A 72,089-nucleotide genomic window follows, 5' to 3' on the forward strand; every position below is an offset into this window, starting at 1 on the left:
CACTGGCAGCACTGCTGACGTTTCGGGAGGAACGTCTCCATTTCTCAAAGCTGGGCTGCATAGGGGAATCAGAGGCTCTCCTATGATGTTTGACCCGTATGTCTAATTACTGCTTTCAATCAAACGCATATAGATCCAAATCTTTATTAAGTCCATGTGGTATCATAGAGTTGAGATTGAATATCCACATAGTCTCTCGTCGGGACATTTCTAGTAGGTAGTCCCCACCTCTCCAGGGTCTGCTGACATGCTCTATTCCGCAGTATTTCGTTCCCTTAAAGGAACATCCATGTGCTGTCCTGTAATGTTCTGAAAGGGGATGTTTTTTATTTCCTTTTATAATATTTGTACAGTGCTCACTAAGTCTTTCTTTTAGAGCACGTTTTGTTCTTCCCACATAGTGTTTTTGGCAGGGACATATTAACACATATATAACTCCTTTTGTGTCACAATTAGTGACATCTTTAATCTTAAAGGTTTCCTTATTTATCATTGATGTAACATTATACACCCTTTCCACAGGTGAACTCGACTCCCGACAGGCTCTGCAGAATCCACATTTCTTAAAGTACCCATCTTCCTTCCTAATTTTAGTTGATTTTACAGTGGGCGCTAATATATTGCCCACATTTTTTGTTCTCCTAAAGATCATTCTAGGGTTCTCTGGTATGATCGAAGTAAGTAGAGGATCCTCCCGCAACAGATGCCAATACCTCCCCACTATACTCCTGACTTTTGGAGCCTGTGATGAATATTGCATTATTAAATTGGGTTGTTGACTGATTGAATCAGATCGTTTATCTTTCGCTTGTAGTAACTGCTCCTCTCTGTGTTGATGGCCCTCTCTCTCGCCTCAACAATCAATTCCTCGGGATATCCTTTGGATTCAAATCTTTCTTGTAAAGTCTCTGCTTCCACATGGAAGTCTGATATCTTAGAGCAGTTCCTCCTCAACCTCAAAAATTGGCCACCTGGAATATTCATAAGCCATCTGAGGTGGTGACAGCTATCCACGTTAATAAAGCTGTTGGTGTCCACTGGTTTCAAATAGGTTTTCGTTAGTAATCGCCCTTCTTCCTTATAGATGGTCAGATCTAGGAAATTGATTTGTTGCTGACTATACTCGCTTGTGAATTTCAGATTATAACTATTATCGTTAATCCACCCAATGAACATGTCAAGGCTGGACTTGCTCCCTCGCCATATAAAAAAGGCATCATCTATAAATCTCCTCCAGAGCACCAGGGCGGACCCGGGGCCCTCCGGGCTATTCAGATGAAAATGTTCCCAGTGGGACATATATAGGTTTGCAAATGAAGGTGCAAACCGTGTCCCCATTGCCGTCCCGGTGCTCTGGAGGAAGTACTGGCCCTCGTAGTTAAAATAGTTATGCTGTAAAATGAAGCGTATACTTTCCAGAACATAACTATTTTAAAGTATACGCTTCATTTTACAGCATAACTATTTTAACTACGAGGGCCAGTACTTCCTCCAGAGCACCGGGACGGCAATGGGGACACGGTTTGCACCTTCATTTGCAAACCTATATATGTCCCACTGGGAACATTTTCATCTGAATAGCCCGGAGGGCCCCGGGTCCGCCCTGGTGCTCTGGAGGAGATTTATAGATGATGCCTTTTTTATATGGCGAGGGAGCAAGTCCAGCCTTGACATGTTCATTGGGTGGATTAACGATAATAGTTATAATCTGAAATTCACAAGCGAGTATAGTCAGCAACAAATCAATTTCCTAGATCTGACCATCTATAAGGAAGAAGGGCGATTACTAACGAAAACCTATTTGAAACCAGTGGACACCAACAGCTTTATTAACGTGGATAGCTGTCACCACCTCAGATGGCTTATGAATATTCCAGGTGGCCAATTTTTGAGGTTGAGGAGGAACTGCTCTAAGATATCAGACTTCCATGTGGAAGCAGAGACTTTACAAGAAAGATTTGAATCCAAAGGATATCCCGAGGAATTGATTGTTGAGGCGAGAGAGAGGGCCATCAACACAGAGAGGAGCAGTTACTACAAGCGAAAGATAAACGATCTGATTCAATCAGTCAACAACCCAATTTAATAATGCAATATTCATCACAGGCTCCAAAAGTCAGGAGTATAGTGGGGAGGTATTGGCATCTGTTGCGGGAGGATCCTCTACTTACTTCGATCATACCAGAGAACCCTAGAATGATCTTTAGGAGAACAAAAAATGTGGGCAATATATTAGCGCCCACTGTAAAATCAACTAAAATTAGGAAGGAAGATGGGTACTTTAAGAAATGTGGATTCTGCAGAGCCTGTCGGGAGTCGAGTTCACCTGTGGAAAGGGTGTATAATGTTACATCAATGATAAATAAGGAAACCTTTAAGATTAAAGATGTCACTAATTGTGACACAAAAGGAGTTATATATGTGTTAACATGTCCCTGCCAAAAACACTATGTGGGAAGAACAAAACGTGCTCTAAAAGAAAGACTTAGTGAGCACTGTACAAATATAAAAGGAAATAAAAAACATCCCCTTTCAGAACATTACAGGACAGCACATGGATGTTCCTTTAAGGGAACGAAATACTGCGGAATAGAGCATGTCAGCAGACCCTGGAGAGGTGGGGACTACCTACTAGAAATGTCCCGACGAGAGACTATGTGGATATTCAATCTCAACTCTATGATACCACATGGACTTAATAAAGATTTGGATCTATATGCGTTTGATTGAAAGCAGTAATTAGACATACGGGTCAAACATCATAGGAGAGCCTCTGATTCCCCTATGCAGCCCAGCTTTGAGAAAGGGAGACGTTCCTCCCGAAACGTCAGCAGTGCTGCCAGTGTGACGTCACATACTAGAGGGGAAGGAGGCGTGGCAAAGCTACGCGGCTGCTAGCGCCGCAGAACTCTACGGAATCTCCATCTCCAGCCAAGAGCCTTAATCCACACCACCTTCGCCGGACTGGGAGCCGGGCTAACCGAGCCCGACACAAGCATCTGTCTAGACTCTCTCACTCAGCCGCCGGCCGGGGCTGGTGAGATTGAGCGGCTCCCCGCAACAGCACTCCACTACATTTATACGGATCCGGAAGGGTGAGACGTACAAGCACCGCATATTGTGTTTAACAACTTCTTCGCACATACTGAAAGATCCACACGCATATACCACCAGTGTATCTATTAACAAGCCACACTCCAAACTGGGGTTTTACTTCTCATAATTTACTAGTGCAATACTGAGCATCACTATATGCCTATGTAATCGGAAATCAATTTTTGGAGTCACTAAAAAAAAGTTTCACCATCCAGTGACACCCACTCTGCAAATGTGCACATTATACCCATAACGGGTTTATTTCAATCCATTTTTATTTGTTTTTATGGACATTTATGTTTTGATTCTACTTTTATGTATGCATGCACACAATTTTTGATCAATTGATCTAATTTTTATTAAACTATATGTTTTTAGCGCAGTCTGTCACATAATTAATTGTCTTATCGATATAAAGGAATTAGGGGGCCCTTGCCAGACTAGCAGCTGAGTGACATTGGTGCAACATTATCTGAATTTTATATGGGCCATAGTGTTTTGCATTTTGGCCAAAACGTTCAATTTTGGTCTCATCTGACCAGAGCACCTTCTTCCACATGGTTGCTGTGTCCCCCACATGGCTTGTGGCAAACTGCAAATGGGACTTCTTATGCTTTCTATTAACAATGCCTTTCTTCTTGCCACTCTTCCATAAAGGCCAACTTTGTAGAGTGCATGACTTATAGTTGTCCTATGGACAGAGTCTCCCACCTGAGCTGTAGATCTCTGCAGCTCTTCCAGAGTCACCATGGGCCTTGACTGCATTTCTGATCATCGCTCTCCTTGTTCGGCCTGTGAGTTTAGGTGGATGGCCTTGTCTTGGTAGGTGTACAGTTGTGCCATACTCCTTCCATTTCTGAATGATCGCTTGAACAGTGCTCCGTGGGATGTTCAAGGCTTTGGAAATCTTTTTGTAGCCTAAGCCTGCTTTAAATTTCTCAATAACTTGATCCCTGACCTGTATTGTGTGTTCTTTGGACTTCACGGTGTTGTTGCTCCCAATATTCTCTTAGACAACCTCTGAGGCTGTCACAGAGCAGCTGTATTTGTACTGACATTAGATTACACACAGGTGCACTTTATTTAGTCATTAGCACTCATCAGGCAATGTCTATAGGCAACTGACTGCACTCAGATCAAAAGGGGCCAAATAATTATGATTTTCGATCCACTTCTCACGTGTACACCACTTTGTGTTGGTCTTTCATGTGGAATGCCAATAAAAATTGTGGCAGTAATATGACAAAATGTGGAAAACTTCAAGGGGGCTGAATACTTTTGCAACCCACTGTAGATGGCCCACCATGGTGTCATGCTGGAACTTTGGGGGTCCTGGACTGGTAAGTATGGGGGGGGGGGGGGATATATGCAGTTGCAGTGGGGATCTCATGTAAATTAGTTGGAGGGGGGCTTATAAAAGGGTTTTATGCAGACATGCTTCAACATGTGCTACATCGCGCTTAGGAAAGAGTAACTAAAATGAAACCTTTATTGAAGCAATAAAGGATTTTTTTAATCTCTCTGACTGTTGGGACCTCATTTCTTTTGCACCTTTTTTTCCGTTTTATATCTCTCCCAAACTTAGCATACTGCTGATGAATGCAGACGAGCACAGCGTTTCGTCCTTTAATACTTTGGGGTGATCTGAAGTGTGCTTCGGGTTACTCCCCTGCTGGTAGATCTATGATCTTGGTCAAATACTGACCTTTACGACAACACTGGGTTCAATATTGTTCTAACAAATACCTTGGTAATCTCCTGACTGTAGCATAGACCCTCACTTTCAGTGGCAAGGTTCTGTGCGTGAGGTCATAGTGGACTTGGAAAGAGAATTTACCAAAGCTGCCTCTCACCATAAATAAACTAACTTCTTCCTCACTTGAAGCTGTCCATTTTGATTAAGCAAGTTTAGAATTATTCAGGGAACTCAATAAACGTTCTTGCTACTGCCAGATACCGGCTCAGCAGCTAGTTTGGAAGGCTACAGCTTCAGCATAGTTTGGCACCAAGGCTAGTCCTACATAATTCTATGCTGAGCAGACTTCTCCTGCATAGTTTTGGCAGATCATGGACAGTTTTCTCTTGTTGCTTGGAATAGCTTTTCAAAGTTAATAAATTAAAAGAATATAGAATAAACACAGATAGTACATCATTTCTCAGAGGAAAGTGGCCACAGAAAGACAAGGGATTTAACCACTGAAATGTTCTCACAAGTACGTCATTCTCTTGGGAAGCCTCAAACTGTTTTACCATACAAGACATTTCTCAGATGACAAGAAAGTGTATCCATACAGCTCTTTTCAAACAGATGAATGACACATACATCTGTAAAAATTAAAGGGGAACTTTAACCAAGGATTGAACTTCATCCCAATCAGTAGCCGATACCCCCTTTCCCATGAGAAATCTTTACCTTTTCTCGAATAGATCATCAGGGAGATCTGTATGGCTGACATTGTGGGAATACCCCTCCCACTGTCCCACCCTCTCACTGTGCTGTCATGACATTGGTCCTGGCAGTTTTCTGTCTGTGAACAACGTCTGTTTCCATCTGCTAAGCAAGCCATTAGCCATATCTCCATCTATGCATAGTAAAAAACATTCTGTCCAGATCACCTTGCAGAACTAAAGATGTCACAACCAGTGATAAATTGCAGAAAATAAATTGTGGAGAGGAAAGATTTTACAATGGGCAAACACTGACTAAATAATTTATAAATGGATATTGTAAAACATAAGTCATTTTATTCATCATGTTATTTTCACTACAGTTTGAATACAATCTGGATCATGATTACACATTTCCATGACAACATGACAAGGGAAGAAAGCACAATGCTGTAACAATATACAGTAAGATAAATATGTCTATATGTTTGAGAGTTCAGGGTAAAATAAACACATTGTAGAATGTTACTGACCTTAGATAGAAGCCATCAGATATACGAAAGCATTTCCTTTCTCATCTTATTCTGTCCAGGTCCCTAAGCAGCACAACTGCATCTAAATAATCTCTCAGTCATGCCATTGCATAAACATTTGTGTAGCTCTACTGGAATTCTATGCACAACAACAAGAATATCATACCAACCTCTGAACCCTGCTTCAACCAAAAAAGAAAAAAAAAAAAAAAGAAACTAAGGCCTCGTTCACATCAGGGCCGTTTCTGTGCGCTTTTTAACAGCGCACTGCCCTGTGCGATCAACAAGGTATTGATTTTCTCTGTAACTAAATGTAGCTGGTTCACATCTGTGCGCTGCGCTGAGCAGCGTTACAAAAACGTAGTGTTGCATGCATTTCTGTGCGCTGAGCTGTAAAGCGCACATCAATGCAAGTGAATGGGTGTGCTTTTTTAGCGCACAGAAGCTCGTACAAGCGCGTAGAAGCGCATGTGTTTTTTTTACCCCTAATTAAAGAAAAAAATACATTTACATACAAAAACAAAGTTTTATTGACAACTGCTGCTGCTACAGTAAGCAAACGTGTTTTAAAGAAGCGCAACGCACAGAAACACGCACTAAAGCGCGCACAAGCGCATGCACTTTTTACCACGCGCTTTTACACGTTTTTCAGCGCAGCAGATGTGAACGAGGCCTAAATCATTTCATAGCTAAAGTGGCAGTCATGTGATGGCTCCAGATCATTCCTCCAGGTACTGAGGATTCGTGTATCAGAAGTCCCAATTTACTAAGGTCGGAGAGCCAGTGTGAGCCAGCTAATCTAGGATTGTTGTAAAAACTCTGCTATCAGATGGTTTAAAAGTAACCTAAACTGAGAAGGATATGGATTTTTCCGGTACTTATCCGTTAGCCGGGCGCATCCTCTAGGTGGCGACAAAACTCCACCAGAGTTACATCTTTCCCTACTATCCATGTCGGCCTGGAGGGGGAATAGTAATTAGCGCCACCTGCCGGATGCGCCCGGCTAACGGATAAGTACCATTTTTCCTTTTAAAATACCAGTTGCCTGACTCTCCTGCTCATCCTTTGTCTGTAATACTTAGCAACAACCCCTCAACAAGCATGCAGATCAGGTGCTCTGACTGAAGTCAGACTGGATTAGCTGCATGCTTGTTTCAGGTCTGTGATTCAGCCACTACTGCAGCCAAAGAGATCAGCAGGAATGCCAGGCAATTGGTATTGTTTAAAAGCAAACATCCATATCCCTCTCAGTTAAGGTTTCCTTTAAGCTTAGATGGTTAAACTCCCACCTGTGTCATATCAGACACAGGTGGGTCCTAACAGTCAGCAAAAGAATCATTATATAATTGCAGTAGCATGCAGGCACCTGCAGTGACTTTTTGTAATACGTCTAGGACTAACAATTTTTAGTATAAACATTTCGCAATATAGTGCTGCATATAATTACAACCATGTGGCTGTTATTTCACAGCGTTCATCATGTTTCTATTATATTCTGATGTCGAAATTTTCTACAGCATTATACACAGTATAAACTCATGTCACTATCAACCCTTTAGAGGACCTCACAATCTAATCCCTACCATAAATCTTATGTCCCAGCTACCGATATTTCTACACGCTAGATTAAACTCAGCGGCCGATGAAGACCACTTCGGACAAGAGTCTAATGTGTGTACTGGAAGCATCTGACATTGCCTAAAAATCTGGCACGGCAGATCTTTAGTGATATCCGCCACCAGAGTGCATTAATTGCTCTACAACTCATCCATTTGCTAGAAGCCTCTTGGTCATGCCTTTGTCATATGCTTGCACACCACACCTTTGGACCTCCTTTAAAGTATTAGATGTGTTACTAGCCTGCAGGCTAGCGATACATCTATAAAGTCTCGGTCTCAAACTATCACCCAAGGGATCAAGTCCAGATCCCTACCAGCCAAGTCTTTGTGCATGTGTCTGAGGCTTAAAAATCCAGCCTTAATCATTTCCAATTAACTGCAAAGTTTTAAAAAGTCTCTAGCTAACCAATTCCCATAATTGAAGACAGACATTATTTGAATTACAACTTCATTAAAGAGGAGGTGTGAGGTGTTTATTTTTATTTACAAAAACAGTGTTTTTAACCCTTTCTGGACCAGCACCCTCTGCCCCCTTAAAGAAAACCTGTACTGAAAATAAAAGTCAAAATAAGCATACACAAGTCATACTTACCTTCCACGTAGTCTACTCCTCAGTGTCTTTCTCCTGTCCCGCGTCCTATTTGTTCACTATGATCAAGGGAATTTTCCGTCCTCCATTTTGAAAATAGCCATTACCCATAACAGGTTTCTGGTCAGCACACAGTTAAACTGTAACATCGCCCACTTGAGCCATAGGGAAACATGGACATTACCTGGTACATCCGTTTTCCTCTCAGCTATAACTGACAGCAACTGATATTTTACTGACAGCAACTGATATATTTCAGATCTGACAAAATATTGTCAGAACTGGATGGGATTATTGTCAGAAGAAAATGGTGAGCTTCTGAGAGGAACTGATGGCAAGGTAACTCTGTAATGTTCATTTGAAGTTACCTCATGTGTGTATTTTAAATATTTTTACTCAGTACAGGTTCTCTTTAAGGACCAGAGGGTGCTGGTCCAGCAAACCGCCGCTTCCCGACGAATCGCCGCAAGTTACTGTCGCTCCCCCCGGACACGCCGCTCTGTCCCCGCCGCAGGCTGCTCTCTCTGCGGTCGCTATGACGGCAGAGCGCTGTGCGCCGGTCAGGAGCCGCTTTCATTGGCTCCTGACCCTGTCACTCCATGTAAGCCAATGGGAACGGCTTACATGAATGACAGGGCCAGGAGCCAATGAAAACGGCTCCTGCCCGGCTCACAGTGCTCTGCCGTCATAGAGGTGGCAGGGCATCACATTGCGGCGGGGGCAGAGCGGACCGAGCAATGTGGACGGGCGGGGCGCGCTGTCAATGTGACGTAGAGTTTACGTCCAGTCAGGACCGCAGCACCCCCTGCCCGACGTAGATTCGTACTCGCTCGGTCCGAAAGTAGTTAATGAGAAGAGGAGAATCAAAAAAGAGTGAGAAAAAAAATCCTCTTACCCCATCAGTGTGGTGTAGAAAAAGTGTCTCATGAAGCATGGGAGGTATCATGTTTACCACTGGTGCGCAGAGCTATGGTAGAGGAGCTTATTATTCTCTTAATTGAAGACACTCCCCTTCTTATATGGATACCCAAGTTCATCCAGATCTCTTAGTTTCACACATAAAATCGCTGCAAAATCACCACTATTTTGCCGCAATTCTGTTTGCAACTCTCGATTACGGCGCGACTCCCTTACTCAGTGTAAAAAAAAAAAAAAGTTCCGCTGCCACCAGGCACCTCTGGCCCCGTTGCTCCTACTCCCCGTTGCCCACCACCATCAGCACCTTCACTACCAATGGCTGCCGGAAGCAAACGCCACAACGTGCCAGCTGTCCGGCGCTATAGTATTCAGGGAGTCACCAGCAAAGCATCTGTGAGCCTCCTACCGGGGTTCACCATTGGTTTTGCTTATCAGCCAATGAGAATCTAATTGGTCAGTTCATTGGAGCAATGAAAAATTCTCCCCAGGAACCATTCTCATTGGCTGATAAGATAAACTCTGGATCAACAGGGATATGTGAGGGAGCAGGCTGGTGTTGTACTTTGTTCTCTTGTTGAACTCGATAGCCGTATGTCTTTTTTCAACCAAAATAACTATGTAACCATGTAATCAAGTTTTAAAGCAGAAGTCAGAAGAAAGAAATAATTGACAAATTAAAAAAAAAAAAAAAAAAAAGAAGAAAACAGAGGATTTTTCTTCTTAATAAAGTTTAGATCTACTTTCAACACTAAGCAGGTATAGCGTCAAAAGTGACCCAATATACCTATTTACCTTTAACCTCCCTGGCGGTAAGGTCAATGCTACGTATAGTGCACAGCGGGCGTTTTTACTCACCTCGCGGGTGATCCAGATGTCTGTAGCCTTTTTACTTACTGTCCTCCGAGGCTCTGCATCACTGGGAGACATTTATCAAGAATGTCAGACAAAATATTGGTAGGTTTTTAGAAAATCGGTGCAGAACTTTCTCAGACATCTTAAGAAATCACTAGATAGTGCAGATTCCTTAACCTTTTCCGCACCGCCTGCATTAGATCCTACGCCGCACTTGTTGCTGTTCTAGCCTGTTGCAGTGTAGGATCCTACGCCACCCGCTGTTACCGCTCCCCGACGTGATCGTGCGCACCTGAGAGGGGAGATTAAGCTGTCATATGACAGCTGACATCCCCCCTCAGTGATCAGCAGCCATCGCGTATGGCTGCTGATCACTACAATCGCCGGCGAATCATAGTGATCACCAGTAACAGCTGCAGCGGTAGTGGGAAAGAAGATTCACTCACCTCCCTGCTGTTCCCGTGACGATCGACGCTCCCCACCGCTCTGGTGTCTCTTCTCCCTTATCAACCCGAGACCCGACGCTGACGTCATCAAGCCGCGGCCCAGAACTGAGCGGCAGTAGGAGCAGAGATGCCGGCCGGAGCAGAGGGGTCCACTGCGGCTCATTGCTGGAGCCTGGAAGGTGAGTGAAGGCTGCTGCACACAGGGGGACACCTGGCCACCATGGGGACACACAGCCCAGCACGCAAAACTGGGGATCTGGCTGCCTGACCCCCCCCAAAAACGCGTGCCTCCCCCTCCCATGCAAAAACGCCTGGTCATTAAGGGGGGGTTAGGTGGCCTGTCCCCAAATGGTTAAAGAGAAACTGTGACCAAGAATTGAACTTCGTCCCAAACAGTAGCCGATACCCCCTTTCCCATTAGAAATCTTTTCCTTTTCACAAGCAGATCAGGGGGCTCTGTATGGCTGATATTATTATTATTGATATTGTGGCGAAACCTCTCCCACAGTGTGATGTCAGGACCATGGTCCTGACAGTTTCCTGTCTGTGAACCTCATTGCATTGTGGGAAATAACCGCTGTTTACAGCTGGGTCCAATTGCAAAAAAAGCAAGCAGCATCTCCTTCCACTGACATCACCTGCCAGCAGTAAAAATGTCACCATGTGGTAAATGTCAGAATGTAAATCAGGGAGAGGAAAGATTTTACAATAGGAAAACACTGACTAAATCATTTATACATAATTATCGTAAAAACTAAGCACTTTTTTTATTACATTAATTTCACTGGAGTTTCTCTTTAAACTGTTAGGATTAGGAGGAGTTAGGAAAGTCTCTCAGGCAGTGCAGTGTGTGAGGGAAATAGCTGTTGATGAGGTAACCATTACATCTGCTGTATTGATACCAGCAGGCTCTGAGGAGGAATTCTAAGGGGGGAGGGGGACGGTGCAGGAGAGGAGCACTTTAAAAATCATGTCTAGCTTGCACTATCTGTAGAACCTCTTGATCTGCAACAGTTTAGGGATGGATTTGCACTTTTCTTAACTGTAGTGCAGCTCTAGAAATCCAGGCTAAACTGCCACTATTATCTGGGATTCGAGAAGTTTCTTATCATGCAGTACAGTCCCCCTGCTGGTTTTAACAGTTTAACCTCCCTGGCGGTAAGCCCGAGCTGAGCTCGGGCTATGCCGCCTGGAGGCACCGCTCAGGCCCCGCTGGGCCGATTTGCATAATTTTTTTTTGTTACACGCAGCTAGCCTCCGATCGCCGCCGCTACCCGCCGATCCGCCGCTATACCCGTCGCCGCAGCCGCCCCCCCCGTGCGCTGCCTGGCCAATCAGTGCCAGGCAGCGCTGTGGGGTGGATCATCCCTTTGAACGGGATCTCTTGATCTCCGTTCGCCGAAGGCGATCGGAGGGGCTGGGGGTATGCCGCTCTGAAAAAAAATAAAATAAAAAAAAATGTATTTGCTGCCCCCTGGCGGATTTTAACAAACCGCCAGGGAGGTTAAGAAGAAAAAACTGTCGGTAATGCTTTGATAATTCTGGCCCACTTTGGTGAGATCACAGTCAGTGATCTCAGTACAGAGTTACAGCCCCACCCGGAGGACGGAGGGAAATTGCAGGGCCGGAGCCCAGCGAGGCGAGTGAGTGCTGGGGCTGCTGCAGACATTCTAGCGGCATTATTTTTTCCTGATTTTAGCATCTGAAACGTCCTGAAAAGACCTTAAAATCTCAAAATAATCATACCGCCAGGGAGGTTAAAGGGGATGGATATCAGGGGATACCCTTATTAAAGGGGGCTCCCAGATTTCAACATAAGCCCTCCAGGACCTATCCACCCTCACCTCAGCACCCCTTCAGCCCCAGGCACCCCGGAGCTCCGCTGGGCACAAAACCAAACATACTTAGAAAAACAATTCTTATGATCAAATCCTTTATTACAAAATATTTCTTTGTTAAACAAAGTTTTCTGTGAAGTTGTAAAATATTAGATATCAGTTTTACTAAATTTCAATATAGTTTCCCTTAAATGTAAATTGTTTACAAGTATTAATCAGAGACAAACCAATTCATTACGATACATAAATAAAATGGTAACAAAGACTATAAATCAAAAGCAAAGATTCTCACAAACAGAAAAGACTTTGCACTTTAAAGAGGAACTGTAACGACAAAACGTCCCCTGGGGGGTACTCACCTCGGGTGGGGGAAGCCTCCGGATCCTAATGAGGCTTCCCACGCCGTCCTCCATTCGTCAGGGGTCTCGCTGCAGCCCTCCGTGCAGCGGTGACGTAATATTTACCTTCCTGGCTCCTGCGCAGGCGCTCTGACGGCTGTCGGCTCCGAAGTAGGCGGAAATACCCGATCGCCGTCGGGGCAGCTCTACTGCGCAGGCGCAAGTTTCCGGCGCCTGCGCAGTAGAGCGGACCCGACGGAGATCGGGTATTTCCGTCTATTTCCGTGCCGAAAGCCGCCACAGCGCCCCCACTGGAGCCAGCAAAGGTAAATATTGAAGCTACAGTCGGCTCTGTCGCCGGCTGTTCGGAGGGCTGCAGCGAGACCCCCGTGGGACAGAGGATGGCGTGGGAAGCCTCATTAGGATCCGGAGGCTTCCCCCACCCGAGGTGAGTACCCCCCAGGGGAGGTTTTTGTTGTTACAGAGTCTCTTTAAAAAGGTAGTGTAAATAGGCTGGATAGAAGGAGGTGCAAAAGTGATATCACCCAATCAAGCAGCACCCAAATTAACCCTTTCCATTCTGAAATTCATGTGCACAACCTCTTAAATAGCGCTACTTATGTAGTTTCAAATGAGGTATCTTAATTTACCAAACAACCTCAGTTCTCTGTTTAAGGCAGGCACCACAGCACACCATAGAAAGTACATTAAAGATTTAGAATATGTACTAAGACTGGCAACTAAATTAATTAGAGAGATGGAAGGTCTCACTTACAAAGAAAGGTAAAAAAAAACCTGGGTTTATTTAGTATGGAAAAAAATATGACTGAAAGGTGACCTAATTAATAGTTATAAATACATGTAAGGGTGATATAAATGCTTGGCAGATGAGCTTTTAATCACCCAGTCTGTACAAAGGGCATGATCTGTGTATGGAGGAAAGATGATTTTACCACCTGTATAGAAAGGGGTTCTATACAGTAAGAGTGGTTAAAATGTAGAATATATTATTGCAGGAAGAAGTTATGACAAAATCAATACTTGCATTCAAGGAAGGTACCCTAATCCAATCAGGGAGATGATTTGTGAGGTTGAACTTGATGGACAAAAGTTTATTTTAGGCCTCTTTCACAGTGCACGTTATAAAATACTTTAACGCAGAGTAACACACAGCAATGCAAAGTCTGTGCGACATTCACAGTGCACGCGATGTGCTAGTGTGTAACGTGTAGCGTTATTAAAAAGTGCTGCATGCTGTGCGTTTAGCAATATATCTGCTGCGTTGTGTGTTGCACATGCTCAGTAATGTTTTTTTTTTTTTTTTTTTTTTTTAAATGTGACGCATGCACCGTTTTCGTTCCATCAGTATGCAACGAAAATGGCGCACCAAGAGACACATAACGCAGTGCAAAATAACGTCCAATTTCATAACCTACATGTGCTGCGTCAGGGGCACGTTGTGCAACTTTAACGTCACATCAAACGCAACGTTCCACTGTGAAAGAGGCTTTAACCTAGAAACTATGCAGCATTCAGGCTTTGTCTGCTGACCAGCACCTAAACGAACACTGAACAATGCTTAAAGGGAACCTAAACTGAGAAGGATATGGATTTTTGCTTTTAAAATAATACCAGCTGCCTGAATTGCCTGCTGATCCCGTGACTCGAATACTTTTAGCCACAGCCCCTCAACAAGCATGCAGATCAGGTGCTTTGACTGAAGTCAGGCTGGATTAGCTGCATGCTTGTTTCAGCTGTGTGATTCAGCCACTACTGCATCCAAAGATCAGCAGGGCTGCCAGGCAACTGCTATTGATTAAATGAAACATCCATATCCCTCTCAGTTAAGGTTCCCTTTAACACTGCAAGAAGACGTCTTGTGTACCGTACCATACCATAGCTAGTTTGACACCAATGTGTCATTGTGTGCCATATAAAAACAGGAACATAATGGAAGGGAAAAGTCGCATCAAGTGGTACAAGTGTGATGCAACATATTTAGTACATAAAAAATATGCTTCACTGCAGCTGTAAATACACAATTTATCTGGTACTGCATAGCATGGCTTGTGTGAAAGTAGCCTTTCCTGCATTATGCATAGGGGCCCTTGAAGTAAACTTTCACTTTTGTGATTAAAAAAGAAAATGCTATGACCTTTAACATTTAGGTCGCATTCATGGTGGCACGTTATAAAGTCTTATAACGCAGCTTACCGCACTGCAATGCTAATCCTATCTGCCATTCACAGTGCGTCGTTAAAGTTGCGTTAAAAATGCTAAGTTGTGGTAACTCACGGCTTGCAGTGCGTTACCTCAACGCGGACACGTTGCGGCCTTAACGTTGCATTAAACCGCAACGTCCCACTGTGAATGCGACCTTAGACACAATCTATTTTAGTAATTGTGTTCTAACAATTATTTTTCCATTTCTTCCTGCATGCACAGAAGACTCACATGTGGCTCTGGAGGAATACACCTGTACTAATTAGATAAGTGACCCACCCAAGGCTAAGCGGAGCATGAGACTGTCTCTGCAAACATACACAAACTAAAACATTTGAAAAAAAAAACATTTGAAAAAATCCCTTGTAATGTATAAACCCAAACCTGTAAATGAATAAGCGTCAAGAGCCCTTAATAAATAAGTTGTATGTCAGAGCTGCAAGGATCGACGGGTTTCAGCAGTATTAACTAGCCTATAAATCAGAGATCTAAAAAACCGCCCTCCATTGACAAGACTGCTGCAGCAATTTTTATCTGAAGTGTTCTGAACTTTGGTGCAACCCATACCTGCACTGCTGCGGCCTGTCTCCAGCTCAGCAGCTGCCTATTAGGCCATGGCTGCCAAGCTGGGGGTGGGCTGATGAAAAAAAAAAAAAAGGTTGGGGTGGTCATAGAGTTCAGATCACTTTAGAAAAAAAGCCACAGTGGTTTTGCTATGTAAGGGGCAGAGTATCAGACGTCTAATAAATTACGAGCGAGCTGGTGAGTTATTGCCGCTGACACCTGCAACTCTTTACATTAACGCTTATTAAAATTACAAACTTAGTACTGACATTTTTGCGCAAATAAACTCATACAACACTCAACAACACTTGAAAATTGATCATTCCCAGAAAATGAATGTGTGTTGAGCAAGCTTCCTTTGCAGGAGTTTAAGAGGTTGATGCATTTTTGTTATTATTGAAGGTCTTTATAGCACCATCATTTTTCGTGCATTGTATAGAGTAAAGAAACAAACAATGGTGTACATAAAAATAAAGACATTGGTGCATAATACAGAAGTGGTAGACAATATAATTGCCATAGTGACATAAGTGTCATAGTGACAGATGAATAGTGATTAACAAAACGTACAAGACACAAAAGGGAGAGAGCCCTGCCCATGTGAGCTTACAGTCTAAAGGTGCTCCCAATGACGTGTGTTGCGCAAGGTCTCTGCTTGTAATATTGTGTAAGGGTTGGTCCAGGTACTGGTCTGAAAACTAGCCCTTGAGGAGGATGGGCTTATGCAAAATGCTGCACTTTTTCCTTTAACTTAAATTTCCCATTTTTAACAACAGACGTGTTTTCATTTTGGTATTTTGTGCGTATGAATTTCAGTACAGAATAGGTCTTGCAAATAAAAGCAGTTATTTGGCAAATTTGTGTGAGAGCAGTGCTGTATCTTTAAATGCATAATCAATATGCATATATGTTTTTAATTCACATTAAGTAAAAACAACAACAACAACAACAACAACAAAAATATACAGTCTAACTTTGTGGAGTGTTCCTTCAAGTTTCCAAGTTCCTAAAGTTATTCTAATGAGAGCCATCTTGTGTTCCTCATTATTAGATCGCATTTCATACAATACAATACAATTGTGTAAACCGAGAAATCAGCAGCTCCACCCAGTGGACAGTCTGGAAAATGCTCTTCTCAAGTTTTAGAAAATGCTGTCAGGAGGGAGCCAGATAATACAATGCAAAATGCCAGCACCAGCAGCAGGTAATTTCGATTCCCCTGTGGCAAAACATAAGATAATAAAGTAATCTATGTAATGTACAAGCAAGGTAACTGAAGAGAAAATCAAGTCATTGCTAAAATTAGTTTGTATCACAACTTATAAACATTTTCAGGAAATATGAAAAGTGAAGTATGTGTCAAATGTTTAATATGTCAAACAATTTTAATCACAACTACCCTATCCTCCGATTCAGGCATCTACCCTATCCTCCGATTCAGGCATCTACCCTATCCTCCGATTCAGGCATCTACCCTATCCTCCGATTCAGGCATCTACCCTATCCTCCGATTCAGGCATCTACCCTATCCTCCGTTTCAGGCATCTACCCTATCCTCGTTTCAGGCATCTACCCTATCCTCGTTTCAGGCATCTACCCTATCCTCCGTTTCAGGCATCTACCCTATCCTCCGTTTCAGGCATCTACCCTATCCTCCGTTTCAGGCATCTACCCTATCCTCCGTTTCAGGCATCTACCCTATCCTCCGTTTCAGGCATCTACCCTATCCTCCGTTTCAGGCATCTACCCTATCCTCCGTTTCAGGCATCTACCCTATCCTCCGTTTCAGGCATCTACCCTATCCTCCGTTTCAGGCATCTACCCTATCCTCCGTTTCAGGCATCTACCCTATCCTCCGTTTCAGGCATCTACCCTATCCTCCGTTTCAGGCATCTACACTATCCTCCGTTTCAGGCATCTACCCTATCCTCCGTTTCAGGCATCTACCCTATCCTCCGTTTCAGGCATCTACCCTATCCTCCGTTTCAGGCATCTACCCTATCCTCCGTTTCAGGCATCTACCCTATCCTCCGTTTCAGGCATCTACGCTATCCTCCGATTCAGGCATCTACCCTATCCTCCGTCTCAGGCATCTACCCTATCCTCCGTTTCAGGCATCTACCCTATCCTCCGTTTCAGGCATCTACCCTATCCTCCGTTTCAGGCATCTACCCTATCCTCCGTTTCAGGCATCTACCCTATCCTCCGTTTCAGGCATCTACCCTATCCTCCGTTTCAGGCATCTACCCTATCCTCCGTTTCAGGCATCTACCCTATCCTCCGTTTCAGGCATCTACCCTATCCTCCGTTTCAGGCATCTACCCTATCCTCCGTTTCAGGCATCTACCCTATCCTCCGTTTCAGGCATCTACCCTATCCTCCGTTTCAGGCATCTACCCTATCCTCCGTTTCAGGCATCTACCCTATCCTCCGTTTCAGGCATCTACCCTATCCTCCGTTTCAGGCATCTACCCTATCCTCCGTTTCAGGCATCTACCCTATCCTCCGTTTCAGGCATCTACCCTATCCTCCGTTTCAGGCATCTACCCTATCCTCCGTTTCAGGCATCTACCCTATCCTCCGTTTCAGGCATCTACCCTATCCTCCGTTTCAGGCATCTACCCTATCCTCCGTTTCAGGCATCTACCCTATCCTCCGTTTCAGGCATCTACCCTATCCTCCGTTTCAGGCATCTACCCTATCCTCCGTTTCAGGCATCTACCCTATCCTCCGTTTCAGGCATCTACCCTATCCTCCGTTTCAGGCATCTACCCTATCCTCCGTTTCAGGCATCTACCCTATCCTCCGTTTCAGGCATCTATGCTATCCTCTGATTCAGGCATCTACCCTATGTTTTGATTCAGACATCTACCCTATCCTCTGTTTCAGGCATTTACCCTATTCTCTGATTCAGGCATCTACCCTATTCTCTGATTCAGGCATCTACCCTATTCTCCGATTCAGGCATCTATGCTATCTTCTGATTCAGATAGCACTGGAGAGATTAGCCATGGACCTTGTCTGACTTTTCTGCTAAGCACTCTAGCAAACATGGAGAAATCAGGACACCCTGATTGGCCTGTGCAGGTCAGAGGCATAGTTAGACATCAGTGTGGAGTCTTACAGTAAGAATGTGTTTTTTTTATGTAAATTAAATTATATCTGACCTGAGACAAAGCTACATACATTAATTACAGAGTTTTGCACATGCTGGAGCCACATACCCCTGTTCATAGTACATTCCATTCCTTGTTCCCTCCGGTCCCCGTAAAACACTCCTTTAAAAATGTTTTACTTTTGGCTAAAGTCAAATTTTCAGGCATGAAGAGGCAGGTTTGCTGTATCCTCCTTCCATTCCCTCCTCTTAAGGGGATTGAATGGGGTGGGGACTAGAAGGGAAAGGGAGGGTGACAGGAGGAAACATCGCAGGAAACAATGTGGCTGGATAGTGTACTAGTTAAGGGCTCTGCCTCTGACATAGGAGATCAGGGTTCAAAACTCAGCATCCATTAAGTTAAGAGTCCGTGGGCAAGACTCTATAACACTGCAGGGTAGTCTACGGAGCGCGTCCTTTTTGGCTGCAGCTCTCAAGTGCTTTGAGTTAAACAGGAGAAAAGTGCTATACAAATGTTAGGATTATTATTATTATTATGACTGCCTCTTCCCTGTCTGAAAATTTGACTTTAGTCATAAGTCAAATTTTTCAAAAAGTGACTATGGGGACCAGGGCAAATGAGGTGAGGTATGGACAATTCAAAGTACATACCTCTGTGCTTACCGCAGGTAACTGTGCCTCAGGTCAGGTGTGCTTTAATGTTAGACATGGACTACTCTATCAGTAGTACATTTGATCCACTTTACATGGAATTTACATTGAGCAGAATAGCTTGTGTGGTTTAGGTGTAGCTTAAATACAGTAAAGCCATGTTAAACACAGAAGTATGGCTGTGTGGAAAATAGGTTGCTGTAGATAAAGGCATAGCAATAATAATACAAAGATATACTGATAGCTTTTGATGAATATAATCTACAGATTTCCCCACGTCTCTATAATTCTACGTTGAAGTGAAAATCCTTTGAAAGATGATATCCACAGAGCACTACCAATACTGTAAACAAGTGATGATGTTCTATCACAGTGCTGTCCAACTGGCGATCCACAAGACCTCTTGCTGCAGCCCGTCTGCTGCTAGCTCTGCAATGTGCATTTTCCCTTATGGCCCCAGAATGCAGAGCAGCAGCGGAGTGATCTTAGCCCACGCTGGACCACCTGGGTCAGTGCCTGGATGATGTATAATGATACACACTCCAATCGGATCACCCATAACTACATTCCCAGTCGCCTAGCGTCTACATACTACTACAGCCATGACCACAGATCGGCGCTGGATGAGTCACCTCACAGCTGAGTACATTATTTTTTGTTTCCAACCGACACCAGGGATATTGGGGGCATGAGAATACTTGTTTGATTAAAGGGGAACTCTTGGTGGGGGGGACTTTAATGCTAAGAGATTATGTGCATTTCAAAAATAAAACTGTGCAATATGATAGGTATTTTTGAGGGAAACAGTGCCAGATAGTGTGTGAGTGTGTGTGTGTGTGTGTGTGTGTGTGTGTGTTTTTGTTGGGGGGGGGGGGGGGGCAGATTATGTGTATTTTGGAAATACACTGTGGCAGATTATGCCTATTTCTCTGGAAACACTGGCAGATGTTGATTTTGGGAGGAGTTGCTGCCAGATTGTGAATTTTGGGGGAAAAGTGTGCCAGATTATGTGAACTGTGCCATATTATTTGGATTTTCAGAACACAACACTGCCAGATAATGTGTTTGTTTGTTTGTTTCTTTTTGTTTGTGTTTTTTCAAGGGGGGGGGAGGGGTGATGCGAACCCCTTTGTTTTTTCAGGCCTTGATCTATACATTTTATCTCGCTATTAGTACTGGAAGACCCTATTCATTGTAGCTGGCCCTCCATCATATAGTCTGCAAAAAAAAAAAATGTGGCCCTCCATGCCGATGAAGTTGGACAGCACTGTTCTATCAAGCTCCTTGCATGACTGTATACAGCAAAGTTACCTGGTAAACTTACCCTTATTTCTTTAAATACAAGCACTCCCCACATCGCAGCAACCAATCCAGGACCCTGAGGGCACATTACTATGTCAGTATACACAGACCACTTCATTGCAGATTAATTATATTGTAATAAACATAAAGTCACAAAACCCAAAACAAAGCAGATCCCCAGATCCATAGGATGAAAATAATACTCCACTAGAGTACCTAGTTAGAAAAACCAGGCATACAAGTATCCTGAATAATTTACTACATTCTACTATATGTCATTACAGGTCCTCTTTGTATTTGCTATGATAATAGGTGAAGTTATATCTTTCTTAAGGAAACCGCTGAAAATAGAGATGAGATATAAAAAGTAATAAAACAAATTGTATATTAAAAGGGAGCCCTCCTCCCCCCTCAAATTGATGGCAAAAATGTATAATTTACTACATCTAGACAGTGCATGTAGCATATACAGTTTTATATACACAGTATTTTATGGAGGAATAAAATATTGCTACGACTGCAAAGTTTATGCTTTTATTTGATCAAGAGATTTAGTGTTATTTCATCAAAAAGCTTGTTTAAGTCTATGTTAGCCTTATGCATTTTGTAAAGGTCACTTCATGTTGTGTAATTGGCCGTTTGACATTCTGTATATATACACTTCTCAGCTAGCAACGCAGAAAATCACAGTAAATACTGACCGCAGTAATTATTGGGAAGCTGACCACAGCACTGAGGTAGTTATTAGCAAGGAACCAGCAGCAGTTGGCTATCGCCCAGAGAAATCCAGAAATAAAACCTGTAGGTAACAGGTAAGGTAAACATCGTTACACACAGAACAAGTACGATTTCAGAAATTACATGCCTAGCTTCAGATGTGAGCTTTATGGCTTGTTGGTTAGTTATGGCTCGCTTGTTGTGTATTTTATGATGGCTTCAATCATTAACCACTTAAGGACCACAGGCTTACATCCCCCTAGTGACCAGGCTATTCTTTACAATTTAGCACACTACAGCTTTAACAGTGTGCTGTACGGCCATACAACTTAGCACCCAAATGAATCTGCCCTCCTTTTCTGCCCACCAACAGAGCTTTCTGTTGGTAGGCACTGATCGCTGCTTTTTATATTAATTCAATTGTCTTAATTTTTAAATTAAAAAAATGACTATTTTTTCCCTCTCCCCGAGGTCCAATCAGGGCAATCCTCTCTCACAGGCATCAGCCTATGAGAGGGGATCGCGTGGTGAGCCGCTCCCGGGGACAGCCAAGTGACAGGGCTGTCCCCAGTAAAGCACCGCAATAGATCGCAACACTGTACAATAAAAACAAACTGCAGTTTCCCTGTCTAAATGTCTGCCAGCAACGATCGCCGCTGGCAGAATGTATACGGAGCTCCACTCCATCACTCAAGAAGGGATGCGCACTTCCCGCTAATCTCCTCCCCCAGGACTTGATGCCAATCTGCGTTAGGCAGTCTTGGGGGAGTCACTCTGCGGCCGCCAAATTGGCGTTAGGTGGTCGCAGACAGAGTTCATTTGTTTACTATGCCCTTTTTCAGACTCATATGCACCCTCATACATTTAATTCCATAATATTACAAAGTTTTTACGATTATCTTCCCTATTGGTATGCTGTTGTCCATCTCTTTGACTTCCTAATGCCTAACTAACCTCTCCATCAAATGTAATCCCTTTCCAGATACCAGATCCTTAGTCATAGCACCACACTTCAGCACCATTTCAGTAGTGAACAGGTAGACAGGATCAGAGGGGGGTCATTATTTGCGTTTCACATTGGCTCAGCCTTCCTCATGGTCCAACTCTTACAACCATATATTACTATTGGTAAAAACATGGCTTTGATTAAATTAATTGTTGTTGACAAGGTGACATCTTTGCTTTTTATTACACTGTCCGAGTTAGTCATTGCTTTTCTTCCAAGCAAAGAAAGCAAACTTGTTTTCCATAGCATTTTAGTAAGGGGGCTTTTAGGTCCATTGTAGCCCCTTACACACTCCTAGGAGTTCTGGTTCACCATGAGCTTGCTGGGTACTCTGTACCGCTCAATTTTTTAAGTGGCACATCAAGTTTACTATTAGTTCAATATAAATTAAGCAGTAGAATGTAAATTAAATATTTCTGAGAACAACAATAAAGTCTTGTAAAAATGAATACAGGTCTATCTTTTTTATTCTTGTTACACATTTATTCCATCTTTGTTTCTCTAAATGCGTAAGATGCAAACGTACCGGGCAGTATGGCTTTTGGATAAACCTTAGGACGATTCTTCATCACCATACAGTAGATGAGAAAATAAACAGTGCTAGTAAGAAAAATCCCACTGAAGTGTGCAAACACATAATCTAAATCTGAAAAAGAAATTGTTTTTAGTACGCAGGGAAAGAAGGATTCTTCATTAGACACAGGAAGATGTTGTATCCCACTGACAAAATAATTGCTTTCTATCAGCTGTGGCATTAACGATTGTCACAAGCCAATACATAAATTGCACATGTCACCGTATAATACGGCCAACAGGGAAAAGGTCAAGCAGTATAGGGATTTATTGATCCAGAAGAGGAAAATCAGATTTACGGAAGGACATAAAGAAGTATAGAATTGTGTTTTCCTGTTAAAGTTAGTCATCAGATGCCCATAAATCGTCATTATTAATTGTACCAATAACAAAAAAACTAAAAACTATTTTTTGTAAAATGAAAATGTCAAATACTTGAATGTTAGCTCCATCTAAATACACCATTTCCATCAACTTCCAGTGAGGCCAAGCTGAAAATATCAGTAAAATTTACAGATATTTCACAATCACCACTGCACAATAGCAGAATATAGGAATGGCATGGATTCTGTGTTTCCATGGGAACAAGTAAAAAAAAAAAAAAAAAAGTTTTTGAAAAAATCAATAAAAAAAAAAAATGCAAAGAAAAATTGGCTTTTAAACTTGTGTAAGCAGGTATAGAGGGCAGATGTGGCACTGAGGGGGATACTGGAGGCATAGGGGACACAGCGGAGGTACAGGGGACAGAGATGGCACATTGTTCTAACTTAAGAACAGATTCAGGTTAAGAATGAACTTACAGTCCCTATCTCGTTCGTTAAAAGGGGACTACCTATCCTGGTAATGTTACCAATCCACTACTAGCATAGCAGCTGTTTTCAGGCTCAAATTTCCGAGGCACCCATTTTGCATGTATGCTATTTACAATGTTATTTGCATATTTCACAGGCCACCATCAAAGCTGGCCAGCATAAAAGCTTGAAAACGGAAACAGGGATGGAATCACACTTTAAATTCTATTAGAAAAGACTTATAAAGCATCATACTTGTAATAGGAAACAGCAGAATGATAAAAAAAAAACAAAGAAATGGGAACCTTTTAATTTCCTTACCAAACTGACTTGCTCCCGCATATATACTTTCATTGTTCTTGCTGTGGTCTTTGATGTAAAGGACAGGAATAAAGCATGAACCGTAAAGAACCCCTGCAACAACTGCCATTACAGAACCTCTGTTGAGGAAAAAGATTAAAGAAACAAAAAGTGAAGGCAAAACAGTAAAGATGATCATAAGGTTTAATATTTACTTTTATTTTCTTCTACATGTTTTTTTGTTTTTGTTTTAGATAGCCAACATTTATACATTTCACAATACTGTATTGTTGAAAATAAATGTAGTCCTGATCTTAATATAATCAGCACATTCACTAAATGTTTTTGTTTTCACATTCTGATTTAAAAGAAATATGTCAACAGATCACCCTAAAGAAGTCGATTGCTTAAAGGACACCAGAGGCGAAAAATAAACTAATGAAATGAACAATTGCATCTATCTTCCTTCTCCTAAAAATGACATTTTAAGATATTTCACGGTTTTATTTTATGTTTAATAAATCTACTTTTTAAGTTTCAACTGTTTTATTGTTTTTGCTCAATGATACATTCATTGAAGTGTGCCAGAGCTAAAATCTATGAACTACTGACCCTTTTTATCTCTTATCTCTGTAGTCACTTCCTGTCAGGACTGAGTCAGCCATTTACATACCTGATATTTAACTCTTTCAGGTACAGAAAGAAAAAAAGGAACACAGCATAGTCATTTGTGTACTAGGCACTGTACCTATCCATGTCTATCTCATCATATCACATGTCACCTCGGGTATCCTTTAAGCCTCATATAAAAATTACATAAACATTAATGGAATTGAACGATCTACGAGGACCATCCGGAAAGTAACAGCCATTTCAATAAATCAATTAAGAAAACATTTCGTTTAACTCATTGTAGAACCACAAGACGTTAGACCAAGCACTCCAGTGGAGACAGAGCATGCTATAGCCTATAAATCTCTGTTGCCCTGCAGGGATACCAACCAGCAGCTGCTGAAGGGATATGCAAACAGCGCACTGCTTGTGCGTAGACTGGAACCGACTGACGGCAGTGACGGGACCTGGTTCCCGAAGCTGCATACAGCGGAGGACGGCAGCGTGGGAGCGATCTGAGCGGATAGGGCTGGAGGAAGCCCCAGGTAGGTATAAATGTTTTTTATATTACAGCTCTGAGTCCCTTTAAATCCTCACATGAAACAATGGACCGCCACTCACCTACTATAAATCTCTCTTTATTGTATCAAAGGTTAATAACAGCAAAAACAGACCCTATAAAACATTGTTTCATGTGGCGATTGACTAGGTATTGGTCCTGCCCTCCCTCACATATGTGAGGTTTACTAATGAAGTGATTGATATGTGCAGCGGATTAATATTTATTGTCCCTTTAAATCCTGACAAGTTTTGGCCTTGCGTCGTCATTAGGAGTAATTATGCAAGACCAAAACCGTTCGAGATTGGAGACTGGGCATCAATTCTATTGTGATCTTACATTTGCACTTTATGTACAAACATTGTATATTTTTACAAGGTTTTCAATTCCTTTTGTTGTGAGGGCTTCTAGTCAGTGCTACTGAACAAACAGTTACCAGCAGTTTGCAGTCATATGACAAGCACTGCAGGTAGAGAAGAATTTAACCTGACAGATGCAAGTTAAATTACACATAAATAATACCTTGTGTGGCAGAACGGTTGTTACTTTCTGGATGACCCTCGTACATCTTGACAACAGACATGAAACGATAATGACCAACAGTTCCCGGGCACAACAAACAATTTATCATGACAGATCAGGGTGGGTGATTTTTATTCATGCAAAACAGTGTACACAAAAGTTGTCAGATCACAAATGATCACTGGTCCTTGTACGCGTGCAGTTTCTCCTCCTCAATGTCCGTCCCTAGCCTGCATCTCTACACTTACAACCGGCCACTTGCTTGACTACATGACCTCAGTTTTATTGCATGGTCCATGGTGTCTTGACAGAACTACAAGGAAGAATAGTTAGAGGAAAAATACTCCAACTACTACACATCAATGGTCTAATTAAAGCCAAGTATAAACCCTAGAGAAAAGTAGCTTGATCTACTGAACAGAAGTGAATTCTGGTGCAGACCTATTGGAAAAAAAAATCAATTAAAGAACCTTTCCTTAGTTGCTTTACTGTTAAACTTGCCAGTAAATATTGATGGGTCCTGTACATGATGCACAGTGTATAAGGCTCAGCTCACATTAACCTGAAAAACAAAACAGTTTATTGAATTGAATGCCAACGGATCCAATGTTTACCAATGGATCCGTTCACATTGGTCCATTCAAAGGGATACATTTAGTCTGTTCCACCGCATGGACCACAAGTTTGGGTCTGCAGCGATTTTTACGGCTCAATGGAACAGAGGGCCGCGGATGGAAAACTGTGCCTTTAAAAACTGATCCGTTCCACGGATCAGTTTTTCATCCATGCCAGTGTGAACCGGGCCTCAATCCAGCCACCTAACTGTATACAGGAAAATGCTGGGACTTGCTTGAAACAAAGGATCAGTTGAAAAAGCCATGGTAGGGCTGGGACCCACTAGGAGTGCTTTAGCTGCGCTTGATGATTGCCGGAGACACTACCACGATTTGGGATTGCCACAAAGTGTCGTAGTGGGTCCCTTCTCTTACTAATGTGTACAGTGTGTTTGATTTTCCAGCAACAGATTATTGATCAGGAAATTAAAAAGAACATTCAATTGCAGTCCTCTTCCATGTACCAGGCCTATGTTTACATTCACACACACATTGCTTTAACGGTTGACTTCACCTATTCCTAACATCTTGTAATGTTTCACTATGATTTTCCTCTTCCTATGCTTCCTAAAAGCTGCTAGGACACTGTGGCCTTTATTTGTTGGTCCTCTCTCTACTTCTCTCCTCTCATGAACATTTGCTTTTTGTAAAATCACTTTATCCTCCCACCTCCACATCCAATCAGACACAGGTTACATTTACAGCCCACTGTCACCAACTGTCTCTTTCTCTCCCCATTAGCTGCTGGGTATAACGCCCCTTAATCTGACCCCTAACCCACACCCTAAACAACTTCTTGTTCCATTATGAAAAGGTCCTCCTCTTAATCTCACATCTCCTATCATTAACACCCTCAGAAATCATATACCTATAATAATAATAAACCTCCATTATCCATATTTCCTACTTAGCAGCTAGCAACAAACCTGTACACATCTTTGTATCTCTAATTCCTGTACTTTCATGGTCCTTTTCGAAATGGTCCTTAAGGGGGGAGAGACTGCTGGTACGGAAGTGGTTACACTATGAAACAGGGCTAATGATCCTTTAAACTTCCCTGCAGTAAAAATCTTATCCGAATCTCCCTGTTACTGTTTCTTTGAAGTTTAAATGGACCCTGAGCTCTGCATAAAATGAAATTTGGCATTACCTGGGGCTTCCTACAGCCCTCCGTAGCCCGCAAGGACCCTGGGCGTCCTCTTGGCACCTTCCGTGGTCTTGGGCCCAGTATTCCAGCAGAAGTCGCCCATGCACGCCCCCGGCATCATCATGCGGGCTGGCGTAATAGTCCCGCGCATGTGTGGTTCTCTAAGACTGAACTGCACATATACAGGACTCTTATGCCGTCTGGCATGATGACGGGGCGCACAGGAGACTTCAAAGTCGCTGGATTACCGAAGCCGGGGGCCAGGACCACGGAAACGGCCAGGAGGATGCCAGGGGACCTCGCGGGCTACAGGTGGCTGGAGGTCGCCCCAGGTAAGTCCAAATTTAATTTTTATGCAGAGCTCAGGGTCCCTTACAAGTGCCTCAGAAAACAGCACTGTAGCTGACTAAACTGGTTAGAGAGATCAGAGAAGCTCTTTTGCATAGATAACAAGTGAAGTTTTCTTACTCCTGCTGTACTGAAAACAAATGAGACAGGTTGTTTTCAGTGCTACTAATGTTCTATTGTTTGGCTGTACTACACATACAATTCATTATCTTATAAGTTTATTTTCACTTCAGATTCCCTTTAAATGCTTCGATGATTTATTTCCTAGTATAGGAAGTATTAAAGACTTACATTATACGTCTCTGTAAAGGTGATAATTTGTCTACCCATGATTCATCTGTAGCAGCATTCCCGTCTGAATTAATCTGTCAAATGAAAAATACATTTTCAGTTAAAATATGACTTTTTTTTAGTTAACGGTAACTAAATAATTGAAATGTTAATTCGAAAATGCTTTACATATTTTTTCTTCAGTCGTTGTAAACGATATTTTACTCAAACATCAAGGTAGCTGACACTATGTGACACTTTGAATACTTTAGACATCACCGTATATTTAATAAAAGCATAGCATAAAAAAAAAAAAAAAAAAAATCTACTAAAAGCTAAGGTACCTCCAATTCACAATTGATCAGAACATTGCAAATTGATCATAATATTGAGAATTGATCAGGGATGCCCACTCTTTTGGGGATCGATCTCAGAAGATGCACAAGGGCCAACAAGCAGCAAAGCAACGTTGGGATGCGCAGGGAGAAAATTAGCACCACAAAACACAGTTAAAATATGTAAATGTGCAGATTTGATTGTTAACATTATGGACAGATTTATTGTAATGCTGGTGTCAGCATGCGTGGAGTAACTCGATCTGCAGGTTCAGTTATCCATTAAGGGATCACAAACATACACTGGCATTAATAGTTATAAAACAGAAAATTGCTTTTTGGTCTTTTTTTTAGCCCCTAAGGCCTGGTTTACACTTGCGTTAGTAGCAAACGGATCCGTGAGAATGGATCTGATCACCGGTCGATCGGATCGGTTTTCACTCCGTTTCCACTCCATTTTTCGTTCCGCTGCTTCTGTTCCGTTTCCCCACATCCCCCACCCCCAGTGTATTTTTCTATTTAGAACAGTCCTGTTCTGTTTTCTCATTGTCCCCAATGCAGCGCTAAAGCTTCAGTTTCCGTTCGGTTGGGCTTAGCGGTCCGGAAAATTTGGTGCTGCAAGAAACTTGTGGTCCGTTCAGCGGATCGTGTGGAACGGATCCGTTTGAACAAACGGATGTGAACTGATCCATAGGTTAACATTGGATCTGTTCCCTTCCAATCCGGAAACAGATCGTTTTTACACCCTCCTATGAGTTCTGGTTCACTGCAAGATTGTTGGGCAATTTGTAACTAAAAAGATTGGAATAATCACAACTCCCCTGAGAGCTGGATGGAAGGCTAAAATCAATCAAGGGAGAAGGACTTTAATAGGAGAGGTGACCCCAAACAATATCAGCCCTCTGGTAGCACTGTAGAGTACCAGTGTGGAGATGGGAGAAGCTTACAGAGGAACTATAGAATCAAAAGTGGAACTTTAGAGGTTTACTATATCAGAAACGGTTCTAGAAATGGCCCAGCATGCCCTGGTACATTCTCTGCTGCAAAGGAGCAGCTCTGTCCTCCTATTGGAGGCACAGTACAAGGACGTGCACATTTGGACGACTACAAGGTAAGTATACCTTAGGGATGCATAGCCAGGCTGGGCAAATCACTAGTACAGTATCCAGGGCTCCATAAAATTGCAGCCATCACTGAATAGACAGTGGCTCCAATACCTCCGTGGGCAGGACTTGCAGCATGTGTCCTGCAAAACTTTCTGCTCACACTTGAGACAATCGTGAAGCCTCTCTTTAAAATGCAGTCAATCATAATAAGCCACTCACAAACGGCTCAGATACCTCCACAGGTGGGACTTAGCACTCTACTCTCCACTCTCCTTAGTTTTTTTGCAGATCAGGCCTGCTCTGATCTGCACTATAGTAGCCTGTACTGCGCTCCGCACGCTACCATTGGATACAAACCTGTGGGAGGACTGTGACGATACTTTTACTGGTGATTGCAAAGTGAAAGTAGTAACACTGAATCCTCTTTTGTTTATGTTCACATTAGTCCTCATTTTCCCAGGCTGCTTATTTGTACAGTATTGTATATTCAGCGTCAGTGCCATTCTTCATGCCGTACAAATGTGATCAGGCATCAACTCACTTGCAACCAGCCAGAAGAGAGCAGCTGATCAGGAGTTTCACACTGACATATAACGCATGCGCCACCTACTGTGGCCTGGGACCCAAATGTTTACTATATCAGAGTTTATTATAACGAGATTATACTGTATCATCACTATAACACTGGCCTTCATGACATGGTAGTCAGAAGGAAGCCTTTCTTTTATCACTAAAAATTGTACAATTCAAAACACATGTGTGCACCCTATGTTTCTGTCACTTACAGAAGTGAGTAAAAATCGGTCAGGTTTTAGACTAGTCCATGTGTTTATAGGATGCTCTTTTTTTTTTTTTTTTTTTTTTTTTATTCAGCCTTTCCAAAAGCACTTCATAGAAATGACCTATGAAAGATGCAAGTGCACATTATTTAGTTTCTTTTGAAAATAAATAAAACACTAAGAACACCTCATGAGGAGATGAACTAGTCCAACACAGAGCGTTCAGATCTTTACCACCTACTGTGACATAGGAAAAAGTAATTTATAGTGCATTTTACTCCAGCACAAACGTACACCTTATATGTATGCATTTAATATTTTACAATTTCTCGCAATAGTGGCACTTAAAGAAAGTTTCCAAAAATTGCTAAAATACTGTTTTAACCATTAAACTGTTATGGGTTAAAGAGTGTTTGAGTAGGGAAAAATGACTGTAAGATGCGGCAAACCAAAAGAGAAAGAGTCTGCATAATTTCTGAATGCACAGAAAAGGCATTAACCTCTTGACGACCAGCGTAAACTGGTTGTCTGCGGGTTCCATGGAAACGGCTGCTTGTTCGAGCGGCCGTTCCATGTCAGTTCACGGAGGGTGTCTCCGTGAACTGCCTGCGAGCCCCCGATCGCGGCTCGCAGGCGAAATGTAAACACGCGGGGAAGAAATCCCCGGTGTTTACACTGTACAGCAGCGCCGTAAAGGAGATCGGCGATCCCCGGTCTCTGATAGGCCGGGGATCGCCGCCGTCTGAAAGGCTGAAGCCGTCCTGTACCGCCCACAGAGCCAGGGAGAGGGAGGGGGGAATAGCGCTGCGGAGGGGGGCTTTGAGGAGCCCCCCCGCAAGGCACAGCAGAGCGGCGGCAATCAGACCCCCCAACGGGGAAATCACTTGGTCGGCAAGTGGTTAAAAATAATGATGATAAATAATAAAACCCACACAAAACACACCTGTGACTGTAATACTTACACTAGTCCCTAGAAGCGGAGTAATTTCTGATTCCAGTGTAGTAGATTTTACTTCAGTTTTCACAAACAGAAAAATAACCGCACTAAAAACAATAATTCATATAAATATATAAATCATATCATTCTTTTAAACAAATTCAAACAAAAGCAGAATTTCACACCCCGCAACCAAAAGATAATCTAAAATATGCACAATTATGATTTTAATATATACTGTATATGCTACAGTGCCCGTATTTGTCTGTGACCAGCCTGGGTTGGGGCAGCATTAGAGCCATCCTAATAAATTCCAGACACAAAGAAAACATTTACAAATAATTCTGAGATATTATCTGCAAGTGCGAGTATGGCCTGTACCTCCTCAGCACCATAACGCTGCTCATGCATGAGCAGCTTCATGCTACTGTATAGGTGCACCCTCATGTGCAGTACATCAGTGCTTGTACACAGACAAGAGTTCAGCCACAAGAACAAATAACGAAGCCATAACAACGAAAGTTGTTTAGGTGATACCTTTAATGACTAACTGTACAAGATTCCTTTGCAAGCTTTCAAAACTAAGTATCTTCTTCCGGCATGTTTCAGAGCTGGATCAGAACCATACCATTCTGATCCAAGTATCACCTAAACAACTGTTGTTGTTATGTCTTCGAATTCTCTCCATGACTAATACCGGACCATGTGCAAAGAACAAATACGACAATCGCTTGTCGAATATGTTTACAGGGTCCTAGCACGGTGGGCTCGAGAATGATTCTGGAAGTCTCTGAATTATCCAGAGCAGACATGCGCAAAGTACAACCTGCGCTATGAGGGCCGGCTTCTGCTCCTCTTCCCTTCTCCCTGCTGCTGTCCTTAGAACAACACATGCAGAGCACGTACAAGAAAGCCAACTCACCCTACCACACTTCAGTGGCGATCTCCATTGTAACGGCGGCATCACCTGACCTGCCGTCATTATGCAGCAGCGTGTCACATGACACCGTCGTTGCCATGGAGATGTGATAAGGCAAGTTACACCCAATCCTTCCCTGCCATTCTTCCACTGGGAGGGGTGGAGGAAGAGAGCGAGCGAGTTGCAGTAGCAAACCTACTAGCATTTTGTCTCAGCACTCTGCAGAGTGACTTGCGAGGCACAGAGAGACTGCTAAGGAATAAAAAATGCTGCCAAAAGGTTGACTGCCGGGAAGCAGATTGACTGCCAAGATCTAGGCACTGTGTGTCCAGTTCTGGATAGCATGCCCCCAAGCATAGCACATTATAAGAGAAATAATGCAATTACATACTTCAAGCTGCACAGATCTGTATGGGAGGTATTAAGACACAGTGCTGTGATATCGTATGATCATGCAAAGCAGATGCACTGAAATATGGGTGTCAGTTAAAAATGGCGCACAGCGCCAGGGGGATAAAAAGGGCGCCCCATAGACTTACATTATATAACGCTATTTAGCGTTATAAGGCTTAAAAAATGGCGCAGGCAGTGTGCCTTACACTTATAACGCTAAATAGCGTTATAAGTGGTAAAAAATGCAGCGGGGGTCGGGGGAGGAGAGAGAGAGAGAGAGGCAGCGGGACGCTGGAGGGCGTAGGCATCGGGGGAGGATGTGCAGAGCCATACGTTACCTTGTCCCGGCCGCCGATCGCTCCTTCCCTCCGCTCCTTCTCTTCCTCCATTCGTTTACTGTAGTCCTGCAGCCGGCCAATCACCATGTGGCTTCAGTCTCCGCATGGTGATTGGCCGGCTGCAGGAATACAGCAAACGAATGGAAGGAGCGGAGGGAAGGAGCGATCGCCGGCCCAGGACAAGGTAACGTATGCCTCTGCATACATCCGATACCTATGCCCTCCAGTGTCCCGCTGCCTCTCTCCTCCAGCCCCCGCTGCCTGTACTACCGAGTACCGACCCCAGCCCCCCGCATGTTTTTTCATGGCGCACCGCTCTGCAAAACGGTAAATAGCGTTTTATTTATCGGCAGAACGGTGCGCCATTTTTCTCCCTGCGCCATTTTCGCATGTAAGCCCAACATATTTCGCTTACATGCGAAAATGGCGCAGGGAGAAAAATGGCGCACCGTTCTGCCGATAAATAAAACGCTATTTACCGTTTTGCAGAGCGGTGCGCCATGAAAAAACATGCGGGGGGCTGGGGTCGGTAAGCCTTCCTGAAGCTTCCTTGTTCCAACAATTAGGTAACTGACCATTTTGGTGGCATTCAAAACAACTGGCAGTACTGAGGTATTGCATCATAAATGAGTATGTTAGTATCACCATGACTGTGTCCTGTAGATACATGACTTTTTGTAGGATGGAAATATCTATAATCTGTAATACATGATGAATGTCTAAACATAGAACGTAACAATGCTTATGCAAACACTACAAGGAAAGACATTACCTTAATGCAGACAGGCCAGCTCCTGCATAGTTTAAATACGGCCGTTGAACCACTTCTGGATCAATTCCAAAAAAGCCAAACCTTGAAAATGGGATAAGAGCTTGGTAAGCATATCAACACTGTAGAGTACATGCAATCATTCCATGGGTCTGGAAAACTGAAAGTCAATACATTAAGGCCAGTGTTTCTTTGAAAACACAAATCACGGACGAAAACGCTCCATAGAGCCCTCAAGTAGGTGTAAACTAAAGCATTTTTTGGGGAACTTTTCCATAAAATTCAAATGAAAGGATATCTAGGAATAACGCTTTCTAAGATTCTATTTAGCATATTTAGACTAAAATAAAAAACTACAGCCAAATGTGAACCCTTCATCTAATATCACCATTGACTGAGTGTTGACCTGTTGCATGTCAATCGTGTTTTCTGCAATTTTGTAATTGTGAATGTTGAAGCACACCTGAATTATTTTGCGAACTGCGCAGGGAATCTATTGAAAATTGATTGAACAGCAGCATTGCACTGCAATGGTATGGACTGTCAATCTAACACGGCTCCTGCCCCGCCCCCAATTTTCCTAGATCTTCAGTCCTGTTCGATCGACACTGCCAATGGATTTATCATCAAAATCAACTGAAAGTTAATCAAAATTTGACGGGAATCTATTCCCTACAGATCAATCAAACCTGCAGGGAAAAGAATAGTAAAATCGATAAATGAATGGGCACCTTTAGAGCTAAAAACCATCCCACAAAGGTTAGGAAAATTATATGACATGTACTGATTGTGGGTACAACATGAGGCTACATGTCTCATGTCATCAGGGACCTTTTGTGACCCCAACATAGAAGAAGCGACATACAAGAGAAAAGTCGCAATATTAAGCATACAGGGGTCAGTAATGGCCCAGCAGGGCAAGCCAACCAATCCCTTCCTCAGAAAGTAATTGATTCTTTCTTAGAGTTTTATCACGAAGGTTACGTCTTAAACAATGAACCACATGGAATCCTCCTTGTGTTAACATTTACCAGTCTTGGTAAGTTAAAGTTGTGTTGAAGTTAAGTTGTGTTGAGGGAGCCATAAGTGGATCAAATCTGCCATTATTCCTTTCAAAGTCTCCTATCTGGTGGCTTCACATCAGACTGATTTTAGACAGTTTAGTGATTGGAACATGATCAGGAACAGTGATACATTTTTCTGGTAGTGAATCACATTCCTCTGTGGCATTGCGCAGTACAAAGCTATCATAGCATCAATCTTCTAACTGATCCAGAGTGGTTAAAGGACAACTGACCTGAGAGGGATATGGAGCCTGCCTTGTTCATCATCTTTTAAATGATGCACAATGCCTAGCTGTCCTATTGATCTTCTGCCCTTAAACGATACCCGAAGTGACTTGTGACAAGCACACTAATAACTATGCTGTGTTCCTTTTTTTCTCTTCCTGAAAGAGTTAAATATCAGGCATGTAAGTGGCCGACTCAGTCCTGACTCAAGCAGGAAGTGACTAGTGTGACCCTCACCGATAAGAAATTCCAACTATAAAAACACTTTCCTAGCAGAAAATGGCTTCTAAGAGCAGGAAAGAGATAAAAAGGGTCAATAGTTCATAGATTTTTAGCTCTGGCACACTAAAATGAATGTGTCATTGAGTAAAAACAACAGTTAAAACTTAAAAAGTAGATTTAAACATAAAATAAAACTGGAATATCTTAAAAAGTAATTTTTAGGAGAAGAAAGATAGATACAATCACTTATTTCATTAGTTTATTTTTGCTTCGGGTGTCCTTTAAAGACCTGTTTCCACTGTGCCTGAATCTGAGCCGAATCTGCAGTATTTCCCCACATGAGAGAGGCGGGAAAACACTGCCCATCTCTTCAATGGCTTGCTGCCCAGATTGCGAATCTGGATGGCATGCTGCAGATTTCTTTAGCAAACAGCTGCATCACTATAGCCGATCCATTAATTTAGGCTGTGGCTACGCAGCAGAATGGGAACCGTGAATCCTAATGGAATCTTGCTCTAATACTTTTAGGCTGATTTCACAGTGGGACGTTGCGTTTTAGGGGACGTTATGGTCGCATAACGTGCCCCTAACACAACGTCTGGTGATCTCTGATGTGGACGTCAGAGTGAGCCGCGTTGTGCAGCTCACTCTGGCGTCCGTGATGCGTACTCTTGGACGCATGCGGCATCACGTGGTCCCGCCCGGCCAATCGCCACACAGAGCGGCCGCTCCAGGATGTAAACACTGCACGTCACTGAGTGCAGTGAATATTAATTAGTCATGTGCCTGGCTGCTCTCCGCTCCTCCCCAACATTACTGAGCATGTGCAAGCAGTCTAACGCGGCTCTGCCGCTTATAAAGTACTGCATGCAGTACGTTGTCTTATGGCGCAGCGTTACTAAGTAACGCAACGTGGGCACTGTGAACAGCCCATTGAATTTTCATTGCTGTGCGGTGGGGTGCGTTACAGGCTGCTCTAACGTGCGCCTGTAACGTCCCACTGTGAAACCAGCCTTAGCCATAGATCCTGAGCAAGTATGCAGATCAGATGCTGGAATGCATTTGCCCTATGCCTGTTTCAGGTGTGTAATTCAGACATTACTGATGCATGAAAGATCAACAGGATGCCAGGCAACTGGTATTGTTTAAAAGGAAATAAATATGGCAGCCAACATATCCGTCTCAGGTCAGTTGTCCTTTAATGAATCACTTCTCAACAAAACACTTTTTCAATCAGTGAGAATCACTTGTATATACAGTATACGGTAGTCAAACCAGTAATAACTTGCATATACTGGCTGCCTCAGCAACAGGTTGATAACAGTGCCTTAATAAAATTATAAGCTAAAAAAAAAAAAAAAAAAAAAAAGTTTGCAAGTAAAATGATGTCACACACATTCAGTCATTAACGCTACTACCTTGAACTCGCCCAGCCTGTAAGGAGATTGGTGGAAGCCCAAATTAAGAGACCTAATCCAAGTCCTACGGTTTTCACTATCGGGACAACTGTAATGTTACCTGCAATCATAAAACAGAAATTGATGAAATACATTGTATAAACTGTTACTGTGATATAAAGTCATGTAGCACTCACACATTTTTTCTAGAGTCCTCTACAAAATACAATGAAAAATTCACATCAATAATGGTTTCTCCACGAAGCTCTTCCAACATAGCAGCGTCTTCGTGGATTACGCCTTGGAAAGCCCTGGGGTGCATCTGGTTGGCGCAGATGCCCATATGTGTTTATATCTTTTTGTTTTTTTGCCATGTAGTTGAGCCCTGCAGAGCTGTGTGTTACGGCCTGATGAAGGGCATAATTGTTCAGTAAAACTGCCCGAAACGAACATGTGTCGTTGCCACTTTTAACACATCCATCAATCAAGGCTTGCAACAAAAACATCAAATCAAGCCAAAGTATTGTTATTATTGGTCTCAGTCATTAGTGTTGTTGATTACACAAAGACGAATCATGTGGAACCAAAGATACTGTTTTTAATGTTTTTTGTACTAATAAAGTTTATATGAACAAGTTTTTTTGCACTAGAAAACGGCATTCGATTTCCTCTTTTTCACAATTTGAGTCCTTTCCATAAAGTCATAAAGTTCTCCACGAAGCTCCCAATCTAATGTCCCGGCCTGATATTGGGGCCAATCTAGGGAGCTACCAGTATGTTTTTGAGATGTGGGACAGAACTGGAGGGACTAGAAGAAACACAGGCACACATGTGGAAAACATACAAGCTCATGCATACAAAACATAGTCTAGAAACATGCAAATAGTGTTCTAGTCAAGTAGTTTGGAGTGTTGGCAACCTAGCCAACATAAATTCCTCAATTCCCGTGGAAGTTTCGACACAAGTGTCACAATGCTAGCGCTTCAACTTATTATGGATCAGATTTCTGCTGAACTCTAAGATCAGGGGCACATGGTAGTAACATCAATGACTACTACCTAATGAATTTCCAGATCAGGCATAATCCATTTTTTCACAAACTGGCTAATATTCAACTCATGCGCAGCTAGTTTTAGCAAGGAGATTGTGAAAAAAAAAATACATGAACAAGCCATTGCAGTAGACTGAATAGGTAGGGAAAGAGAAAAAGGCTGATAAGTGGAGAGGGTTTTTAAGAATTGTTTTTATAACCACGTGTCAATGAGAAGCATACAACATCAAGGATAGTTCAAAAAGTAAAAAACATTTAGGGCAAGTGTGAAAGAGGAAGTGGTATGAGGAATATGGAATGAGAGATCCATCACTACAAGGAGCCAAGCTAACATCAAAGGCAAACGTTTGATTGCTGTGAGCAAGTTCTATTGTACTGGCTGGCATATATGTGGCGACTTGAAAAGTAAGACCGGGCCTTATATTAACCTTTTACTCCAAAAGATCTGATATGGTTTACTTTCAGGGGATGTCTTATTTTCCCATGAACAATCCAATATCTATCCATCCATGTCATAACATTCTAGATCATGGTAACTCTCCAAACCCTAAACTCCATCATTAGTTTCTTATGTCTCTACAGTCGTTCCCTTTTCCATGATCAACTCTCGACTCTTAAAGTGAACCCGAGTTGAAAATAAACTGATGAGATAACCAATTATATGTATCCTCTTACTTGTAAAAATGACTATTTTAAGTATCCTAGGGTTTTCTTTCACATTTAAACATTTACAAAGTAGGTTGAATGTTTTACTGTCACTAATCAGTGGCAGCCTATTAAGTCTCCCAGAGTTAGAAAAAGGTCAATAGTTCATGTATTTTATCTCTCCCTGCACTCAGAAGTTGTATTCTGCCAGAAAAACTTAATAGCTGTAATGTGCTGTTTACTATATTCCTGACAAGGCACCAACAAGACAGAAGCTGTCACTTCGATGCCTAGAAATGAACTCTTTCAGGCAGCAAAATAAAACAGCCTGCCTATTAATATGTTTTGTACTTTATATATCACCTCGGGTACACCTTAATGTCTTGGGTCTCATGGAGTCTTTTGAGTGCAATTCTTTTGAGGGCGTCTGATTTTAATCGTGAAGGGTCTATCTGTCCTGCTGCATTCTATTGCCAATTGATTTTACAAATTGTAACGGGTTTATTTCTGGGAGTAGGGCTTATATTTTGAGCATCCTCAAAAATCCTGGAAAAACGTGCTCATTTTCGGAAAAAGAGGGTAGGGTTTAGGTCTACTTTATAGGTTTTGTGTTGACGTCCAAGGATGGAGTCTCTCGGATTGAGTGTAGGATGGAGTTCGATAGATTTAGGAAGACCTGAAAACTATGTTTTTAAGTGGGTCCTGGTTGGGAGTGATCCAGTTACCTTTTTGCGACCGTATAAGATGCACTTTTTCTACCAAAAAAATGGAGCGAAAAGGTCTCTGCGTCTTATATGGCAAAGGAAGGGAATTACCGACTTATGAGCACCCACCGATACAAACACCACCACGTTGGGCACTCCCTGCATGGTCCCTTGTGTGCCATCCGCTACCTGGTGAGTGTTTCTGGCTCCCCCTGTTTGGTGAGCCCCTTCCCTTGTGTGACTGCCCCCCCTCGCCCGGTGTAATTAGCGTAACACATTGAGTGCCCACTGCCTCTAAACTCCCCCCCCCTTGTGTGTGTGTGCGCGCTCCCCTCCCTCCCTCCCATGTCTCCGCTCATCCCCCAGTGTAATTAGCATGTTAGCGGCTCTTTCTTACCTAGTCCAGTGGCTCCGAGTGGTCGCAAACCTGCCTCCTTTCTCACGGCTCACCCTAGTGATGGCTTCTGCTGATGACGCAATCATCAGAAGCCATCATTAGAGAATTTGTTTTCAAGGTATATGGTGTGTGTAGGATCTTCATTTAAAAGAATACATCCAAGGTATGAAAAAAAAAAAAAAAAAAAAAAAAAAGGATCCACTTATCTGGGGCTTCCTCCAGCCCGTGGCAGCCGTCCTGTGCCCTTGCCGCAGCTCTGGTGGCTCCCGGTCTTCTCCGCTGACGCAGCCGACCTCGCCAGGTCGGGTTCCGGGTCGGCTTCTTCTGCACTCCACTGCGCGGGTCACTTGGCCTCTCCGACGTCATCAGGACGGTACTGGGCAGGCGCAGAACTACTGCACCTGCACAGTACCGTCCTGATGACGTCGGAGAGACCACGTGACCCGTGAGATGGAGCGCAGAAGAAGCCGGCCCGGAACCTGACCTGGCGAGGTCGGCTGCACCAGCGGAGAAGACCGGGAGCCACCAGCCAGGTAAGTGGATTTTTTTTTTTGTAGCTTGGATCACTCCTTAAAGGGCACTGAAGAAAGAGGTGTACAGAGACTGTCATATTTATTCCCTTTTAATCCATACCAGTTGCCTGGCAGTCCTGCTGGTCTATTTCTCTGCAGTAGTATCTGAATAACACCAGAAACAAGCATGCAGCTAGTCTTGTCAGATCTGACTTTAAAGTCTGAAACACCTGATCTGCTGCATGCTTGTTCAGGGGCTATGGCTAATAGTATTAGAGGCAGAGGGTGAGCAGGGCTGCCAGGCAACTGGTATTGCTTAAAAGGAAATAAATATGGCAGCCTCCGTATACCTCTATCTTCAGTTCCCCTTTAAAAGCTTTGAGAGTCAGCACATTTACTAGCAACCAGTGGAGAGTTTGCACTGTGAGCAGTGGAGAAAGTCACTGTTACTGCAGAGGTATGTAGTTAAAGCAGGCTTATTCCTTTACCTGTGGCCCAGACACATCCTCCAACCATCGCAAGCGGCCAGAATTTTGGGCAGCGAAGAATTAAATTAACCACTAAAGCTACAATCCATATTGAGGCACATAGAATCCACTGGAAGAACATACCTAAAAAAAGACAAAATATGTTGTTATGTAAGGACCCACACGAAAGAAGGTGGATTTCTAGCTTAGGCAAACTTTTTTTTAACCCGAATTCTCAAAATGCATATTTTTAATTAAAGAGAACTCATTGAAAGACATCAACAAAAACAGTCTTTTGCTTTTATGAAAGCATAAATATAAATGTTGAATGAAATGGATTTTCTTGGGAAACTAAAACTGCAGAAGGAAGCAGATTTCCCTTTCTCTTAGTTCTTCTTAGTTCTGGGCAATGTTCCTTCTCTGTGCAGTGATCTGGAAACTGACTAATGGGATGCTCAACAAGAAGCAGTGGGAAGGGAATCTGCACCCAGAATAAAATGGTTAATTAGCCTAGGTGGAGTACAATCATTTAAATATTGCTTAGTGGATGAAAAATTATACTGGTACCAAAATTAACTTTTACAAGGCTCTTTAAAATGACCTTCTGTTCCAGCATAGGTTTTCAAGAAATGGAAAAGAAACGTATGTCTTGGGCTATTATACAAAAGTGGTAAAAAAAAAAAAAAAAAAAAAAGGGAGGCCATCACTATGGTCTGGTATGACACTCAAGAAATACTGCATTAAAATCGTGTCATTTTGGATGGAATATCTTGATTCACCTTGTAGTGTCTTAATATGGCAAAATCACACCTACATGTGTGCATGCAAGTTGAAAGATGTACAGGTAGTCCCTGACTTACGAATGCCCGACTTACGAACGACCCGCCGATACGAACAGCATGGATTCTCTGTTTGTATGGGAACAAGCCAAAAAAAATGTTCAAATTGGACTTGTAGTTTTTGAGAAAAATCGATTAAAAAAAAAATGGATTTTAAACTTGTATTAGCAGGTACAAAAGGCAGAGGTGACACAGAGGTGACACAGAGGGGGACACTGGAGGCTCAGGGGGGCACAGACGAGGTACAGGGGACAGAGATGGCACAATGTTCCAACTGAAGAACAGATTCAGGTTAAGAACAAACCTACAGTCCCTATCTCGTTCATTAACCGGGGACTACCTGTATTTGCCAAGCATGAGATCCCCCCCCAATTAAAGGTGATGTTTATTAATTATAAAACACAAAGAAAAAAACAGCAAAAACAACAAATGTAGAACAGTCTGCAGCACATTATAGCATGCATCTAGACACCTAAATGATGACAGAGAGAACATAACAATTTAAGAAGGCAATCAAAGAAAGTGTTATGGCAAATAAACATAGAAAGTAGTTTTCTTTAGTCAGGTTGACTGCAAAGGTAAAATACTGTAAAGAGAATAGAACAGTGTGATGGGGAAAAACAATTACCAAAAATAAATTAATAAAAAAACCAGAACCAATTAAAAAGCCATTTAACCACTTCAGGACCATAGGCTTACACCTACCCAGTGACCGGGCTATTTTTTGCAATTCAGGCCACTGCAGCTTTAAGGGCTCACTGCAGGGCCATACAACTCGGCACACACGTGATTCCCCCCCCCCTTTTCTGCCCACCAACAGAGCTTTCTGTTGGTGGGCTCAGATTCCTTGTGCAGTGTTTGTTTTTTGTATTTGTTTATATAGTTTATTCAATAAATTTCCTTATTTTTGTATTTAATACCCCCTCCCTCTGCTAGCCAATGACAGTGATCGGCTCTTGTGCCTCCCCAGGGAACAGGCGAGTGACACGGCTGTCCCCAGTACAGTGCTGCCGTAGATCACAGCACTGTACAATGTAAATAGTCTCCTAGCAGCGATCACCGCTGGGAGACTGATGAAGGAGCGGAGCTGGGCGTGTGATCCCCTGCAAACCACGCCCCAAGGACTTAACGCAAATTGGCGTGAGGCGGTCTTAAGGCAGTTAAGACTGTGTCTCATTTTGCACTCCGCTGGTTCCTACCCACAAAATATTGCACATACACTGCTTTCATGACCTGCATTTCTTAACCACTTCAGCCTACAGTGTCGAAAATCGTATGCATCCGAGCAAAGTTCACCTCCCATTCATTCGCCATGAACGCTACTTATCCCAAATAATTGTTCTATATCTTGTTTTTTCTGCCACTAATTGGGCTTTTTTTTTGCGTGGTACATTTTGCTAAGAATTATTTTTTTCTAAATCCATTTTAACAGGAAGATTAAGAAAGAAATGGAAAAAAATCATTATTTCTCAGTTTTTGGCCATTATAGTTTAAAATTACCGGTAATACATGCTACTGTAATTAAAACTCATGTATTTTATTTGCCCATTTGTCCCGGTTATTACACCGTTTAAATTATGTCCCTATCACAATTTATGGCTCCGATATTTTACTTAGAAACAAAGGTGCATTTTTTCAATTTGCATCCATCACTATTTACAAGCTTATAATTTTTAAAAAATATAATAAGATACTCTCTTTACATGTATATTTAAAACATTCAGACCCTTAGGTAACTATTTCTGTGTTTTTTGTTTGTTTTTTTAATTGTAATTTTTAAAAAAAAAATTTATTAAAAAATGTATTTGGGTAATTTTAGGTGGGGGAGGGAAACAGATAATTTTAAATGTAAAAAATGTATGTGGGTGTAGTTTACTATTAGGCCACAAGATGGCCACGGTCAAAAAAGTCCTGGAGCGTGCGATCACGCTTCCAGGAACTACAAGGAGGCTGTGAATTTTTTTTTGCAGAAATACCGCGCTCTCTGATTAGAGAGCGTTGTGTTTTCTGCGGGGAACTTCGATCGGTGAATGGGAATTATATTCCCATTCACTGATCAGGGGGGTAACGGCAGGCAGCGGGCGCGATCGCGCGCCTCAGGCAGCGGCACAGTCTATCTCGACGGATATATCCGTCCAGATAGACTTAAGTGGTTAAACTACACCTGAAGTCAGAGGAATACAGAGGCTGACATATGCATTTCATTTTAAGCAATGGACACTGCCTGGCTGTCCCCACGATCCTCTTCCTCTAATACTTTAAGCCATAGACCCTGAAAAAGCATGCAGATCAGATGTTTCTGAAAGAAGTTTGACTAGAATAACCACAAGATTGTTTCAGGTGTGACTACACTACTGCAGCCAAGTGGATCAGCAGGACTGCCAGGCAACTGGTATTGCTTAAAAACAAATAAATATGGCAGCCTTCATATACTCACTTCAGGTTACCTTTATCATATAAAAGGAGACTAAAAAGTGGTCATGATTCTAACCCAATTTCGGACTTGGCCAGATAGTGGACCGCTCTCCCCAGCACCTGAGACTGAGGAGCAGCAGCAGAATGGCTGCCACTGGTGGTAATGTTTGCTATATTTTAAATGAGGATTAACGGATGCTAGATTTTGTATTTGTGGTAATGATGGAGAGAGAGAGAGGAGAGAGAGGAGAGAGAGGAGAGAGAGGAGAGAGAGGAGAGAGAGGAGAGAGAGGAGAGAGAGGAGAGAGAGGAGAGAGAGGAGAGAGAGGAGAGAGAGGAGAGAGAGGAGAGAGAGGAGAGAGAGGAGAGAGAGGAGAGAGAGGAGAGAGAGGAGAGAGAGGAGAGAGAGGAGAGAGAGGAGAGAGGAGAGAGAGGAGAGAGAGGAGAGAGAGAGGAGAGAGAGAGAGAGAGAGAGAGAGAGCTGCGGACTCTCTACATACCTTGGATTCTAGGACTACAAGAGGCTTTGGACTGCAACAGTGTTTACACAATGGACCCGACTTCTGTTTATGCTGCCAGAATCCACAGTGCTTGAACTAAGGTTCTAGGGCCTAGGCACACACAGCAGTGATCACTCAAGAGGTGGCACAGAAAGGGGTGTTGTAAATCTCAAGACCGCAATCAGTACATTAGAGGGGAGGGGACAGAGGGTGGGGGTTTAGTTGGGGTGTGGAGTTGTAGGGGGTAGTGATTTCTGGTCATGCCCCTGAATGACTGATTAATATGACACATAATGCAAGGTCAAAAACAGTGGAATACCATCTCCGGTGTCAAACTTCTTCACTGGCACAAAATTGGAACCAAACAGAATAACAGATATGGCAGAAGAAGTGAAGCCAATGGCAAGATTGGAACTGTTATTGTCAAGGGTGTTGTTGGTGTTGGCCCACCAGATCTCCATGACTGCTACTCCTCGGGCTTCTACTATTGGATCTTTGGAGTTTCTAAAACAAAAAAAAGGGAAAAAGCTGACTCCATAAGTACCGTAAGTCATAACAGAAAATTAATAAATTGCATTCCAAACAACTACAGAAAGAAGATTGCACAGGGAAAGGTTAAACCTTTTGGACCCAAACAGTCGCTGTAACATACTTCCAATGATCCTGGTGAATAGGGATGTGATAATAACCAGAGAAAAAGGACTGCAAGGAAACTCCATCCTGAAAAATGTCTGTAAATCAGGAAGGCATTCAAGACCTTTAGAGCAATGATGTGGGAGAAATTACCATTTGTTTTTGGTACCAGCAACCTCAACAGGAACTTCCTCAATCACCCACTTCTGAGACAAACTGACAACTGCAGCCTCCATCACTTACTGAAGGACCTAGGACTAATCTGTACCTCTGTCCAATCAACTGTAAGTATTTATTTTAAGATATCTTCTAATTCCAAAAGAGTTGTACCTGAACTGACATAGGATGCAATGAGATAAACGTAGGTACATATAGTACCCAACATAGAATTTGCCTTGCCGGCGTTCACTTTTTATTCTTTCCATGGTTTATCTGTGCTCAAAATGTTTTACATTCATGGTGAGTTGTATCACAGTGTTTCAGTTTCCCCCTCATAGTCTGTCCCAGCATTCTTGTGTCCACTTTAACAGTCTGCCCTAGCGTTCGTGTCCTCCTCAAACTGTGCCTCAACATTCCAGTGACTTTCTCACAGTGTGTTTCAGCATTCCAGTGTCCTCCTTTCAACGTGTCTCAGAATTCCAGTGCCCACTTCATATTGTGTCCCACCATTTCAATGCCACCCTCAGAGCATCCTACCATTCCAGTTTCCCTCTCCTAGGCTGGTTTCAGAGTGGGACGGTAAAGTTCCACGTTACAGCAGCCAGTAACGCAGCCTAACTCACAGCACTGTAAAATCAATGTGCTGTTCACAGTGCACACGTTGGGTTACATAGTAACGCAGCACGTTTAAACAAAGTGCTGCATGCTGTACGTTATACTGGGCTAAGCAGCGTTAGACTGTTTGCAGATGCTCAGTAATGTTGGAGGAGGAGGTCTCCCCTCCTCCTCCGCAGCCAGCCACCTGGCTAATTAATATTCGCTGCACTGTGGAGACTCATGGTGGGACTGTAGTGATGTCCGGATCATGAACGAATCGTTCATTTGATCCGGATCTTTTTTGTGAGTCGAATCATCCAGATCATCACAATGAAAGATTCGGTTCACAGTGGATGTCTGTCTGGAAGAAGCACGAACATACAGAATGTACAGTGCAGGGAAAGTCCCGTCCTGCTAGTCATTTCACCCCCAGTCTGCTTACCTAGTAAAATGATTCAAATGATTCTGTTCAAAGATCCGGATCTTTTCAATGATCCGATTCAAATCATCCGAATCCTTAAAAAGATCCAGACTTCCTATCACTAACCTGGAGCGGCTGCTTTGAGAGCTGCATAACGCAGCTCAATCTGACTTCAACACCACCATGCGCTGCGTTAGGGGCACTTTATGCGACCATAACGTCCTCTAAAACGCAACGTCTTGGTGGGAAAGTAGCCTTAGTGTGTCCCTACATACTCAGTGGTTCTTATAGCATCCTGGGGCACTTACTTAATTCCTCACACTGTCCTGCCAGGGCAAAAGGTAACTTGGACCCCACCCAGCAAAGTCAGCCCTGGTGCCCCCAAGTGGCCGCTCCCCCGCCCGCCCGCAGGAGGTCTCCTCTTGGCTTCTCCTCAGGGCCCCTGCACGATGAGTAGCTGCATTGTAGTACTTCACCTGTCCCAGTGGCTGCTCCATTTGTGCTCTGTCTTCTATCCCACTTCCTGCCTCTTCTACATGCAGTGCATTTTATGTGTAAATAAATGTGTTCTCTAAGACTGAACTGCTCATGCGCAGGACTCTCACACCGGCCGGCGCAATGACAGAGTGCATGCAAGGACTCACACGGGCGACTTCAGGCTGAAGTCGCCAATTAATGGAGCCGCCAGCGTGACCGGGAGAGGAGCGAGGAGGAAACCGGGGAGCTCGGGGGCTGGAGGAAGCCACAGGTAAGTGGAAATTCCATTTTCGCTTGAGCTCAGGGTCCCTTTAAGGTCTGCTTTGGCCGAGAATCTAGCATGCACAGGAGTTTCCTGATGTGGCCTAAAGATCTGGCATGCCGGAGCTTAATGGCGGGAATACACGGGACGTTTCCGCGGCTCGATTATGTCGCCAGATCGATTCTCGCTTGTCCCCGTGGGCGATTCTCTTATCTTCTGCTCATTTTCCTTATCTTTTTCTATTGTCCCACCCGCGGTATCAAGCGTGGAATCGATCCGGCGGGTGATCGGACACGTCGGAAATGATCAATCGAGCCATCTAATGGAAACGCACCGTGTATTCCCGGCATTAGAGACACCTATTCACCACACTCAGTTATGCACAGCACATGGTCTTTCCTCCCTCTCCAAAGCAACAGACACTTCTGGGCTAGAGATACGTCTGTTGAGCACTTAGCTCCTATCTGCCACCCAAGGAATCAAGTCCCGAACTGTGCAGGCGACAGTACTTCTACATGAGCTGAACTGAATTTTACACAGGGCTGATGAGGGGGCAAATTATACAATAATTTACAGCTTGATTAACCTCTTCTTGACTGACACAGTACAAATCTACATCCAGCAGGTGGTGCTGTGGCCCTGACTGGACGTAAACTCTACGTTGCAGTAAATTGCGCGTCCCTGTGGATACCGCCGATCTCGCCGTTCTGCACCCGCCGCAATTCGCTCGCTCTGTCGTCTCATAGAGCCGTTCAGAAGCTGCTATCATTGGCTCCTGGCCCTGTCATCACTGTAAGCCAATCCCATTGGCTTACATTGATTGACAGGGTCAGAAGGCAATGATAGCGGCTCCTAACTGGCACACAGCAATCTGCCGTCATAGAGACAGCAGCGAGAGGAGCCTGCTGCGGAGAAAGAACGGCGTGACGGGTGGGAGCGACAGATTATTGCTGTGATTCATCAGTAAGCGCTGTTGTACAGTACCAGCAGTCTCTGGTCCTTAAGGGGGAAGAGACTGCTGGTACAAAAGTGGTTAAGTAAAGCAAATCTGAAGTCATTTAAAAAAAACAAATAACAAACTAAATACTTCCATCAGTAGAGGGAAGCCTCTGCAATTCTCCAGAGGCTTCCCTGATCCTCTTAGACCCCTCTGCTGCTGTCCGGAAGCGAATTCTTCTTCGCAGCCATGCTCGCCTGTGTACGAGAGCGGCCACAGTGCCTGTGCAAGTTCTGGCTGCTCCTGTGCAGTAGCACAAAGCCACACATGCACTGATGAAAAAGCTGCGCACGAGCAGCTTTATGCTACTGCGCAGGCGCATCCAGGTCTCACGCAGGCACAGTGTGGACAAGCTCATACATGGAGGGGAGTGCGGCCACAAGCAGCATATTCAACGTTACTGTCTAATATGTTTAGAGGGACCCAGCGCTGGAATGGAGTGGTGTAAGAAGATAGGGGAAGTGTCTGGATTATCCAGAGAATATATATATATATATATATATATATATATATATATATATATATATATATATATATACATATATATACATAGATATACATAGATATACATAGATAGATAGATAGATAGATTTCAGGTACACTTTAAACTATAATTTAATCATTCAGTCCCAAGTCTGATTAGCCCTGGCTCCAGTACCTTAAATAAAAACGAGACAAAACATGCCAGAGCGGTATAAACGCTCATCTCTAGGTACCACTCCAGCAGCAAAGAAATATTGGATAAAGAGTAAATATAGCATTGCTCTCTAGTTACCATTTCAGATTCACACATCTTGTTCTGCAGTGATAGTCCTCAAGGACAGTACATACTGCCAAGTATCAGCAATGCTATATTTTTTACTATTATTATTATTATAATAATGCACATATATTATGTCACAATACACAATCGCTACTTCACCGGTACAGAGAACTGGACAAGTCTATCTATTCATTCCATACACTGTAATGAAACCTGTATCAAGCAATGACGCTGATCTGGCTATCGTGTGCATAAAAAAAGTGCTCAAACAAACCCAACTTACACTATCACTTACGATTGTGTTCAATCCATTGACATAGATAGCAGCGTTTATAGTAATGAAGCTTTTAGTTTCCTGATTTCCAGCTGCACAGAACAGATCAGAAGACTTTCTTCCTGGTCACATGACACCCAGGTCAGCTCAGCTCAGCATTGTCTTGGCTTACCTCCAATTACAAAGCAGCCACGTGACCCAGCATATGGGCGTGTCTGAGTGTCTTGTTGTCATAACTCAGTGCATATGTAATCATCATTGTCCTCCTGCTTCTCCTGTTAGCATGACTGTCTGCAATGTCCACAGTCAGTTCTAGCTACAGCGTCACTGATTTGCATTTAGTTCTGTGGCCATGCCATGTGTTAGAAAAGTAAGGTAAACAGGGTTTAGACGTTTTGCTTATTTCAGTTACTAAGACGTAGATTTAAATCAATAAACTGATGCTCTGAATTAGAAAGTCATTTCTTTATTAAATGGACACCCTTTCTGTTATACAGACTGTTCTTATTAGCAATATAAGTTATTGATATACAAGCTGTAATCTGAGTTGCAACCTGGGCTCACCGCCGTCAAGCCGCACGGACCCATCGCTCTCGAAGTTCGCTCCAGTCTGAAAGCAGAGCTCCACAAGCAGTTCGAGCCAATTACGTTGACCCAAGCTTTGCTGTCATACTGACAGCAGGGTGGGTGACAGTGTTGCCAACTCATCCCTTTAATTACGGACACATATGAATTATACAGGTTTCGTGGCTAGGTAGATGCAGTTAAGGCACTGATTATGTGTAAGTAGCCCCAGAACCTGTATAACTTAGATGCAGAGCTGGGACAAGGTCCTCCAGCACCCAAGGTTGAGACATCAAAGTGCGCCCCTCCATCCCTGCCACCCCAGCCATCACACACTGATTGCTATTAGACTAAAAAGCGCCACAGGGGCCACAACCTCCCCAACACCTTAAGATCTAGTTATCTGGCTTGCAGTCACTGCCATGAACTCCCTTTTCTTATTTCTTTCTGCTTCAAACACAATTAGGAATGACAGCTGAATGAATTGTGCGTCCCCTCCTACACTGCGCCCTGAGGCTGGAGCCTCTCCAGCCTATGCCTCGGCCCGGCCCTGCTTAGATGTGTCAGTAATTAAAGGGATGAGTTGGCAACACTGGTGGGTGAGTGTGCTGCAGCCGAGGAAGCATGTGACGGGGTAATTAAATCTATGCCCTGGCAGCAGTGTTGCCAACTCATCCCTTTAATTACTGACACATATGATTTATACAGGTTTTGTGGCTAGGTAGATGCAGTTAAGGCACTGATTATGTGCAAATAGCCCCAGAACCTGTATAACTTAGATGTGTCAGTAATTAAAGGGATGAGTTGGCAACACTGCCTGGCAGGGATAACAGGTCCCCAGCAATTGGCCTGGTCTGGAAGTAGTTAAATAATGTGCTTTAGCGATCTCAGTTTCTACAGTTTTAAATTGACTCTAAACCCTTCGCAGTGCAGATAACCACTGCAAATTATGTCATTTGAAATGTCGATGAACGAGAGATATCATCATATTGGACATCAATCCAGTGTTGCCAACTCATCCCTTTAATTACTGACACATCTAAGTTATACAGGTTCTGGGGCTACTTACATATAATCAGTGCCTTAACTGCATCTACCTAGCCACGAAACCTGTATAATTCATATGTGTCAGTAATTAAAGGGATGAGTTGGCAACACTGCATCAATCGGTATGAAAGCTGTAACCAAACACTGTTAAACGTTAAGGGCAAATATTGCTTATTCTGGCTTATCCAACTGGGAGAACAATTCTGATGATTATTGGGCAGATATCATGAAATCGTACTGTATGTACAATGTTGTTCAAACAACATTTCATTACATTAGGTCTGTATGAAATGTCATGTCCACTTGCAAACGCAACATTTGAACAACATAGTCGTTTGGGATAGGGTGTGGACAACATCGTAACATACTTATTGTTTCTTTTTGCTGGGTAATGTCGTTCAACGTAGCTTGTTTGTGTGCACCATTTTAAATCTAGCTTAGGAACAAACCTCAAAAGAATGTATCTACCCAATTTCTGACTGTACAGGAAATTAGGTAAAATCCCTTGGGACATAAACAGCTATAAAATCCTGAAAGAGATTCCAGACCCTTCTGACAGTTGAAGCAGGTGACCTTCCTGCTTCTCCAGCCCAGTCCCCCTCTGTCAGTCCCTTCACTGGCTGTCAGTTACACAAAGGATACACTTTCAAATCCTTAAGGGGCCCATACACCTAACGATTTTCCCGCCGATATACAGCAGATTCGATCACTGTGATCGAATCTGCTGTGAAATCATCGCGCAAACGCTGACAGAACGATCGATTTCTGTCCGAAACCCATCGTTCCCGTCGATCCGTCCATGTGGAAGATTTTTCTCGATCGCCGTCAGGTCGGGAGTGCGTCGATAGCGGCGTTCGAATGCCCGACGACTGACGCAATACAGTAAAGATACATTACCTGTTATGGCCGGCGCGACTCCCTCGGTCTCCGCTGTCTTCTTCTCCGCTCCGGGCTCCAGGGCTGCAGCCTCCTTGAACTTCCTGCCCCGGCAGGAAGTTTTGACAGTTGAGCGCCCTCTACTGTTTAAACTTCCCCTGGACAGGAAGTTCAGTGAAGCAAGCCAGCTGGACCGGAGACCAGCGTAGAGAAGAAGAGAGCGAAGACCGGGGGAGTCGCACCGGCCAGATCAGGTAATGTATAGCTGGCGGGCAGCAGTGGCGGCAGCTTCACAGATTGTGGTCGGTTTCATGCTGAAATCGATTCACAATCTGTTTACAGTAAAGGCAGCCATACGATCTCTCTCTGATGGTTGGTCGAATCTGATGGCAAATCGACCAGTGTATGGCTACCTTTACTCTCACCTACAAAGCTCTCCACAACCTTGCTCCTTCCTATCTAAATCAAATCTTATTTCCCAATATTATTCGCTCTACTAACATTAGCCTTCAGTCCTCTTCGCTGGTCAACTCTTCTCACTCCCGCCTACAAACCTTCTCTCGATCCTCTCGCCTCCTCTGGAACACTCTTCCTCAACACATCCGCCACTCACCCACACTTACTCTTTAGCACAATCTGAAAACTCACCTCTTCAGACAAGCATACCTTCAGCCACTGACCACTATTTCTACCACCCCATACACAACTTCCCATTACTTATTCTCCTATACCTTAAACCATTATACTGTAAGGCCTTTTGGCCAGGGCCTCTTCCCCTTTTGTCTCAAAACGCTGTGTAATGGGTGTACATACCTCCCACTACTGTGTAAAATATGTAGTTAATTTGTTCACTGCATCAGCTGTAATCCACTCTTGTCTTGTATTAACTGTTGTACTGTTTACTTTGTATTGTTATACCCTGTATGCTGTTGTACAGCACCACGGAAGATGCTGGCGCTATATAAATCAATAATAATGATAATAATAATAACCTGACTCTTCGTCATCTTGTCAAGCACCAAGTTAATAGAGTGCCATAGTTTTCAGCACCAAAGTAGCAGAGGCACCAAGATAAAGTGAACCGGACCCTCCACATTGATTAAAGCCTGGCACACACTTTAAATTGTGATTGGCCAATCACTAAACAATGTAACCACATCCATGTAGTATGAAGTTTTAACTGCACAATCTGTTCATAGTATTCAATATCTATTGGCCCTCGCGCTACATGGAGGTGGTAAAATTGGTCAGCGATTCGCCAATCATAAATAAAAGTGTGTACCTGGCTTAAAGTGTACCTGAGATGGGCACACTAAAAAGATTCCTCCAGCCCCATGAGCACCGATGCATCCCTCACCATCCTCCCAGGTGGCTCTGTCCACCTGGTATCGGTCTCGGTAATTGGCTCCCTTTGCGCATGTGTGGTGGTTCCTAAATGTTTGGTCTGCTGTATTTGCATGAGAGTGTGAAAAGGGTTAATTTTGCTGTTTTATTGGCCACAGCCCCTTAAAGCAGTCTAACACCCAGCATTTCAACTTTGCTTTAAAAGATTGCTTACAGCTTAGAAACTATTATGCCAGATTTTTTTTTAAGCAGAACTTCACTGAATGGGTTAAACATGACATTTTAGTTTTGCATTTAGCTAGAAATCCGAGTCTGTGCTGAGGTTTAGATACAAATGTATCTTTGTTTGGAATGCAAATAGACCTCTGAAAAGCCTGTCTGGGAAGCCCTCTATGCTCTCTCAGAGAGGTGTGTGTTTATTTACATTGTAAATAGATACATTTGTATCTGAACCTCAGCACAGGCCGGATTTCTAGCTAAATGCAACACTAAAATGTCATGTTTAACCCATTCAGCGAATTTCTGCTAAAAAAAATCTGGCATAATAGTTTCTAAGCTGTAAGCAATCTTTTAAAGCAAAGTTGAGATGCTGGGTGTTAGACCACTTTAAAGAGAATCTGTATTGTTAAAATCGCACAAAAGTAAATATACCAGTGCGTTAGGGGACATCTCCTATTACCCTCTGACACAATTTCGCCGCTCCTCGCCGCATTAAAAGTGGTTAAAAACAGTTTTAAAAAGTTTGTTTATAAACAAACAAAATGGCCACCAAAACAGGAAGTAGGTTGATGTACAGTATGTCCACACATAGAAAATACATCCATACACAAGCAGGCTGTATACAGCCTTCCTTTTGAATCTCAAGAGATCATTTGTGTGTTTCTTTCCCCCTGTTCTCATGCACTGAAGTTTCAGGCTGCTTGTTTCTTCCTGCAAACAGCTTTGCCCTTGTCTGTAATTCTTCAGTATGTGAAAGCCCAGCCAGCTCAGAGGACGATTTATCCAGCTTGTAAAAGATAAGAGAGAAGAGAGAAGCTGCTCTAATCCTAAATAACACACAGGCAGTGTGCATAGAGGGGCCTGGAAGGGGGAGTTCATAGCAGAACCACAACACTGAAGAACTTGGCAGCCTTCCAGACACAGGCCGACAAGTCTGACAGGGGAAAGATACATTGATTTATTACAGAGACAGTGATAGTATAAAGTGCTGCAGTAAGCCAGAACACATTAGAATAGCTTTTTGAACTTGTAGGATGATAAAAAACAGGATGCAATTTTTGTTACGGAGTCTCTTTAAGCGCCTCCATTTTCCCTGGTTCACACTACCAGTGCTTTTTAACCACTTAAGCTCAAGTGGACGAATATATTCAGGCAGCAGGAGTTGCTTAGCGGCAATCTGGACGAATATATTTGTCCAGCAGTGTTGCGGCAAGTGCTTGTAGCCCTTCGGGTGCACGCTTGTTCCCCGCCACCAGGGCCAAGGCAGAGGCGAGAGAGGCTCCAGCCTCAAGGTGCAGTGTAAGAGGGGGCGCACAACTCACTCAGCTATCATTACCCTATTGTGTTTGAAGCAGAGAGAAATAAGAAAAGGAGATACATGGCAGTGACTGCAAGCCAGATAACTAGAGATTAAACTCCCTGGCAGTATGATTATTTGCAGATTTTAGGGTCTTTTCTGAACATTTCAGACCCTAAAATCAGGAAACAATCATGCTGCCAGGAAGACAGCAGCAGCCCCTGCTCTCACTCAATTCCCTGGGCCCCAGCGCTGCAATTTTACCTCCATCCACCGGGTGGCACTAACACTTTGGTAAGATCAATGACGGTGATCTCACCAGAGTGACTCAGAGCCTCAGAGAACAGGAAATAGAATGACTACCGACCTCTGGATCGCCCGGGAGGCATGTAAAAGCTCCCTGCTGAATCCATTCACTTCTATTAAGCCTCCGGCAGCTAGCCCGAGCTCAGATCGGGATTACCGCCAGGGAGGTTAAGGGGTTGGGGGCCCTGTGGCACCTTAGTCTAATAGCAATCAGTGTGTGACGGCTGGGGTGGAAGGGAAGGAGGGGCGCACTTTGGTGTCTCAGCCTTGGGTGCTGGAGGACCTTTTTTCGGGTTCTGCCCGCCTCTATTACAGGGGTTCGATTTCAGAAGGGAGGCAAACAATCCCCTGGGAATGAATCAACATGCCTCCAATCACGAGGCATGTTGATTCATAAAAACGGAACTTCACAAAATGTAAAAAAAAAAAAAAAAAGGTTGAGCACTTCCTGGTAACTTCCAGGAGAGTGCTTAGTGCCACCTAGTGGCCAAAAGGTAAACACTTAAGAGTAGAGAAACAGCGACGGTGCACATCCGGCTAAAACATCAATTTATTGCTTCAATTTAAAATCATGAACAATTGTTACAGACCAGCATCTTGGAGAGAGGTACAGGCAGTAAAGGGTCAAAAGGTAAAGTTAAAGTAGAAAAAAAATACATTACACATTTAATAAAGCCTCATTAACTCCACTCCCTCCCCGTAGATTAAAAAAAAAAGTAAAACAAAAAATGACAGTTTTAAAAAAATACATAAATTGTTACCTTAGAAACCATCCTTTTTTAATATGTATGTTGTGAGGGTATATTACTGTTATTTTTTGCCTATATGGGCTTGTAATTAGTGATGGACGCAAAACTGAAAAAATGCACCTTTATTTCCAAATAATATATTGGCGCCATACATTGTACTAGGGAAATATTTTAAACGTTGCAATAACCGCAACAAATGAGCAAATAAAATGTGTTTTATGCACAGAAGAACGTTTTATTTTAAAACTATAATGTCCGAAAACTGAGAAATAATGATTTTTTTCATTTTTTTTCTTATCATTCCCTTTAAAATGCATTTAGAATAAAATAACTTAGCAAAAATGTACCACCCAAAGAAAGCCTAATTGGTGGTGAAAAATATAAACCGATATAGACCGTTTTGTTGTGATAAGTAGTAATAAAGTTATTGGTGAATGAATGGAAGGAGCACTGACGGGAAAATTGCTTCTTTCTTGGAGGTGAAAACACCTGCGGGCTGAAGTGGTTAGCGGCAGTGATTTGAAAAGCTCTTGCTGATGTAAGGGCAAGGAAGATTTTAAAAAAATCACATCGCTCAAGTGAGAACCCACACATAGCATTATATTAGCAAGAATTTTTCAAATCACTGGCGCTTAGAAAAGCATTTGCCGTGTGAGCAAGCATATTGGATTCAGTAGGCTGCCATTCCAGACCCAAATTTGCATCAGGAAAAAAGTCTAAAAATACAAAAGGAATAGTGGCTATTTCTAAGTTATATTGGGGCTGCGCATACACGTTTATCTGATCATGTTACAGACTACTTCAGAGTTCCTTTATAGTGCATGCAGCTCTTTAGACTTAACAAAAGATTATTGAGGTAAGAAACAGCAACATTTTTATGAAATACTTCTATTTCAGCTACTTGAGCTTGTCAGTTCAGTTCAACAAAGGGATCAGATAAGCACATTTGCCCTGTCCAATGAGTATAGGGTTCTTATACCAGACCTCTTACCCATTGGCTATCAGTGTAAAAAGTAATAAAACACTCAAAACTAAATGCTGTAATCATTTTTTGCCCATGTTGATTGTAGTCATCTTCCTTTAGAACTGCCACCTTTATCAAATCGATATGAAAGATCAAGTAGCAGGCAAAGCCTTCTCGTCTCACATCCAAGCACTAATGGGTAATTGTGCATACCATAGATTTATACAGTACGTGTACTAAGCTAGAGAATACATGTCAAACTCTGGCCTGCGGGACAAATCTGCCCGCAGAGCCATCTACTTCGGTCCACAATTAGTTTTCTCACTTTGCATTTTGTTTGGCTCACTCTAGAACACCAGGGAAGCTATAATGACAGTAAAACCCTATATCACCAGGTATACCATATGGGGAGGAAGGGGGAAACCACTAGACACCAGGGAATTCTAGAGGGGAGGGAGAAGGGCCACTAGACACTAGGGAACTGTATAGGGGAGGGAGGGGACACTAGACACCAGGGAACTGTATAGGGAAGGGTGGAAGGAGAACTAGAGACAATGAAACTGTATAGGGAAGGAAGGAGGGGCCATTAGACACCAGGTGACTTTATAAGGGAGGGAGGTGGCCACTAGACATTGAGGTTGGCCCACAACTTGGTCCCCATCTTCAATTTCAGCCCACTTTGTACGTGAGTTTGACATCCCTCAGCTAAATAATTGGTTATGGACCCATTTTTTTTGTCATATGCATTAATTTATTTTGCTATCAAATGCTGCCACTTAATGATATATATTTAAACCATACATTTTGATCTGTTCCACATTTTCTTTCAGTTCAGGAAACAGCTTTTAGGCTAGGAATGGCAAGGTGTTTGACAAAGGCATAACAAAAACCTAACCTTTGTCACACAGGTATCATAAGTCTTTAGAGATGTAGAACAAACTAGAGAGCGGAGGAACAGGAATGTCATGTTTTTACCGTAATTGTAATAACAATGTGACATGTGGGACTCATTCTTGTCTTGTAAAACTGGTCCATGGCAAACTAGGGATGAGACAGGTCTAAATTTAGAAACTAGCGAGGCTGCATCTCTCTAGCAGCACCCTACATGAGCCACTAGAGGGCTCTCATGGCATTTTGTTAAAAAAAAAAAAAAAAGCAATATTGCAGTTGTATGTTCATTTATGTGCCTGCTTATTGTTTGTCCTTGTCCCCCACCCCTAAAGACTAATGACTAACCGTTTTAACAGAGAGGTGGATTTCAGGTTCTATTGGGAGGTTTGGCTGGGGTCATCTTGTGGTCAGAACTCAAGAGCCGGCAAAACGAAGAGTGAAACTTGTCTGCAATAATTCCTTGTGACTTTGGACAAGTCTTGTGATTCCTTGTCTGCTGAGAAAAACATGAATATGATGATGGGGTATAATTTACATGTGGGTATGAGTTAGGATAGGAATGCAAGCTGGAGTGAAAAGATTGTGAAAGTCTTTATACTATGTGAAGGAGTAGCAAGTCATGAGTCTGTTTAGATAATTTGTGTTTTTGGCACACTGCATATTATACTGCTTTTACCTCAATACTGCATTTCAGATGCTTCTCACTTCAGGGACTGAATTGCAGAATATGATTTTGTAGTGAAAACTTCTAATACAGTAGTTTTCATGTATTGTGCCACATGCCTGTCTCCACAGATGGGAAACAGGGCTGTTGTTAAGCTAGATGTGCTGCTGATTGCCCTAGACGTAGTTTAGCTTTGCAGGCCACTATGTAAATATGCTCTTTAACCACTTGCCGACCGCCCACAGCCCATGGGCGGCGGCAAAGTGGACGCCTTAAGAACGCAATGCGCCTGACGGCGGCGGGTCCTTAAGGCGTGTCCGGGGACCGATCGCGTCATTTATGACGCGCGCTGCCCGCCGCAAATGGTCCCGCCCACCTTGCCCGATACCCCGCCGGCCAATTAGCAGCGCCGGCGGGGTTTAAAATTACGATCTGGCCAATAGAAATGTATAATACACTTTGTTTACATGACAAAGTGTATTATACAGGCTGCCTCCTCCTCCTCCGCACTCTTCGTCCGTGCACCATCAGAGGAGGAGGCAGCCCTGTCCGTAAGCTGCACAACACTTGTTTTTTTCAGCCACAGACCCCCCGATCGCCCACCCCAGCCCTCAGGACCCCCCCTGACCACCCCAGCACACCCGTTTACACCCAAGCACCCCCTAATACACCCATCAATCACCCCCTGCCACTATCTGCCGACGCTATTATTTACATTAGGTCCCTAACTGCCCCCTAGGGTCCCTTGATCACCCCTTCCTACCCTCAGATCCCCCCAGACCCCCCCCCCCAGACTACCCCCCTGTATACTGTATACACTTGTATACATCTGCCTTACCCTCTGATCACCCACTGATCACCTGTCTATCACCTGTCTGTCACCTGTCTATCACCCCTTGTCACCACCACCCATCAGAGCAGACCCTAAGCTGTCCCTGATCACCCACCCAGACCCTCAGATTGCCCTCAGACCCCCCCCCCCTCCTGATAACCTCCCCAGTTCATTGTGTACATCTATTCTCCCCTGTAATCACTCACTGATCTCCCATCGGTCACCCCCTGTGTCTGCCACTCATCAGATCAGGACCCAATCTGCCCCGTGCGGGCACCTAATCAACCCCCCTCACCCTCAGATCGCCCTCAGACTCCCCCCCCCCCCCCCAATCACCTTCCCAGTGCATTGTATTTGATTGTGCTGTAACTGTATTTGATTGTGCTGTCATTGTATTTGATTGTGCTGTAATTGTATTTGATTGTCCCGTAATTGTATTTGATTGTCCCGTGATCGGCTTTGATTGCCCTGTGATTGGCCTGTGATTGTCCCGTGATTGGCCTGTGATTGTCCCGTGATTGACCTGCGATTGTCCCGTGATTGCCCTGTGATTGGGCTGTGATTGCCTTGTGATTGGCTGTGATTGGCTTTGATTGTCCAGTGATTGGCTGTGATTGGCTTTGATTGTCCAGTGATTGGCTTTGATTGTCCCGCGATTGCCCTGTTATTGGCTTTGATTGTCCTGTGATTGGCTTTGATTGCCCTGTGATTGCCCTGTGATTGGCTTTGATTGTCCTGTGATTGGCTTTGATTGTCCCGTGATTGGCTTTGATTGTCCCGTGATTGGCTTTGATTGTCCCGCGATTGCCCTGTGATTGTTTCTGATTGCCTCTGATTCCCCACTCGCCACCACCCCCCTGTCACTATCCTAGTGATCTAAAAACAGTGATCAGTGAAAACTGTCACTTTTTTAGTATCACTAGTGTTAGCAGCTAGGCCAGTTAGCTAGTCCCCTTTGTTAGTGTCAGTTAGTGCTCAGCCCACTGCACCACAGTCACTAATTAGCGTCATCACTGTCGCTAATCAACATTGTTACTATATAGTATCTGTAAGTGATCATTACTGATCGCAGTCAGATCTATTAGGGTCACTAGGATCCACAAAAAAACGCAGTGTTTGCCCGATCAGGTCTGATCGTTCGCCTGCACTTGCGTTCAGCCCACCCCACCGCAGTGACAGAATTTTTTTTTCTGATCACTGCAAAAACCACTATACACTAGCTGTGCACTGTAAACATCAGTTTTGATTTTTTTTAATCAAAACTCAGTGATCACAGCTTTCTACCGCTCAAATACTCCCTTTCGCTAGGTAGGTGCTCTTTTATCTAGGTAGTCTCAGAGGAATACCCCCTAAATTTAGCAGTCCACCATGGAAAGAAAGGGGTATTCCGATGATGAGGTTCTCAGGTACATGGCCCAGTCGGATGAGGACAATTGGGACGAACCATTCGACGAATCATCTGGGTCAGAGTTTGAACCTGAATTGAGCAGTGGCTCACTGACCGATAGCGATGACGAGGTTGAGGTCCTGGCTAGAGCCAGGCGTACCACATCCCATGTCGTTGGACCGCATGTGGCGCAGGATCAGCCTCAAGGGCAGCAGAGTGGTGCTCGTGCTGGTCTGAGATTTCATGGTGGGGCAGGCACCAGCAGCACAGCATCTCCGGGACCTAGAACCAGTACTTCCGTACACCCTGGTGAAGTGGCGAGCACCAGCATGGAAGTTGAAACCGGTTCGGTGGCACGTGCAGTAACACCCCAGTCGCAGCCACCAAGTAGACGGGCCCGTACTACCCCTAGTTTACCAGAGGTGCTGGCAAATCCAAATTGGCAATCCCTTGATAGCGCCGCACCCGTACTGCCCTCTTTCACCGCCCAGTCTGGAGTCCAGGTGGAGACAGATAATCTAGGATCGCCCCTAGACTTTTTTTATCTGTTCATCACCCAAGATCTCTTAGACCTAGTTGTGGCAGAGACCAACCGTAAAGCCACACAATTTCTAACCGCCAATCCGAATGTCCCCCTTGCCCAGCCATTTCGGTGGAAACCAGTCCAAGTTTCCGAAATTAAATTTTTTTTGGGCCTTCTCTTACACATGGGACTAATCAAACAAAATGTGTTGCGGTCTTATTGGTCTACGGACCCATCACAACATGTTCCCTTGTACTCTGCTGCCAGGTCCAGGACACGATTTGAGAACATCCTGCGCTTCCTGCACTTCAATGATGACGAAACCTGTCATGAACGTGACCACCCTGCTTTTGACCGGCTCCACAAAATTCGGCCCCTCATAGACCACCTGTCATCAAAATTTGCAGATGCTTATACCCCTGAACAGCAGATCTGCGTAGACGAGTCCCTCATACGTTTTACCGGGCGCCTTGGCATCAAACAGTACATCCCAAGCAAGCGTGCCCGGTATGGGTTGAAACTGTATAAGCTCTGTGAAAGGGCCACAGGCTATACATCTTATTTTAGGGTCTATGAGGGAAAAGACTCCAAATTGGAGCCGGTCGGATGCCCTGACTACCTGGGGTGCAGTGGAAAGGTTGTGTGGGACTTGGCGTCACCCTTGTTCCAGAAGGGGTACCATCTTTATGTGGACAATTACTACTCAAGTGTGGTCCTCTATCAGCACTTAAAGATAGAAGGAATCCGATGCTGTGGCACCGTGCGGCCTAGTCGCCGGGGCTTCCCCCAACGGCTCATTACCACCAAACTTCAACGGGGACAGAGGGCCGCATTGAGTGCTGACGACCTGCTCGCGGTGAAATGGAAGGACAAGAGGGACGTTTACTTTCTGTCCACCATTCACGCAGACACGACAGTCCAAATTCAATGGCGAACTGAGGTCATTGAAAAACCCCTTGTCGTCCACTAGTATAATACCAACATGGGAGGGGTGGACTTCAATGACCAGAGGTTAGCGCCCTATTTACTTTCCCGCAAAACAAGGCACTGGTATAAAAAAGTGTCCTTTTATTTAATTCAATTGGCAGTTTACAACAGCTTAGATCCCTACAGTAAGGCTGGGAGAACTGGATCGTTTCTACAATTTCAGAGACAGATCACTAATGAACTCCTGTATCCAGGAGGTGTCTGGGCCCAACCCCAAGATGCAACTAGCCGGCTGCATGGAAGGCATTACGCCTATCCGATTCCGAGTACCCCAGGTCACTGAATCCGAAGAAAACGTTGTCGTGTCTGCAGCAGGGCTGGAACAAGGCGTGACACCACTGTTTATTGTCCCCGCTGCCCTGACCAGCCTGGCCTATGCCTAGGAGAGTGTTTTGAGAGGTACCACGAGCAGGTACATTATTAGAGAGTAGGGAACTACAGACACAGCAGAAGGCACACAAGGGTCTCTCAGTGCTATTTCACACTGCTGCAATGCGTTAGGGCAAAATGCCTAGCGAAAGTCACACTTTGCGGTCCCCCCCTACGCCGGAAGTGCTTGACTTAACGCTAGTGCATGCCTACGTTACTGCGTGGCTTCTGTGGCAATTTCGAACGGCCCGGAAGTCATGTTAGTCTATGGTGACGCAGTTCAATACTAGGCCGAATGCTACTCTTGTGGTATTCCCTGAAGGTCTGTTTTGGACGATACGGTGCGGCGGGCTCGACCCACCGGATATGTCAATATGCAGTGTGAAACCAAACATCTGGTTTCGAGAGATCGTAATACACAGGGCTGCCAGAAACCTCTCCTTTCACTTGGGACAAAATGCGTAATGTACTTCGCCACAACTCTGTGCATTTTGCACTTCGCACATTGTCCCATGGGGGAGGAGAGGTTTGTCCTCGGGAGGTAAGTTAAAAAAAAACAAAAGAAAACAAAAAACAGGTAAGCAAAGAAGTTAATGTTTGGTTTGCAATGTTAAGGTTTTTATTAAAAAAGTTCAAAGTGTATTAATGTTAATGAAGTAATTGCTTTGCTGCTTGCTTGTTTTTTGTTTTTGTATTTTTTTTCTCTTTTTTCCCTCCAATAACCTTCCAGGTGGACCGAGCGAACGACTAACCAGCTGCAGCACTGAGGGTGCATCCTGACAGAACATTGCACGTCTGTCAGCTTACACACAAGTCGGTGCATGCAGCGCTGCAGGACGAGATTTCTCCTCCGCAGTCAAAAAGATACGTTTGCCGAGGCATATGGGCCGAGGAGTGGTGTTGGGGTTTCATATGCTTTGGCAAGCACTTTGTATCAAAAAAGAACTCTGGCAATGATTTGTTCATCCACATCGAACGGTGTGAATGGATAAATCAGGTTTTCCAGGGCATACGAGCTGGTGGGTTTGGATTTTTGGGGCGGCAGCTCCTATATCCTGGCAGACGCCTTCCCCTCCTTTTTGTATTGTTTTGTCTTTTTTCTTCTCTCTTTTTTCCATCCAGACCGACCAATCAGCTGCAGCACTGATGGTGCATCCTGACAGAAGCATTGTGCTTCTGTCAGGTTACACGAAATCGGTGCATGCAGCGCTGCAGGACGAGAGTTCTCCTCTGCAGTCAAAAAGATACGTTTGCCGAGGAGTATGGGGAGTTCATAGAAGATTTTATTTTTTGTCACAAGTTAGCGGAAATTGATTTTTATTGGGTTTTTTTCACAAAGTGTCATTTTCCGCTAACTTGTGACAAAAAATAAAATCTTCTATGAACTCCCCATACTACTAACGGAATACCTTGGGGTGTCTTCTTTCTAAAATGGGGTCATTAAGTGGGGTTCCTATACTGTCCTGGCATTTTAGGGGCCCTAAACCGTGAGGAGTCTTCATGAAACGAAATTTCTCAAAATGACCTGTGAAATCCTAAAGGTACTCATTGGACTTTGGACCCCTTAGCGCAGTTAGGGTGCAAAAAAGTGCCACACATGTGGTATTGCCGTACTCAGGAGAAGTAGTATAATGTGTTTTGGGGTGTATTTTTACACATACCCATGCTGGGTGGGAGAAACATCTCTGTAAATAACAATCTTTTGATTTTTTTTACACACAATTGTCCATTTACAGAGAGATTTCTCCCACCCAGCATGGGTATGTGTAAAAATACACCCCAAAACAAATTATACTACTTCTCCTGAGTACGGCAATACCACATGTGTGGCACTTTTTTGCACCCTAACTGCGCTAAGGGGCCCAAAGTCCAATGAGTACCTTTAGGATTTCAAGGGTTATTTTGAAACATTTGTTTTCAAGACTACTCCTCACGGTTTAGGGCCCCTAAAATGCCAGGGCAGTATAGGAACCCCACAAATGACCCCATTTTAGAAAGAAGACACCCCAAGGTTATCTGTTAGGAGTACGGTGAGTTCATAGAAGATTTTATTTTTTGTCACAAGTTAGCGGAAAATGACACTTTGTGAAAAAAAACTATAAAAATCAAATTCCGCTAACTTGTGACAAAAAATAAAATCTTCTATGAACTCACCGTACTCCTAACGAAATACCTTTGGGTGTCTTCTTTCTAAAATGGGGTCATTTGTGGGGTTCCTATACTGTCCTGGCATTTTAGGGGCCCTAAACCGTGAGGAGTAGTCTTGAAAACAAATGTCTCAAAATGACCTGTGAAATCCTAAAGGTACTCATTGGACTTTGGGCCCCTTAGCGCAGTTAGGGTGCAAAAAAGTGCCACACATGTGGTATCGCCGTACTCAGGAGAAGTAGTATAATGTGTTTTGGGGTGTATTTTTACACATACCCATGCTGGGTGGGAGAAATCTCTCTGTAAATGGACAATTGTGTGTAAAAAAAAATCAAAAGATTGTCATTTACAGAGATATTTCTCCCACCCAGCATGGGTATGTGTAAAAATACACCCCAAAACACATTATACTACTTCTCCTGAGTACGGCAATACCACATGTGTGACCCCTTTTTGCAGCCTAGGTGCGCTAAGGGGCCTAACGTCCAATGAGCTCCTTTAGGCTTTACAGGGGTGCTTACAATTTAGCACCCCCCAAAATGCTAGGACAGTAAATACACCCCACAAAGTAACCCATTTTGGAAAGTAGACACTTCAAGGTATTCAGAGAGGGCTATGGTGAGTCCGTGGCAGATTTCATTTTTTTTTGTCACAAAGTGTCATTTTCCGCTAACTTGTGACAAAAAATAAAATCTTCTATGAACTCACCATGCCTCTTTGTGAATACTTTGGGATGTCTTCTTTCCAAAATGGTCTAATTTGGGGGGTATTTATACTATCCTGGAATTTTAGCACCTCATGAAACATGACAGGTGGTCAGAAAAGTCAGAGATGCTTTAAAATGAGAAAATTCACTTTTTGCACCATAGTTTGTAAACGCTATAACTTTTACCCAATCCAATAAATATACACTGAATGTTTTTTTTTATTTTTTATCAAAGACATGTAGCAGAATAACTTTCATGCTCAAATGTATAGGAAATTTTACTTTATTTGAAAAATGTCAGCACAGAAAGTTAAAAAGTCATTTTTTTGACAAAATTCATGTCTTTTTTGATGAATATAATAAAAACTAAAAATCAAGCAGCAATCAAATAGCACCAAAAGAAAGCTTTATTAGTGAGAAGAAAAGGAGGTAAAATTCATTTAGGTGGTAGGTTGTATGAGTGAGCAATAAACAGTGAAAGCTGCAGTGGTCCGAATGGAAAAAAAGTGCCTGGTCCTTAAGGGGTAGAAAGACTGTGGTCCTCAAGTGGTTAAAGGATACCCGAGGTGACATGTGGCAGAATGAGATAGACATGTGTATGTACAGTGTGTAGCACACAAATAACTATGCAGTGTTCTTTTTTTTCTTTCTTTGCCTGAAAGAGTTAAATATCAGATATGTAAGTGGCTGCCTCAGTCCTGACTCAGACAGGAAGTGACTACAGTGTCACCCTCACTGATAAGAAATTCCAACTATAAAACACTTTCCTAGCAGAAAATGGCTTCTGAGAGCAGGAAAGAGATAAAAAGGGTCAATAGTTTATAGATTTTAGCTCTGGCATGCTTCAATGAATGTGTCATTGAGCAAAGACAATAAAACAGTTAAAACTTAAAAAGTAGATTCAAACATAAAATAAAACCGTGGAATATGTTAAAAAGTCATTTTTAGGAGAAGGAAGAGACAATCGTTTAGTTTATTTTCGCCTCGGGTGTCCTTTAAAATCAATGGGAATCACATCTGGTAACATAGCATTGCTGCCCAGGTAACTAAGCTGCCACTTAAAGTTGATTAGAAATCAACTGTTTGTCAACTGCTGCTGTAGACACAGGAAAGGCATACTAATGCCTATTTAGGTTCTATGTGCACCCAAACGGTTACATTTTATAGGTTCAAGAGACACTGCTCCTTGTTAAAGTAAACCCAAATGGAGGGTGATATGGAGGCTGCCATGTTCATTTCCTTTTAAACAATACCATTGCCTGGCAGCCCTGCTTATCTGACTGCAGTAGTGGTAGCATTACACCAGAAACAAGCATGCAGCTAATCTTGTCAGTTCTGACAATATTGTCAGAAACACCTGATCTGCTGAGTGCTTGTTCAGGGTCAATGGCTAAAAGTATTAAGCCTGGTCTACACGCAGCGATCCGGCGGCTCGATTAGCCACCGGATCGACTCTTCCGCATGCTCGCGCGTACCCACTGCGTTCCCGCTCGTCCGCTCGTGCGTCGGATTCGATACCCGCTCGTCCCCGCCGGTGCCGCTTATCTTCCGCTCAATTCCCCGCTATTGTCCGCTTGCGGGGAACGAGCGGGGAATCGGCTGCGGCGAGATCAGACCTGTCGGATCTCATCAATCGAGCCGCATCAGCGGCTCGATTGATAAGAAACATCGGCACGTGTAGACCAGACTTTAGAGGCAGAGGACAGTCAGGACACTGGTATTGCTAAAAGGACATAAATATGGCAGCCTCCATATCCCTCTCACCTCGGGTTCTCTTTAAAGAGAATCTGTATTGTTAAAATCGCACAAAAGTAAACATACCAGTGCATTAGGGGACATCTCCTATTACCCTCTGTCACAATTTCGCCGCTCCTCGCCGCATTAAAAGTGGTTAAAACAGTTTTAAAAAGTTTGTTTATAAACAAACAAAATGGCCACCAAAACAGGAAGTAGGTTGATGTACAGTATGTCCACACATAGAAAATACATTCATACACAAGCAGGCTGTATACGCCCTTCCTTTTGAATCTCAAGAGATCATTTGTGTGTTTCTTTACCCCTGCAGCTATCTTCCACTGAAGTGTCAGGCTGTTTCTTCCTGCAGAGTGCAGACAGCTGTGCCTGTATGTAATTCCTCAGTATGTGAAAGCCCAGCCAGCTCAGAGGAGGATTTATCCAGCTTGTAAAAGATAAGAGAGAAGAGAGAAGCTGCCCTAATCTAAATAATACACAGGCAGTGTGCAGAGAGGGGCCTGGAGGGGGGAGATGCATCACAGAACCACAACACTGAAGAACTTGGCAGCCTTCCAGACACAGGCTGACAAGTCTGACAAGTCTGACAAGAGAGAGCTAAGTTGATTTATTACAGAGATGGTGATAGTAGAACGTGCTGCAGTAAGCCAGAACACATTAGAATAGCTTTTGGAACTTGTAGGATGATAAAAAACAGGATGCAATTTTTGTTACGGAGTCTCATTAAAGAACATAATATACAGTACATTATACAAGAGGCCTTTGGTATGCTTGCCTGAGTTGCTTCAGGTCATGTGACCACATTTTTAAATAGAATTTTAACTGCAAAATCCTCATTTCACAGTAGTAACATTTAGGCCCCGTTCACACTTGCGGTTCGAGTCTGCAAGTGTCCGGGGTCCGGAGGCCGCAAAGAGACCGTACGGGTCTCTGCGGTGGCCACAAGTTGCCACCAGTTGCGGATCCGGAATGTATCAGTCCGGCTACAATAAAGTAGCCGGAACTAGATACATTGCAGTGCCAGAAAGGCACCGCAAGCATGGGGGATACCGGCGTTTAGTCCGGGCCCCCCAAGTGGCATAGGACCGGTGCTGGAAGCATCCGGTCCTATTGCCAGTGTGATGAGAAACATCCGTTTCTCATTGCACAGCATGGCCGCATGTTCGGGTCAGGATCCGGCCCGGGTGCGTGGGCCGGATGACCGGACCCGAAAAATAGCGCATGTTGGAAAAGTGTCCGGAGTCCGGATCCGATCCGGCTCCGTTCTGTATGGAAAGTACGCATGTGAACGTCCGCATAGACTTTGCATTGCTATGCGGAACGTATGTTCCATTTGTGCAGTATACGGTCCGCATCCGATCAGGCGGATCCGGACAGCGAACGCTAATGTGAACCAGACCTTAGGCATGATATCAGATTGTAAGTTTTAATCTGGACCTAGGCTTTAAAAATATATGCTATGTACACCTAGAGGTTAATTATTTCACCATTACATGATTGCTTCACAAAATTAATGTTCTACTGGAACCAACATTTTAGGGTGTCTTTTCAGGCGTTGCTGATTCCTGTGGAACCTGAATTTGCATGATTGTCAAATTTTCTATGAATTCTCCAGTCTGTATGGTGGCATACACCATGTCCTTGGGGAGTAGTTTCTTGTTCAGGTAGTGGTTGGAATGTTTCTTTCTTGACTGATCCACTTGCATTAGCCTTGTACCTAAGCCGAGGTAAAAGGACTAGTTTGCATAGTTAACTGGCGGGTGATGTCTGAGGGTTGCAGTACAGGAGGATTGACCAATGCCAATTTAAATGTTTAGAAGTCCTTCTCGCACTCCTGTGTCCAGGCCATCAGCTTAGAAGATTTCTTCTTGGTTAGGTCAGTTAGGGGTTTGGCCAGTTCTCTATAATTGTGCATACATTGCCCATAGTAGTGCACTATTCCCAGTGATATAACCTGCTCCTTGGTTTGATGAGTAGGCAAGACTTTCATGGCTTTGGCTTTTCCTGTCTCTGGTTAACTTTGCCTAGTGTCCCAAGTTTCTCATATGCCTCTCTGGCACTTACTTGGCTTAACTGGCATTCCACAGTTATACAAAATTATCTCCTAGGACATAACTTTAGAGAATAAGTGAATTAAATAAGGACCCTTATTCAATTCACTTTTTCTCCTAAGTTTTCTCCTAGGTCATATTTTCACACCTTATTATTAAAATGCCTTTTAAGCCACCAGCTACTTTTTAGTACTTTTTCAATTGCAAAAAGTGCTGAGAAATTATATTAAACAGAATATGAAAAACGATCTCCATGGAGAAAACTTAGGAGAAAACCTAGGAGAAAAAGAGAATTGTATATGGGCCTGTATGTTTTATAAAAAGGTGTTTAACTAGCTGAAGAAAGGATTTAGGCCTCGCTCACATTAGGTGCAGTGAAAATCGTGTGTAAACGCGTGGTTAAAAATGTATATGTTTGTACGCACTTTAGTGCGCGCTTCAGTGCCTTGCGGTGCACTTTTTTAAAGCATGTATTGCTTTTTGTAGCAGCAGCAGTTGTCAATAAAGCTTTGTTTTCATATGTAAATGTTTTTCTTTCCTAATGGGGTAAAAAACGCATGTGTTTCTATGCGCTTCTATGCCCTAAAAAAGAGCACCCATTCACTTGCATTGATGTGCGCTTTACGCTCAATGCACAGAAATGCATGCAACACTATGTTTTTGTAACGGAGCTCAGCGCAGCGCATAGATGTGAACCAGGCACATTTAAATACGTGGGACAATCAATACCTTGCAGAACTCACAGGGCAATGCGCTCTGATAAGCGCAGAAAAACGTCCTGATGTGAACGAGGCCTTAGAAAGCCAGTTTCTAATATCAGAGTGAACAAGGGCTTTCTGTCCATCCACCCACTGTAGCTGGCTAGAGAAGCAGAACCCTGCTTTCCTTAGTAATAATTGTACTGTAGTGTGTCACTGCTTCCAGGGCCACCCTCTGTAGACTCTGCAGGCTCCACGTCTTGCAGCAATGATAGCTAATATGCTTCATACAGCTGTATGCAAGCTAGAGAAATGCTTCCATGTTTTAGGCTTTATGCAGGCTAGAAAAACTAACAGATAATGCTCAGAGACTGCCACAGTGGAATGATTCACATGATTTTGACTTATTGTTTGGATCTGAGACAGAGTGACGTGTAACTACCTACTGTGTTGTATGGAGGCAAAACTTTTCTCCTGAAATGTTGACTTTAACTGAACAGTTTAATTTTGTGTTGCTGTTAACAATATTACTAATAAGCTATATTAACAATATAGATTATTCATTCTATGAATACATTAGCATTTTACAGTTTTGTGCTGTTAGCGCTGGGCACGAGGCTTGAGCACTGAAAATAAGTGACAAATGGAATAAGAAAAAGATCACCGTCATTTATAAACAACCCTTAATTATTAACCTGACCCTAAGGGTCCTTTGCACTTTGGTAGTTTATGCACACTTTAAGACTCATTGTTTTGTGCCTAGTGCACACTGACCACAGTTTCAATGTGAAATGGTTACTTATGTTCTTTGCCATTGCTATACTCTCTGTTACGAAATTATATACAAAGTATATAAAAGTAAAACCTTACACACGACCTGATTTTTGCCCAACTTGTCGTCTGACTTGTCGTTTGAACGACAAGTTGGACATGTTTACACGTAGTAGAGCGAATAATAACCGCTTGGCTGATCAGTTGGACCTTCTGTCGTTCAAACGACTGTCAGGTCCGTACATGTGTACAAATAGACATTTAAACAAACAGTCGTTTTATCAGTCGTTTAATCTAGTCAATTTTTCTATCCAGTCCATTGTCCATTATCAAGTTGGTTAAGCGGCATGTAAATTAGGTAAATTGGCATATCAGCCGCTTTGTTGGTCAGTGTGAACAAGACGTTTGAACGACTTGTTGTATGCACTTCAAGTCATTCAAATGACCAGTTTAAACGACAATCAACCATAAAGTTGGACGTGTGCAGGCACCTTTGCACTAGTTGATGTGGCCATCAGAGATCCCTGTCAGGTCAAAATCTGATCAGACTGGAATCTATCTGATCGAACCCTTCCACACATTTCACACCGATTTTCAATAGATTTCAGCATGAAATGAACTGTGCACTGCCTCCGGGGCCCCCCAGGTCTCACCCATCTATGTGCTCCCCTCCCGAGCCATGCTAATTGAAGGCATTGGAGCTTACACTTACCTGCCCAACGCATGCCTTCTCACCATTGCTGGTGCTCCTCCCTGTCTCTTCTGAGGCACCTGTGTCCCGTGAAAAAAACTAGGGGCCAAGCAATAGAGGCCCGGTGGGACCTTGCCTGACCACTGGAGGCCTCTAGTGTTCGCCCCCTAGCGTCTGCTGCAGGACACAGATGAAAACTAATGATTGATTGATTCATGAATTGTTACACAAGTCCGTTTTTCAGATTCCATTTGAAATTATTGGATTGGTTACATGTTTTTTTTATCCTGTTTATGTGCTCAATTGATTGTTTTCTTCCAATCACAATTGTCGAATCAGAAAGACAATCATTCGCTAAAATTGTATCGTTAATGGAATCCTAAGAAGACCACAGTATATATAATATTCATAGTTCAAAAATGTGACCCTTTTCTTGCAAACGAAAAGTTAAAAGAACAGTTTTCCTTTTGCTCATCTCTGAACAGGATTTGTTATCAAGCACTGAAAGTGGATAAGTTTTCGATGACTATAATCGTCACGAATGTAATTTATGTAGTGTTCTGCTCTGTGATGGGGAAGGAAGGCCTCAGCTCCAAACTGTCTTTCCTGTTCAGCAGGAGTACACAGCCCAGCAAAAATAGTCACATGCACAAGAAATACTCCAAGTACAGGAAACATGAAATGATAGTACAAGACAAACCTTGATCTTAGGGTTATTCAATCCGGACTGCAAGAACCTTAGACTAAACGTTTCCTGCCCATCCTGCCCATCCATTGTCTTCTAAGTTCTGATCTACAAAGGAGTGCAACATCCTGTGATGTCACTACAGTCTTCAGGGATTCTGAGCATTTACTAAGGTCATCACTTCTGAGATAAACAGTTATGGAATTTGTGCCATAGCTGCCAAATGTTCCTAATTTCAATGTATACTTGGTTTTGCACATATTTAAACACTTTCTTGGTTGGATGTTTATTTAAAAGGCTTGTTGCTTGAAATATCCCCTATTTGAGTTGTTGGTCATATTCACTAAGAAATCCCAGCTTTCTGCATATTATCTTATTGTAACTTGTAACTTGTGCCGTCCTAATCTTCCCCTTGGTCACCTCTCCCTCCTTCACCGCAGCAACTTCCATCACGCAGGTTTGACAATACTTTTTTACACATGTCAATACTGTTTACTTTTGGCTGAAGAATGAAATAAACCACAGAACTGTTTGTGAGACAGGTGCACAGTATCCTTTCTTTATATGTGCTAAACCTGTTATTGTGCTCTGCACTAATTCCACTTGCTGCACGACTCCAAGTTCCTGTTGTGAGCCAAGTAGAAGCTGCTTATGTAATGCAAGGTGAAGATGTTCAACAATGTATGTGATGTAGGTGCCTTCTGAGCGCGATCTTCTAACCTTCAACAGTAAGCATATGAGTGCCAGACTACAATCCTTTTTTGCTATAGTGTATGTATTTATAGTATATTACAATATTGGATTAGAGTAAAAAAAAATGTAGTGATTTGTTTTCTAGCGCATATAAGATTTTCATACTTATATCTCCATGTGCTGGCTAGACCGACAAGCTTTGAAAGTAGAAGAAATGCTATATTTGCTGCAATGAAGATGAGTTTATATACAAGATTTTTTACACAAGAGAGATATCAATTGGAGGGGAGGGGAGTGTAGATCAGCATCCTCCCTGAAAGTGTCTAGAGAAAAAAGAAAGCAGCTAA

The 72,089-nt window shown here is 43.3% G+C and overlaps 1 protein-coding gene across 2 annotated transcripts; it reads right to left on the reverse strand.

Moving 5' to 3' along the window:
- Positions 1–13,097: 13,097 nt before the first annotated feature.
- On the reverse strand, positions 13,098–48,668 carry TMEM144 (transmembrane protein 144). 2 transcript variants are annotated; one of them, XM_068278870.1, is made up of 12 exons: positions 48,550–48,668; positions 44,265–44,449; positions 40,213–40,335; positions 36,437–36,536; positions 33,511–33,591; positions 31,114–31,195; positions 27,953–28,026; positions 23,881–23,999; positions 22,722–22,841; positions 21,174–21,271; positions 20,495–20,548; positions 13,098–16,623 (listed from the first exon to the last, which is right to left on the reverse strand). In XM_068278870.1, exons 2-12 carry the CDS (start codon positions 44,404–44,406, stop codon positions 16,540–16,542), a joined length of 1,077 nt encoding a protein of 358 aa, XP_068134971.1. In that variant the 5' UTR covers positions 44,407–44,449; positions 48,550–48,668; the 3' UTR covers positions 13,098–16,539. The 2 variants fall into 2 exon arrangements, with proteins under 2 accessions (XP_068134971.1, XP_068134972.1); XM_068278871.1 differs by having other exon boundaries at positions 48,538–48,668.
- Between the last annotated feature and the right edge of the window lie 23,421 nt (positions 48,669–72,089).

This window comes from Hyperolius riggenbachi, chromosome 1 (genome assembly GCF_040937935.1).
Source record: "Hyperolius riggenbachi isolate aHypRig1 chromosome 1, aHypRig1.pri, whole genome shotgun sequence".
In the NCBI taxonomy this organism is placed as follows: domain Eukaryota; kingdom Metazoa; phylum Chordata; class Amphibia; order Anura; family Hyperoliidae; genus Hyperolius; species Hyperolius riggenbachi.

Bases quoted from the DNA above. Each gene is read 5' to 3' on its own strand.
- TMEM144 (XM_068278870.1), bottom strand. From the start codon at position 44,406: ATGGAGATCTGGTGGGCCAACACCAACAACACCCTTGACAATAACAGT. The intron at 36,537-40,212 runs GTAAAGGAATAA...TTATGATTGCAG, and splicing joins AGGATGTGTCTGGGCCACAG to GTAACATTACAGTTGTCCCG. The intron at 16,624-20,494 runs GTAAGTTTACCA...GTTTTGCCACAG, and splicing joins TTGTATTTAAAGAAATAAGG to GGGAATCGAAATTACCTGCT.